General features: G+C 43.3%; 3 protein-coding genes across 4 annotated transcripts; 1 reads left to right on the top strand and 2 right to left on the bottom strand.

The window, feature by feature from the left end:
* Positions 1–29,587: 29,587 nt before the first annotated feature.
* Positions 29,588–32,735, top strand: LOC109780551 (peptide chain release factor PrfB3, chloroplastic). The gene is made up of 6 exons (XM_020339138.4): positions 29,588–29,878; positions 30,128–30,345; positions 30,646–30,846; positions 31,209–31,421; positions 32,066–32,246; positions 32,346–32,735. The coding sequence occupies exons 1-6, from the start codon at positions 29,740–29,742 to the stop codon at positions 32,621–32,623; spliced, it is 1,230 nt and encodes a 409-aa protein (XP_020194727.1). The 5' UTR covers positions 29,588–29,739; the 3' UTR covers positions 32,624–32,735.
* Positions 32,736–33,060: 325 nt separating this feature from the next.
* LOC109780552 (uncharacterized) lies at positions 33,061–41,502 on the bottom strand. Its single transcript, XM_045227299.1, is given in 16 exon segments — positions 33,061–34,097; positions 34,099–34,152; positions 34,154–34,165; positions 35,120–35,251; positions 35,344–35,448; positions 35,520–35,653; positions 35,738–35,891; positions 37,051–37,127; positions 37,712–37,766; positions 38,698–38,743; positions 38,830–38,918; positions 39,036–39,101; positions 39,990–40,055; positions 40,447–40,536; positions 40,628–40,846; positions 41,341–41,502. Coding segments are annotated over 15 exon segments (1,986 nt in total). The 5' UTR covers positions 40,646–40,846; positions 41,341–41,502; the 3' UTR covers positions 33,061–33,209.
* A 1,164-nt stretch (positions 41,503–42,666) lies between these two features.
* LOC109780550 (uncharacterized) lies at positions 42,667–50,734 on the bottom strand. Of its 2 annotated transcripts, none has more exons than XM_020339136.4 (14): positions 50,549–50,734; positions 50,358–50,459; positions 50,224–50,256; positions 50,074–50,141; positions 49,580–49,677; positions 49,348–49,399; positions 47,121–47,246; positions 46,443–46,553; positions 45,411–45,609; positions 44,454–44,878; positions 44,132–44,241; positions 43,901–43,959; positions 43,580–43,767; positions 42,667–43,102 (listed from the first exon to the last, which is right to left on the bottom strand). In XM_020339136.4, the coding sequence occupies exons 1-14, from the start codon at positions 50,616–50,618 to the stop codon at positions 42,914–42,916; spliced, it is 1,830 nt and encodes a 609-aa protein (XP_020194725.1). In that variant the 5' UTR covers positions 50,619–50,734; the 3' UTR covers positions 42,667–42,913. The 2 variants fall into 2 exon arrangements, with proteins under 2 accessions (XP_020194725.1, XP_020194726.1); XM_020339137.4 differs by having other exon boundaries at positions 47,121–47,213; positions 50,549–50,733.
* Between the last annotated feature and the right edge of the window lie 21,355 nt (positions 50,735–72,089).

The raw sequence follows: 72,089 nt of genomic DNA on the forward strand, positions 1-72,089 counted from the left end.
TCTTTTTGGGTTTTCTTTTTAATTACTACTACAGCAAGAAAAGTAAACTAGCTAAAAGCTACAACTATTTTTTGGGGTTTTCTTAAGGTTTATCAAACACACAAGAAGAAAGCAAGAAAAGGAAAATAAACTAGCATGGATAGTACAATGAAAAAGTATGAGCACCGACATCTAGCAATGAGTGTGTGAACATGAATGTAATGTCGGTGAGAAATACGTACTCCCCCAAACTTAGGCTTTTGGCCTAAGTTAGTCTATTGCCACGGCTGGCCTGGCGGATATCCAAAGTTATAGTTGGGGTCGTACTGAGATGCAGCAGTCATTGCATCGTGGGCTGCAGCTTGGAGGCGAGCTATCTCAGCCCTCCTCTTATACTCATCCGCCTCCTCTCTGGTTATGTAATATCTCCCCTTTGCCTGAAAGTCAAAGAAAGTAGAAGCAGGGAGAGCGACATGATAGGTGCGTCGTCTGTCAAAGATTAGTCGGTGCTGGAGGAACTGATTGTTCCTTTCAACAAAACGGTGATGCGCCATAGCTTCATAATCTAAATAAGCAGGAGGCAACTCAATATCATCCTCACGTATGGTTACACCAAGAAAATTAGCTATACGGGTTGCATAAATTCCACCAAAGAAATCTCCATTAAATCTATTATGATGCAACCTACGTGCAACAATGGCTCCCAAATTATAATGTTTATCTCCTAACACAGCACTCCTGAGAATACTGAGGTCAGGGACACACATGTGACATGCTTCATCCTTACCATTTATGCACCTACCTATGAAGAGAGCAAAATAATGTATAGCAGGAAAAATGTATGCTAGTGATTCGTGCATCGGAAACCTTCCTCGTTTCGCCTACAGCAATTGTAATTATAAACCCCTCCACATCGTTACTATGTGGTTCCTCTATGATACCCGGAAAAGGTAACTTGCAAACTCTACAGAATTCACGAAGGGTCATCTCCTTATACTCATCATATAAATGAAAATCCACCGTAGGTGGTGACCTCCTAGAATGGAAATGAAAATTTTGCACAAAGGTATTGGTGAGTAAGACATATTGTTCGCGTTGGTCGCGGAGGAAGTCGGTGAGGCCTGCGTTCTCAGCCAATTCATAAAAATCATCATAAATCCCGGCTGCTCCCAAGAAATCATCACAAGGCCATTCACACGGCCGAACCTCCGCGGTACGAGGCAGATTATATTTGGGCCTCTCTTCTTCTTCACTTTGTTTTATTTTCGAGCTTTGGCTCGATGAGCCCCTCAAAAATCTCTTTATCATTTTCTGAAAATTTCTGAAATTTTTAGTAACTTCAAAAAAAAGTGAACCAAGCTCAACAAAATTGATAGCAACTACTCATACAAGTGCCTAGAGCTCATATCATGCATTAGAACTACTTGGAACCATATAAATTTGACATGCAAGCTCAAGAACATGGTCACGTAGGCAGCACAAATTTGCAATGAATAAAGCACTAGAACAAAAACTAATTGGACCAATTGAGGAGTCACATACCAAGGAACAATCCCCCAAAGCAGTTTTGTGAGAGGTGCTTTGAGCAAGGAGATAAATAATCGCAGCAAAATGAGCTAGAACTCGTGCTTGAGCTGGTTGGTGATTTTTTTGGGAGGAAGAAGGAGTGTGTGGATGCAGAAATAAGTAGAGGGGAGCCACCATGGGCCCACGAGGCAGGGGCGCGCCCAGGGGGTGGGCGCGCCCTGGACCCTCGTGCCCAGGTGCTTGCTCCCCCTGCTGTGTTCTCAGTGCCAAATATTCTCAAATATTCCAGAAAAAATCATATTTTAATTTCAGGGCATTTGGAGAACTTTTATTTTCAGGGTATTTTTATATTGCACGGATAATTCAGAAAACTGACAAAAAATACTAATTTTACTTTATTTCAACTAAATAACAGAAAGTAAAGAGAGAGTACAGAAGGTTGTGCTTTCTAACTTCATCCATCTCATGCTCATCAAAAGGAATCCACTAACAAGGTTCATCAAGTCTTGTTAACAAACTCATTCCGAATAACATGGAACCGGAGAAATTTCGAATAACACTATGTTACCTCAACGAGGATATGCACATCCCCAATAATAAGAATATCATATTTCTTCTTGGCAGTAGGAAGAGGAAATTCAAAACCTCCAAAAATAATCGATGGAATTTTTCCAATAGAATTGATACTGTGGACTTGATGTTGTTTCCTCGGAAAGTGTACCATATGCTCATTACCATTAACATGAAAAGTGACATTGCCTTTGTTGCAATCAATAATAGCCCCTGCAGTATTCAAAAAAGGTCTTCCAAGAATAATAGACATACTATCGTCCTCGGGAATATCAAGAATAACAAAGTCCGTTAAAATAGTAACGTTCGCAACCACAACAGGCACATCCTTACAAATACCGACAGGTATAGCAGTTGATTTAGCAGCCATTTGCAAAGATATTTCAGTAGGTGTCAACTTATTCAAATCAAGTCTATGATATAAAGAGAGAGGCATAACACTAACACCGGCTCCAAGATCACATAAAGTAGTTCTAACATAATTTCTTTTAATGGAGCATGGTATAGTAGGTACTCCTGGATCTCCAAGTTTCTTTGGTATTCCACCCTTAAAAGTATAATTAGCAAGCATGGTGGAAATTTCAGCTTCCGGTATCTTTCTTTTATTAGTAACAATTTCTTTCATATACTTAGCATAAGGATTCATTTTGAGCATATCAGTTAATCGCATACGCAAAAAGATAGGTCTAATCATTTTAGTAAAGCGCTCAAAATCCTCATCATCCTTTTTCTTGGATGGTTTGGGAGGAAAAGGCATGGGTTTCTGAACCCACGGCTCCCTTTCTTTACCGTGCTTCCTAGCAACAAAGTCTCTTTTATCATAACGTTGATTCTTTGATTGTGGGATATCAAGATCAACAGCAGGTTCAATTTCTACATCATTATCATTACTAGGTTGAGCATCAACATGAACATCATCATTAACATTATCACTAGGTTCATGTTCATTACCAGATTGTGTTTCAGCATCAGAAATAGAAATATCATTTGGATCCTCAGGTGGTTCATGAATAGGTTCACTAGAAGCATGCAAAAGTCCTATCATTTTTCTTTTTCTTATTTTTAGAAGGACTAGGTGCATCAATATTATTTCTCTGAGAATCCTGCTCAATTCTCTTAGGGTGGCCTTCAGGAAACAAAGGTTCCTGAGTCATTCTACCAGTTCTAGTAGCCACTCTAACAGCAAAATCATTATTCTTACTATTTAATTCATTGAGAAAATCATTTTGAGCTTTAAGTACTTGTTCTACTTGAGTGGTAACCATAGAAGCATGTTTACTAATGAGTTTAAGTTCACCTTTAACTCTAGACATATAATCACTCAAGTGTTCAATCATATAAGCATTTTGTTTTAATTGTCTACCAAAATAAGCATTAAAATCTTCTTGCTTAACCATAAAGTTATCAGACTCATCCAAACATTGGCTAGCAAACTTAGTAGGAGGGATTTCAGCTTTATCATATCTATAGAGAGAATTTACCTTTACTACCTGTGTCGGGTTATCAAGACCATGAGTTTCTTCAATAGGTAATGGATTAGGATCATATATTTCTTCAACAGGCGGTAAATTAAGACCATGTATTTCTTCAATAGGAGGTAAATTCTTAACACCTTCAGCTTTAATACCCTTTTCTTTCATAGATTTCTTTGCTTCTTGCATATCTTCAAGACTGAGAAATAGAACACCCCTCTTCTTTGGAGTTGGCTTAGGAGTTGGTTCAGGAAGTGTCCAATTATTTTCATTTGTCAACATATTATTCAATAGAATTTCAGCTTCATCTGGTGTTCTTTCCCTGAAAACAGAACCAGCACAACTATCCAGGTGGTCCCTGTAAGCATCGGTTAGTCCATTATAAAAGATATCAAGTATTTCATTTTTCTTTAGAGGATGATCAGGCAAAGCATTAAGTAATTGGAGAAGCCTCCCCCAAGATTGTGGGAGACTCTCTTCTTCAATTTGCACAAAATTATATATTTCCCTTAAAGCAGCTTGTTTCTTATGAGCAGGGAAATATTTAGCAGAGAAGTAATAAATCATATCCTGGGGACTACGCACACAACCAGGATCAAGAGAATTAAACCATATCTTAGCATCACCTTTTAATGAGAACGGAAATATTTTAAGTATATAAAAGTAGCGAGTTCTCTCATCATTAGTGAACAGGGTGGCTATATCATTTAATTTAGTAAGATGTGCCACAACAGTTTCAGATTCATAGCCATAGAAAGGATCAGATTCAACCAAAGTAATTCTATCAGGATCAATAGAGAATTCATAATCCTTATCAGTAACAAAGATAGGTGAAGTAGCATAAGCAGGATCATATTTCATTCTAGCATTCAGAGTTTTTTGTTTCAGCTTAGCTAGTAATTTCTTAAGATCACTTCTATCATTGCAAGCAAGAAAGTCTCTAGCAGTTTCTTCATCCATAACATAGCCCTCAAGCACAACAGGCAATTCATATTTATTAGGGGGAGAGTCTTCATCATCACTATCATCAATATTATCAGTTTCTTTAATTTCATTCTCTCTAGCCCTAGCAAGTTGTTCATCAAGAAATTCACCAAGTGGCACAGTAGTATCAAGCATAGAAGTAGTTTCATCGTAAGTATCATGCATAGCAGAAGTGGCATCATCAATAACATGCGACATATCAGAATTAATAGCAGAAGTAGGTTTAGGTGTCGCAAGCTTACTCAAAACAGAAGGTGAATCAAGTGTAGAGCTAGATGGCAGTTCCTTACCTCCCCTCGTGGTTGAGGGATAAATTTTTGTTTTCTCGTCTTTCAAGTTCCTCGTAGTGACCAGCAGATATAAATCCCAAGTGACTCAAAGAATAGAGCTATGCTCCCCGGCAACGGCGCCAGAAAATAGTCTTGACAACCCACAAGTATAGGGGATCGCAACAGTTTTCGAGGGTAGAGTATTCAACCCAAATTTATTGATTCGACACAAGGGGAGCCAAAGAACATTCTCAAGTATTAGCAGTTGAGTTGTCAATTCAACCACACCTGGATAACTTAATATCTGCAACAAAGTATTTAGTAGCAAAGTAGTATGGAAGTAACAGTAACGATAGCAAAAGTAATATTTTTGGGTTTTGTAGTGATTGTAACAGTAGCAACGGAAAAGTAAATAAGCGGAGAACAATATGTGAAAAGATCGTAGGCATTGGATCGGTGATGGAGAATTATGTCGGATGCGGTTCATCATGTAACAGTCATAACATAGGGTGACACAGAACTAGCTCCAATTCATCAATGTAATGTAGGCATGTATTCCGAATATAGTCATACGTGCTTATGGAAAAGAACTTGCATGACATGTTTTGTCCTACCCTCCCGTGGCAGCGGGGTCCTAATGGAAACTAAGGGATATTAAGGCCTCCTTTTAATAGAGTACCGGACCAAAGCATTAACACATAGTGAATACATGAACTCCTCAAACTATGGTCATCACCGGGAGTGGTCCCGATTATTGTCACTTCGGGGTTGCCGGATCATAACACATAGTAGGTGACTATAGACTTGCAAGATAGGATCAAGAACTCACATATATTCATGAAAACATAATAGGTTCAGATCTGAAATCATGGCACTCGGGCCCTAGTGACAGACATTAAGCATAGCAAAGTCATAGCAACATCAATCTCAGAACATAGTGGATACTAGGGATCAAACCCTAACAAAACTAACTTGATTACATGATAAATCTCATCCAACCCATCACCGTCCAGCAAGCCTACGATGGAATTACTCACGCACGGCGGTGAGCATCTTGAAATTGGTGATGGAGGATGGTTGATGATGACGATGGCGACAGATTCCCCTCTCCGGAGCCCCGAACGGACTCTAGATCAGCCCTCCCGAGAGAGTTTAGGGCTTGGCGGCGGCTCCGTATCGTAAAACGCGATGAATCTTTCTCTCTGATTTTTTTTCTCCCCGAACACGAATATATGGAGTTGGAGTTGAGGTCGGTGGAGCTCCAGGGGGCCCACGAGGCAGGGGCGCACCCCCCACCCTCATGGAAAGGGTGTGGGGCCCCAGGCCTTGATTCTTTCGCCAATATTTTTTATATTTTCCAAAAATAATCTCCGTGAAGTTTCAGGTCATTCCGAGAACTTTTGTTTCTGCACATAAATAACACCATGGCAATTCTGCTGAAAACAGCGCCAGTCCGGGTTAGTTCCATTCAAATCATGCAAGTTAGAGTCCAAAACAAGGGAAAAAGTGTTTGGAAAAGTAGATACGACGAAGACGTATCAATGCATTAGGGGGCGAGTAAAGAGACTTGCCGGTAATGAGATTGAACTAGGTATGGAGATACCGATGATCGAATCTCGGCCAAGTAACATACCGATGACAAAGGGAATAACATATGTTGTCATTACGGTTTGACTGATAAAGATATTCGTAGAATATGTAGGAACCAATATGAGCATCCAGGTTCCGCTGTTGGTTATTGATCGGAGATGTGTCTCGGTCATGTCTACATAGTTCTCGAACCCGTAGGGTCCGCACGCTTAACGTTCGATGACGATTTGTATTATGAGTTATGCATTTTGGTGACCAAAGATTGTTCGGAGTCCTGGATGAGATCACGGACATAACGAGGAGTCTCGAAATGGTCGAGAGGTAAAGATTGATATATTGTATGATAGTATTCGGACACCGGGATGGTTTCGGAGGTTTCAGGTATTTATCGGAGTACCGAGGGGTTACCGGAACCCCTCGGGGGAAGTAATGGGCCACACGGGCCATAGGGGAGAGAGAGGGCAGCCCACAAGGGGGTGGAGCCCCCCCCCCATGGGGAGTCCGAATTGGACAAGGGGAGGGGGCGCAACCCCCCTTTCCTTCTCCTTCTCCCTCTCCTTCCCCCTTTCCCCCTCCGATGAAAGGAAGGGGGCCGAATTGGACTAGGAGTCCAAGTGGGAATCCTCCCACTTGGTGCGCCCCCTAGGCCAGCCTCCTCCCCTCTCCTCCTTTATATACGGGGGCAGGGGCACCCCAAAGCACATCAATTGTTTCTTAGCCGTGTGTGGTGCCCCCCTCCACCGTTTACTCCTCCGGTCATATTGTCGTAGTGCTTAGGCGAAGCCATGCGCGGATCACATCACCATCACCATCACCACGCCATCATGTTGATGAAACTCTCACTCGACACTTTGTTGGATCATGAGTTCGAGGGACGTCATCGAGCTGAACATGTGCAGAACTCGGAGGTGCCGTACGTTTGGTGCTTGATCGGTTGGATCGCGAAGACGTTCGACTACATCAACCGCATTAAGCTAACGCTTCCGCTTTCGGTCTACGAGGGTACGTGGACACACTCTCCCCTTCTCGTTGCTATGCATCTCCTAGATAGATCTTGCGTGATTGTAGGAAATTTTTTGAAATTGCATGCTGCGTTCCCCAACAGTCGTCTCCTGGCCCGATGGGCCCGGTCCTTGTCGGCTCCGGAATGGGCCACATCGAGCGGCCCATGACGCATAAACCGAAGGGTCCAGAAGACACGACGTGTACTTCAAGAAGCCTGATTTCATGGAAGACTTGGTTTCCTCGTACATAGCTGACCGGGATATTAACTGAGGGGCTAGGCTCGTAGAGGACACATTACAATCTCTGGGTAGACACATGTACTCTATACTTACTCCAACGCAATAAACACAAGCATGTCGGACGGTATTATCTCCTCAGAGAGCCCGAACCTGGGTAAAACCTCATTTCACTGTTACCATCGTACATAGATGCTAAGCTTTGGATCCCCTATCACGAGATTAATCGGATTTACCTCTGTTAGTGGTGGCCCATACAGGTCCTACTAAGAGATCATCATGGAATGATGGGAGTCAAGATCAATGAGCGGATCGGTACCAGCGCAACCTTCCTGTCGGGCAAATCTTCATCTTCGGCGGCATCGCTCTCGTCGCCGGCTCGACCAACCACCTCGGCCAGGTCGAATCCTTCGCTCTAGGTCGGACCATTAGATTTAGCAACATGGAGTATACCATGGATTCCCGCGGGAGCTAGTATTCACAAGCTGGGTGTCATACCAAGCCGAGGATCGATGCAAGCCGCTTGGCCTAAGTCTAATTTTAAATCCAGACAGGGACGAGCGTGAGGATCTTTTATCGGATCCAACCTCGAATCGGAGCCCTGCGTCGCCTGCTATGGCCAGGTGTCAGATCAAGCATGGTGGAAGGTAAAGAACCAAGACCCATGTCAGATTAGATATTGGAGAAGCTTCCTCCAGTCTCGGTGTTAGGTCGGGCCCAAGAGGAGTGCGAGAAGCTTCTTTTGAATGGGATGTTAGATCGAATTCATAAGCTTGCGATTTCGGACAACCTGAAGATCTCGGTATGCGATTGGATCTGGGAGTCCCCGGGGAAAGCTTTTTCTGGCGTCGTTGCTGCCTTGTTGGGGAGCTAAGAGCTTTTGGTCTTTTTCTTTTAGTTTTCATTTATTTAGTTTGTACTAAGTTATTTCATAGGCCTTAAGAAACCATGGCTGAGTATGCACACCAATATCAACTCACCACAATTAAAGTCCCGGGACTACCTATCAAAGACACCTTCATATCTGTAGGGCCGATACCTGATTGAAACTTATGAAATCAACCCAAGTTTACTCAGTTTCCTACAGAGTAAACAATTTACAAGGGCCGGTACAGAGGACCCTTCCCAATATGTGCAATTTTTGGATGAGATATTCGGGACATTTAAACTTAATGCTTTCACCTATGGTGAAATGAAATCAAAATTATTTGGTGGTACTACGACCACCAAGACGAAAGTATGGCTAGTTATTCACCATGCAGGTATGTTCGACACCTGGGGGAAATTATCTAGCGTGTTCTTTGCTCGCTTTTATCCAGAAAAGAAGACGTATGAAGCAAGATGCCTGATTGGATAATTTCTGCGAAAACCAGGTGAAAGCTTAAATTAAATCTTATCTAAGGTACCACTCTCTTCTTGACCAATTCTCTCATCACAATTACCCACCATGGATGGTATTGCATTTATTTTATGGAGGGCCTAACATCTGATGTAAGGGAACTATAGATCTTGTATTTGGAGTGTCATTTTGGACTTTGGTATTACTCAGGATTGGGGGTTGGTAGACAAAACTTGATTGAATCAAGAGTCTTGGGATTTAGATAAAGGGGGGAAAGGAGGAGTAGAGATTGATTCTAGTTGTGTTAAACTTTCTCCGAATTTTGCGAGATAGATGATGTGAGTGGTTATTTTAGTATGGGATCAGTCGTGGTTTTGTAGATCATAAAAGATAGTTCTGAGCTTTTGCAGTTGCCCAAAGAAAATTGGGAGCACTACACCAAGAAAGTCGAGGAGGCGAGGTTGGTGTCGGTCATAAACAAAATTTGTAATAATTCAGGTGCACCCCAAATACAACATTCTCAGAGAAAGACACCTTGGGAAGGATAAAATATCACGAAAAACACAAGAAAAATGCAGAGGTAAGTTAGTGTGGAATTAAACTTCATATGAATATTATCAAGAAGTTTGTTGTGCCTAAAGCAGTGGTTGACAATGAAATATTATTGGATAAAGGCACAACCTATTACATTAATGGATGCACGGAAGCTAAGAACACAGGTAAACCTATTTTGTCATGTTCCTTCAAGAGCACATCGTATATTGGATTGTGTGACTTGGGTTATCCTATCAATATTATCCCTTATAGCATGTATGCTAAGATTTACAATAATATATCTCCTCAGTTTTGGAACCAGCTGACATTATTAAACATGCTGATAAAAATGATAGGGAACCTTTTGGTACCTTCAAAATGTCAATGTCATTTTCGGTTCTTTATTTACCCTATTGATCTTTTTGTTTTGAGAATCTCAGAAGATGATCATTGCACCATAGTATTTGGCAAAACTTTCTTGAATGTTGCAAGAACGGATATGGATCAGAAGAAGACTACAATTACTCTCTCAAGTTCGGGCAAGAAAGACTTGAGTTTCCTTTCTCAACAATGCAAACCTTACTCAGAAGAACCCAAGGAGGAACAAGAGAAAACTATAGCTTAGCTAGCTACTATCCACTTTAGTAATTCCAAAGAAGAAGTAGAGGGAAGCTTAGTAAAACAAGAAATCATATGGATGCAACTCCGTTGGTAGACCGTCTCGCCAACAAAGTATATGAAATGCTAGAACGAAAGGGGGTGAGGAACTTCCACCTTCGAACCTTGAACCAATACTGAAGGGCCTAATGTATGAATTTCTTTATATGAAAAGATTCCCTGTTATTATAACTGCTAACCTTTCAGGAAAATAAGAAGAAAGACTTATGAAGGTGTTAAGAGTACACTGACAAGCTTTGGGATATTTGCTAAAAGATATAAAGTGTATAAGCCCATCCATATATACGCATAAGATACCCATAGAAGAGGGAAGAAAACCAGTTATTTAAAGTCGACGAAGGCTAAATCCCGATATGAAAAATTTGGTAAGAAAATAGGTAATTCATTTATTGGATATTGGTATTATTTTCCCTATCTTTGGTAGTAAGTGGGTTAGTCCAGTTCACTGTGTCCCTAAAAAGGGAGGACTTTTAGTTGAGGTCAATGAAGATAATGACCTAATCCTGACTCAAACTATTATTGGGTACTATATGTGTGTCGACTATAGGAAGTTGAACAAAGAGACGTGTAAAGCCCATTATCCTTTAACATTCATTAATGAGATGTCCGAAAATTGGCTAAAAACACTCCTTTTTTATTACTTGGATGGATACTCTGGGTTTTCTCAAATAGCCATTCTGCCAGAAGATCAAGAGAAAACAACATTTACATGTCCCTTTTGTACATATGCTTACGAATAATAAATTTGGATTATGTGACGCACCACCCACTTTTTAGAAATATCTCTCTCTTATCTTTGCTAATTTTGTTGAACAATTTGTGAAAGTATTCATAGACGTTTTCTTTGTCCAAGGAACTTCTTTTGATAATTGCTTGCACAATCTTAACAAAGTGTTGCGGAGATGTGTGTACACGGGTCTTGCCCTGACTTGGGAAAAATGTCGCTTTATGGTGAAAGAAGGTGTGGTGCTTGGACATAGGATCTCACGTAAAGGAATATAAATGGATAGTGGGAGAATAGAGGTTCTAGAGAACTTGCCCTATCCTCATGATGTGAAAGCAATACAAAATTTCCTTGCATATGTGGGGCATCATGCGAGTGATTGCATAAGATAAAAGGTACTTCAATTCAGGTTTTATTAACCAACATTATTCGAGGATGCATACATGTATGTTAAAAGTTGTGATGTCTGCCATTGCACAGGTAACATAGGTAAAAGACAAGAAATGCCTATGCAATGTAGTTTAGTTTGTGAACCATTTGACACTTCTTGTTTCCATGTCTGAAACTCCCTAGTTCTCAGGGATACAGAAGAACCCTAGTATGTTTAGGTGGTGAACGATGATAGGATATGAAATCCTCGTTTGCATGTTTGATTTATTAACCTTCATGAATGTTGTGTAAGGGCGGCCACTCAGCATTTCCGCCTTGAATGTCCATGAAGCATATTACTCTCGTTGTAAAGGAGGGATGTAGAGGTAAAGAGGTGACTATAATATCCTGTTTTCCTTTCCTTTGAAATTGATAGAGGAGCAAGGGAGAATAGACCATTGGCTGTGTCCACGAGGTGACCATTAATTAACATTGTCGTAAGCTGAATGTGGGGAGGAATGATAGTGGCGTATGTGATACAGAGATTACACATGTAGCACATATGTTCAAGCACCACTATAAAGATCAAAATGAGGCTTAATTCTTCGAACCTAGAACTATGCAGTAGCATAAGTTATGTTAGAGAATCACTGAGAACGCCTTTAATTTACCCATTGTTAACTTCATCATCAACATACTCTCTATTACTCATTTACTTTACTTGCACACTTTACTTTCTGTCACCTTTCATTTGTATTATTAGAAACTTCCGCGATTGCTTTGCTTTAGGTCTCAATTAACTTGCAAGCACATTTTATAATCTCTACAAGAGATAAAGTCCATTTCATGTCCTCCGTGTGGGATCGATACCCTTACTTCGAAAAATCTACAACTAAACCATGTGCACTTGCACGCTATTAGGGTTGTTACATTAGAGTGAGCCACTTGGTGGTGGTGTTCGGGAAGCCTCGGCTCACGCACCTCTTCAATGGAGATTAGCACTCCCCAAGAGTGTGAACTTCGAGATACCTCTTCATGTCCAAGCTTGTGGTTTATCCTTTCCATTGTTGGAAATATGCCCTAGCGGCAATAATAAAATGGTTATTATTATATTTCCTTGTTCATGATAATTGTCTATTGTTCATGCTTTAATTGTGTTATCCGGAAATCGTAATACATGTGTGAATACATAGACCATAACATGTCCCTAGTGAGCCTCTAGTTGACTAGCTCGCTGATCAATAGATGGTTATGGTTTCCTGACCATGGACATTGGATGTCATTGATAACGGGATCACATCATTAGGAGAATGATGTGATGGACAAGACCCAATCCTAAGCATAGCACTAGATCGTGTAGTTCGTTTGCTAAAGCTTTTCTAATGTCAAGTATCATTTCCTTAGATCATGAGATCGTGCAACTCCCGGATACCGTAGGAATGCTTTGGGTGTACCAAACGTCACAACGTAACTGGGTGGCTATAAAGGTGCACTACAGGTATCTCCGAAAGTGTCTGTTGGGTCGGCTCGGATCGAGACTGGGATTTGTCACTCCGTATGACGGAGAGGTATCTCTAGGCCCACTCGGTATTGCATCATCATAATGAGCTCAATGTGACTAAGTAGTTAGTCACGGGATCATGCATTACGGAACGAGTAAAGTGACTTGCCGGTAACGAGATTGAACGAGGTATTGGGATACCGACGATCGAATCTCGGGCAAGTAAAGTACCGATTGACAAAGGGAATTGTATACGGGATTGCTTGAATCCTCGACATCGTGGTTCATCCGATGAGATCATCGTGGAACATGTGGGAGCCAACATGGGTATCCAGATCCCGCTGTTGGTTATTGGCTAGAGAGGTGTCTCGGTCATGTCTGCATGATTCCCGAACCCATAGGGTCTACACACTTAAGCTTCAATGACGCTAGGGTTATAAGGAAGGTTTGTATGTGATTACCGAATGTTGTTCGGAGTCCCGGATGAGATCCCGGACGTCACGAGGAGTTCCGGAATGGTCCGGAGGTAAAGATTTATATATGGGAAGTCACCATACGGTCACCGGAAATATTCGGGGGTATACCGGTATTGTACCGGGACCACCGGAGGGGTTCCGGGGGTCCGCCGGGAGGGTCCACCTGCCCCGGAGGGCCTTATGGGCTGTAGGTGGAAGGGAACCAGCCCTTAGTGGGCTGGGCGCCAACCCCCCTAGGGCCCATGCGCCTAGGGTTTGGGGGGAACCCTAAAGGGGGGGCGCCCCCCTTGCTTGGGGGGCAAGCTCCCTCCCCCTTGGCCGCCCCCCACCCCCTCTAGATCTCATCTAGAGGGGCCGGCCCCCTTCCCCCTTCTCCCTATAAATAGAGGGGTGAGGTAAGGGCTGCAGTACCACATCCAAGGCGCAGCCCCTCCCCTCCCCAACACCTCTCCTCCTCCGCGTGTGCTTGGCGACGCCCTGCCGGAGAACTGTCACTCCACCACCACCACGCCGTCGTGCTGCTGTTGGAGCCTTCTTACTCAACCTCTCCCTCCTCCTTGCTGGATCAAGGCGTGGGAGACGTCACCGCTCCGTACGTGTGTTGAACGCGGAGGTGCCGTCCGTTCGGCGCTTGGATCATCGGTGATTTGGATCACGACGAGTACGACTCCATCAAACCCGTTCTCTTGAACGCTTCCGCTCGCGATCTACAAGGGTATGTAGATGCACTCCTCCCCTCTCGTTGCTAGTAAACTCCATAGATTGATCTTGGTGATGCGTAGAAAATTTTAATTTCTGCTACGATCCCCAACAGTGGCATCATGAGCTAGGTCTATGCGTAGTTTCTATGCACGAGTAGAACACAAGTTGTTGTGGGCGTCGATTTTGTCAATTTACTTGCCGTTACTAGTCTTATCTTGATTCGGCAGCATCGTGGGATGAAGCGGTCCGGACCGACCTTACACGTACGCTTACGTGAGACAGGTTCCACCGACTGACATGCACTAGTTGCATAAGGTGGCTAGCGGGTGTCTGTCTCTCCCACTTTAGTCGGATCGGATTCGATGAAAAGGGTCCTTATAAAGGGTAAATAGAAATTGGCATATCATGTTGTGGTTTTGGCATAGGTAAGAATCATTCTTGCTAGAAACCTATAGCAGCCACGTAAAAGTTTGCAACAACAATTAGAGGACGTCTAACTTATTTTTGCAGCAAGTGTCATGTGATGTGATATGGCCAGAAGGATGTGATGAATGATATATGTGATGTATGAGATTGATCATGTTCTTTTAATAGGAATCACGACTTGCATGTCGATGAGTATGACAACCGGCAGGAGCCATAGGAGTTGTCTTAATTTATTTATGACCCGCGTGTCAACTGGAACGTCATGTAATTACTTTACTTTATTGCTAACCGTTAGCCATAGTAGTAGAAGTAATAGTTGGCGAGACAACTTCATGAAGACACGATGACGGAGATCATGATGATGGAGATCATGGTGTCATGCCGGTGACGATGATGAACATGGCGCCCCGAAGATGGAGATCAAAAGGAGCAAAATGATATTGGCCATATCATGTCACTATTTGATTGCATGTGATGTTTATCATGTTTTACATCTTATTTGCTTAGAACGACAGTAGCATAAATAAGATGATCCCTCGCTAAAATTTCAAGAAAGTGTTCCCCCTAACTGTGCACCGTTGCTAAGGTTCGTTGTTCCGAAGCACCACGTGATGATCGGGTGTGATAGGTTCTAACGTTCGCATACAACGGGTGTAAGCCAGATTTACACACGCAATACACTTAGGTTGACTTGACGAGCCTAGCATGTACAGACATGGCCTTGGAACACAAGAGACCGAAAGGTCGAACATGAGTCGTATAGCAGATACGATCAACATGAAGATGTTCACCGATGATGACTAGTCCGTCTCACGTGATAATCGGACACGACCTAGTTGACTCGGATCATGTATCACTTAGATGACTAGAGGGATGTCTGTCTGAGTGGGAGTTCGTTAATAATTTGATTAGATGAACTTAATTATCATGAACTTAGTCTAAAAAACCTTTACAATATGTCTTGTAGATCAAATGGCCCACGCTAATGTTGCCCTCAACTTCAACGCGTTCCTAGAGAAAACCAAGCTGAAAGACGATGGTAGCAACTACACGGACTGGGTCCGTAACCTGAGGATTATCCTCATAGCTGCCAAGAAAGCATATGTCCTTGAAGCACCGCTAGGTGATGCACCTGTTTTCCCAGCAACTCAAGACGTTCTGAACGCCTGGCAGTCACGTAGTGATGATTACTCCCTGGTTCAGTGCGGCATGCTTTACAGCTTAGAACCGGGGCTCCAAAAGCGTTTTGAGCAGCACGGAGCATATGAGATGTTCCAAGAGCTGAAAATGGTTTTCCAAGCTCATGCCCGGGTCGAGAGATATGAAGTCTCCGACAAGTTCTACAGTTGTAAGATGGAGGAGAATAGTTCCGTCAGCGAACACATACTCAAAATGTCTGGGTTGCACAACCGCTTGTCTCAGCTGGGAGTTAATCTCCCGGATGACGCGGTCATTGACAGAATCCTTCAGTCGCTCCCACCTAGCTACAAGAGCTTTGTGATGAACTTCAATATGCAGGGGATGGAAAAGACCATTCCTGAGGTATATTCAATGCTGAAATCAGCGGAGGTGGAGATCAAAAAGGAACATCAAGTGTTGATGGTGAATAAAACCACTAAGTTCAAGAAAGGCAAGGGTAAGAAGAACTTCAAGAAAGACGGCAAGGGAGTTGCCGCGCCCGGTAAGCAAGCTGCCGGGAAGAAGACAAAGAATGGACCCAAGCCTGAGACTGAGTGCTTTTATTGCAAGGGAAACGGTCACTGGAAGCAGAACTGCCCCAAGTACTTAGCGGATAAGAAGGCCGGCAATACCAAAGGTATATGTGATATACATGTTATAGATGTGTACCTAACCAGCGCTCGTAGTAGCTCCTGGGTATTTGATACCGGTGCGGTTGCTCATATTTGTAACTCAAAGCAGGAGTTGCGGAATAAGCGGAGACTGGCGAAGGACGAGGTGACGATGCGCGTCGGGAATGGTTCCAAGGTCGATGTGATCGCCGTCGGCACGCTACCTCTACATTTACCTACGGGACTAGTTTTAAACCTCAATAATTGTTATTTAGTGCCAGCTTTGAGCATGAACATTGTATCTGGATCTCGTTTAATGCGAGATGGCTACTCATTTAAATCCGAGAATAATGGTTGTTCTATTTATATGAGAGATATGTTTTATGGTCATGCCCTGCTGGTCAATGGTTTATTCTTAATGAATCTCGAACGTGATGTTACACATATTCATAGTGTGAATGCCAAGAAATGTAAGGTTGATAATGATAGTCCCACATACTTGTGGCACTGCCGCCTTGGTCACATTGGTGTCAAACGCATGAATAAACTCCATGCAGATGGACTTTTGGAGTCTCTTGATTATGAATCATTTGACACGTGCGAACCATGCCTCATGGGCAAAATGACCAAGACTCCGTTCTCCGGAACAGTGGAGCGAGCAACCAACTTATTGGAAATCATACATACTGATGTGTGCGGTCCAATGAGCGTTGAGGCTCGCGGTGGCTATCGTTATGTTCTCACCCTCACTGATGACTTGAGTAGATATGGGTATGTCTACTTAATGAAACACAAGTCTGAGACCTTTGAAAAGTTCAAGGAATTTTAGAGTGAGGTTGAGAATCAACGTGACAGGAAAATAAAGTTCTTACGATCAGATCGTGGAGGGGAATATTTGAGTCACGAATTTGGCACACACTTAAGGAAATGTGGAATTGTTTCACAACTCACGCCGTCTGGAACACCTCAGCGTAATGGTGTGTCCGAACATCGTAATCGCACTCTATTGGATATGGTGCGATCTATGATGTCTCTTACCGATCTACCGCTATCATTCTGGGGTTATTCTTTAGAGAATGCCGCATTCACTTTAAATAGGGCTCCGTCGAAATCCATTGAGACGACACCGTATGAATTATGGTTTGGAAAGAAACCTAAGCTGTCGTTTCTTAAAGTTTGGGGATGCGATTCTTATGTCAAGAAACTTCAACTTGAAAAGCTCGAACCCAAGTCAGAAAAATGCGTCTTCATAGGATACCCTAAGGAAACCATTGGGTATACCTTCTACCTCAGATCCGAAGGCAAGATCTTCGTTGCCAAGAACGGGTCCTTTCTGGAGAAAGAGTTTCTCTCGAAAGAAGTAAGTGGGAGGAAAGTGGAACTTGATGAGATGACCCCTCTCGAACCAGAAAGTAGCGGAGCACAAGAAAAAGTTTATGTGGTGCCTGCACCGACTAGAGAGGAAGTTAATGATGACGATCATGATCAAGTTACCACTGAACTTCGTAGGTCCACAAGGACACGTTCCGCACCAGAGTGGTACGGCAACCCTGTCCTGGAAATCATGTTGTTGGACAACGGTGAACCTTCGAACTATGAAGAAGCAATGGCAGGTCCAGATTCCAACAAATGGCTTGAAGCCATGCAATCCGAGATAGGATCCATGTATGAAAACAAAGTATGGACTTTGCCAGACTTGCCCGATGATCGGCGAGCGATAGAAAATAAATGGATCTTTAAGAAGAAGACGGACGCGGATGGAAATGTTACCATCTATAAAGCTCGACTTGTCGCTAAGGGTTATCGACAAGTTCAAGGAGTTGACTACGATGAGACCTTCTCACCCGTAGCGAAGCTGAAGTCCGTCCGAATCATGTTAGCAATTGCCGCATTCTACGATTATGAAATATGGCAAATCGACGTCAAAATGGCATTCTTTAATGGCTTCCTTAAGGAAGAATTGTATATGATGCAGCCGGAAGGTTTTGTCGATCCTAGAATGCTGACAAAGTATGCAAGCTCCAGCGCTCAATCTATGGGCTGGTGCAGGCATCTCGGAGTTGGAACATTCGCTTTGATGAGATGATCAAAGCGTTTGGGTTTACGCAGACTTATGGAGAAGCCTGCGTTTACAAGAAAGTGAGTGGGAGCTCTGTAGCATTTCTCTTATTATATGTGGATGACATACTATTGATGGGAAATGATATAGAATTCTTGGAAAGTATAAAGGCCTACTTGAATAAGTGTTTTTCAATGAAGGACCTTGGAGAAGCTGCTTACATATTAGGCATCAAGATCTATAGAGATAGATCGAGACGCCTCATAGGTCTTTCACAAAGCACATACCTTGACAAGATATTGGAGAAGTTCAATATGGATCAGTCCAAGAAGGGGTTCTTGCCTGTATTGCAAGGTGTGAGATTGAGCACGGCTCAATGCCCGACCATGGCAGAAGATAGAGAAAAGATGAGTGTCGTCCCCTATGCCTCGGCCATAGGGTCTATTATGTATGCCATGCTATGTACCAGACCTGATGTAAACCTTGCCGTAAGTTTGGTAGGAAGGTACCAAAGTAATCCCGGCATGGAACACTGGACAGCGGTCAAGAACATCCTGAAGTACCTGAAAAGGACTAAGGATATGTTTCTCGTTTATGGAGGTGACGAAGAGCTCGTCGTAAAGGGTTACGTCGATGCTAGCTTCGACACAGATCTGGATGACTCTAAGTCACAAACCGGATACGTGTATATTTTGAATGGTGGGGCAGTCAGCTGGTGCAGTTGCAAACAAAGCGTCGGGGCGGGATCTACATGTGAAGCGGAGTACATGGCAGCCTCGGAGGCAGCACATGAAGCAATCTGGATGAAGGAGTTCATTGCCGACCTAGGAGTTATTCCCAATGCATCGGGGCCGATGACTCTCTTCTGTGACAACACTGGAGCTATTGCCCTTGCCAAGGAGCCCAGGTTTCACAAGAAGACTAGGCACATCAAGCGTCCCTTCAACTCCATTCGTGAAAATGTTCAAAATGGAGACATAGATATTTGTAAAGTGCATACGGATTTGAATGTCGCAGATCCGTTGACTAAACCTCTTCCACGAGCGAAACATGATCAACACCAGAACTCTATGGGTGTACGATTCATCACAATGTAACTAGATTATTGACTAGTGCAAGTGGGAGACTGTTGGAAATATGCCCTAGAGGCAATAATAAAATGGTTATTATTATATTTCCTTGTTCATGATAATTGTCTATTGTTCATGCTTTAATTGTGTTATCCGGAAATCGTAATACATGTGTGAATACATAGACCATAACATGTCCCTAGTGAGCCTCTAGTTGACTAGCTCGCTGATCAATAGATGGTTACGGTTTCCTGACCATGGACATTGGATGTCATTGATAACGGGATCACATCATTAGGAAAATGATGTGATGGACAAGACCCAATCCTAAGCATAGCACTAGATCGTGTAGTTCGTTTGCTAAAGCTTTTCTAATGTCAAGTATCATTTCCTTAGACCATGAGATCGTGCAACTCCCGGATACCGTAGGAATGCTTTGGGTGTACCAAACGTCACAACGTAACTGGGTGGCTATAAAGGTGCACTACAGGTATCTCCGAAAGTGTCTGTTGGGTTGGCTCGGATCGAGACTGGGATTTGTCACTCCGTATGACGGAGAGGTATCTCTGGGCCCACTCGGTATTGCTTCATCATAATGAGCTCAATGTGACTAAGTAGTTAGTCACGGGATCATGCATTACGGAACGAGTAAAGTGACTTACCGGTAACGAGATTGAACGAGGTATTGGGATACCGACGATCGAATCTCGGGCAAGTAAAGTACCGATTGACAAAGGGAATTGTATACGGGATTGCTTGAATCCTCGACATCATGGTTCATCCGATGAGATCATCGTGGAACATGTGGGAGCCAACATGGGTATCCAGATCCCGTTGTTGGTTATTGGCTAGAGAGGTGTCTCGGTCATGTCTGCATGATTCCCGAACCCGTAGGGTCTACACACTTAAGGTTCGATGACGCTAGGGTTATAAGGAAGGTTTGTATGTGATTACCGAATGTTATTCGGAGTCCCGGATGAGATCCCGGACGTCACGAGGACTTTCGGAATGGTCCGGAGGTAAAGATTTATATATGGGAAGTCACCATACGGTCACCGGAAATATTCGGGGGTATACCGGTATTGTACCGGGACCACCGGAGGGGTTCCGGGGGTCCACCGGGAGGGTCCACCTGCCCCGGAGGGCCTTATGGGCTGTACGTGGAAGGGAACCAGCCCTTAGTGGGATGGGCGCCAACCCCCCTAGGGCCCATGCGCCTAGGGTTTGGGGGGAACCCTAAAGGGGGGCAAGCTCCCTCCCCCCTTGCCCCCCCCCCCTCTAGATCTCATCTAGAGGGGCCGGCCCCCTTCCCCCTTCTCCCTATAAATAGAGGGGTGAGGGGAGGGCTGCAGTACCACATCCAAGGCGCAGCCCCTCCCCTCCCCAACACCTCTCCTCCTCCGCGTGTGCTTGGCGAAGCCCTGCCGGAGAACTGTCACTCCACCACCACCACGCCGTCGTGCTGCTGTTGGAGCCTTCTTCCTCAACCTCTCCCTCCTCCTTGCTGGATCAAGGCGTGGGAGACGTCACCGCTCCGTACGTGTGTTGAACGCGGAGGTGCCGTCCGTTCGGCGCTTGGATCATCGGTGATTTGGATCACGACGAGTACGACTCCATCAACCCCGTTCTCTTGAACGCTTCCGCTCGCGATCTACAAGGGTATGTAGATGCACTCCTCCCCTCTCATTGCTAGTAAACTCCATAGATTGATCTTGGTGATGCGTAGAAAATTTTAATTTATGCTACGATCCCCAACATCCATACCTTTACTTGTGGTGCTTGCTAATTAGCTTGTTGCTCTTACTTTCCTAGTTGCTAGCTAGCTTGTTGCATCATATAGGTTGTTCTTACTGTATATGTTGCACATTGGGAGATCTTACTTTATCCGCATTACCCCAAATTTGTAAAGAAATGATAAAATTTGGTAGTTTCATATTCAACCCCCACCCCTCCTCCTTCTAGACGATCTCTTCAATCCTTTCACCGGCTAATCTCTATTTCTATCTACTCTCTACTTCTCTACTTATATCTTGTTCTGTAATTTATACTCTATCTCTATATTTCAGAGGAACCTAAGGTTTCGTCATAGGTCGTCTATTTCCTGTGACACCCCACGTCCCTCCCTCCATGTACGTTCTCTTCCCACCCTCCACCAAATTTGCACCCCACATGGTTTTCTATTCTTTCGCCCACACGCTTCTCATCAGACCGGCTAATCACTATCTCTTCTCTACTTCGGTAAATATGAAAATTGTGGCCAACTACCGGTACGAGAGGAGGATATATCATCTAAACATTTTTTTACATTTTAAAATATTTTACATTTCCATACACCGATAAAAAAACATGTTATTTATTTTTAAATCAAATAGTCATGCAATGGTTGAGACAAATGTCTATTATACCCCTCTCCTAGCTTACCCTAAAGGAAAGGATAATAAAATTTATTTATATTGAATTTATTTATTTTGTGGGAAAATGTATACTCCATTGAATTTCAACCCATGCTCTCTGGGTGAGGCGTAGAGAGACTGTACCGACTGTTTCACTCTTCATTCTCTCTTTCTCTCTTCATTAATGAATTAGGCAAATCTTCTGCCTTGGTTTCAAAAAAAAAAATTGTTTCTCTCACAGGAAAAACAGCAGCAAATTGTGTGAATCATGTTTGGTCTCATTCTCAAGTGGGAGAAAAGCAGTCCAGTGGAAATTCTTTATCGCCGGCAACGCACAGCCCCAGTTATATGCATACACAACCGAAAGGCCCTTTAATCCTTTCCCTGCTTATGTGGCCGGCGGCGCACACCTTGTCCCGTCATCGAGTAGATCGATCGCTACAGGCTCCCGATCAGGCGTCGTTGCCTTGCTGGAATTCTCTTCTTGGTGCCTTCTCCCGGCGGCTCCCGCCGGCCGCGAGGGGCGGCTGGTTATCTTCTTGGACTGCGATCCTACGTAGGCCCCTGCCCTTTTCCTCCATGTCCTTTTGCCCCCGCTGTCTCTCGACGGCCACGGCATCTTCTTCGATGATTCCTGTCATCCTGTGTGTGTCCTCGGAGCAAACAGCAGCAGCGCTGGACGGACGGAGATCCGATCGTCTCGAAGAAAACAAGAATGGCTAGGCCCTACAGCGCCACACACACACACCGGCCGGCCGTTACTAACTGTACATTGAGATAAGAAGACGCTCTCCGTCTCACGTTGCTCGATGGATGAATTGAATGCACACGTAGAAAAGATCGGATCACATTTCCTTCCTAGTCACCCGCCGGAAAAATAAACAAAGGGTTCACATTTTTTCTGGATATTAAAAAGCGCCGGCACAATGCATAATGTACACTCCAAAAAGCCATAGCCACCAGTAGCCAGTAGCCAGTAGAGTAGACGGTTTTCTCGTAAAATAAATCTATGGCAAGTTGAGCTGAAAGGGACTTCAAGGAAGACGAGACGAGAGCGAGGTGAAAAGGAGGAGGATATGCACGTAACGGAATGTCATGCTTGGGACCATGATCAAACCAGGGCCCACAACTGTTACGTGATAAGCGCAGAAGTTATTGGCTAAGCCCGACGGGTCGGACCGGACCAACGGATATTTCCCGGCAAAGCGGCGGATAAAGCCGGTAAACCTCACCGTTCCGGCTGGATTTGGACGAACGAAGTAGACCGGGCTGCGTGTCGTCGATGAAGATCGTTTACTTTTCCCGGAATCTTTTCTTGCCCATCACCTTCATGAATTCATCCATTCGTTCGCGAGAGTTCCGGCAACTCTTCTCTTCCTTTCCTTGCTCGAGTGGGTCTCCTTGGCGGATAAGCCACAAAAACGACTTGAAGCCCCTGCGTGCCCGATCAGGATAAGTGTAGATAAGACCTCCGTGTCAGTTTTACCACACACATCGCAGGCACACACTCAATGCACCACTGCGTGTATCTACGTACGTGTTTGCCTACGTATACGTGCATAAATACTACGGCGCCGGCGTCTAAAAATTCCGCATTTCGAGATACTGGCCAGCTCGAGAATGTACGTACCTCGAGGATGTGCTCGTTGGTTTTGATATGTACGTATCTATAATTACGTGGGATGGGCACATTGGTGTCCACATATATATCCACACGTACGTATACATGCATGCAGTGTGTGTGGTATGAGAGCATAAATCGTGGTCTGTTATTTGACTTGTCTTTGCGCCGACTAACGTATATGCACGTAGTATACACAAATATCATCGCCACTGCGTGGTCTATAGCCGTATAAAACTATGTATATTGCACGAATTCACTTTTGTTTTGGCATAAATAAAAAATTTGTTTATTGATTGGTCGATGTCGACGTGGCTCAGCGGGCCAAAATATAAGAAGCTTGGACCCCATTCGGCCGGAGTTGAATAGAGCGGATAAGATTTCCGTGTCACCTCAGCATGCCTGAACCATCCATACCTACGTGTATGTGTGCAAAGTGGACGTGTAAGACTGCGCGGTCGATCGACCAGAAGCTGCGAGGGACGTTTTTGTTGGACTGCGTGGATTTATGCAGCGCGTACGCTAGCTATATATTTTCTTCCTTCTTGTCATGGCAGGAGCCTAACTTGTTATTGTCATGCCACGCGTTGCGTCTCCTGAGCTCGTCTCAGAAACGGCCAAACATGTCGCAAAGTTGCATCTTCATATAGCTGAAACTAAATTGGGTTGGGCTTCCCATGCATGTAAAAGAGAGAGAAATTTGGTCAGAATTTGTTAAAAAGAACGGACGTGCGAATGGAGCACAACAAAAATAACAGTACACAGTACTCTCTCCCTCTCTCAAAAAGGAGTACAACTTACACTGAATAAATGAATCCAGAGACGACCTGTTCTCCCCTAGCTAAAATGTGAAAAGAATAGAGAGATTCTTATCGGGAGCAGCTAGCTCGTGTGCATTGTTTTCCAACACGTAAACATCCATATCACCTCATGAAATTGCTTACAAGACTCTACTTCCTTTGATTAAGCCGCCTGTAGCAGTACAAAGTAGGTGTGTTTGGGCGTGATCCTTGACGTTACTTGGCCCGTGGCTAGTCAAATTGGTGTGGTGTGGTGGCACAAATCATTGCATACGCAAAACTAATAAAATAGCCCATCTTAACAAGTGTGGTTTTCCAAGTTCCAATCGGACATACGTAACACTATATATATTTTACACCATTGACGGACATGAAATGACAATTAATGGTACAACATGAAAGGTTGGTTTTCCGTCCTACGCCATCCTCGCTTGGGCAAGTCTTTGTAAGGTCTCAATAAAAAAATTCTCTATAAGGCCTAGTTCAGTTCCATGAGATTTGAAGAGGTTGAGAGGGATTAAGTCCCTACGAGTCAAAATCCTCAACAATCCCCTCCAATCCTCTCCAATTTCCTCGTGGAAAGGAATAATCGAACAAGACCTAAGGTGGCACTATGGTGGTGGCGGGAAGCTCGCATTGAGAGAAGTGGTGCGCTTTGGTGACAACCTTGGATGGTGGGAAAAGCAACATACTTATGATAAGGCAACGTCTTGAGTGATGGCGAGAGGCCATGGCCGTGAGGGTGGCATCATGATTGGTGTGGCAGATGTCTTGGCGGCTGGGCACTCTCGGATTTGAGTGCAGAGATGTCTTGCAGGGGTGAAAACCTAGCTAGCCGCCCATGGCCTACAACGACGACACCCGTTGGAATCGTTTCCTTCCTAAAGCCATCGTTGTGGCATTCCATCTCCCTCTCTGGTGCTCTGGGTGAAAAGACTACATCTGCTCTAGGTCGAGGATTTATGATGGTCTCGCCTTGAAGTGCATAGTTCTCTAGTCATCCGATGGTTAATTGGTGCGCAGTGGTGGGAACATTTGGAGGAGGCTAAGTCTATTGCGATGGGTCGAGCACTAGCTAGTGTGCGAGCTTGACCTATAGGGAGCGCTCTTGCCAACCAAGGGCGATGTTTCTCCATCGATAGGGGTTGGGTGGTCCTCTCACGCAGGAAGATTGAAGGCGGGGTGGTTTCTTCATGTGGTCTGGTTGGGTCCATTCAGCGACTCGATATCTTCGGATGTTGTTGTCCCTACGTCATGTGTACTCCGACTCGACTTACATTTTGGTTCTATCTTAAGCAGGTTTCGTCGCACTTGCCTACTGAGCTCTCCTATGGTATTCTCGATGATATTGACCTTTGTAAATTTTATTGACCTAATCTTGTGCGCGCGGCTGTAGTTCTGTAAAGGTGGTTCAACGTTATTTATCTTATGTTGTTTTTGGTATAAATTTTATTTGGCGCCATTCTAAGCACCTCTTTATAAAGAAATGTTACTACACAAGTCCTACTAATTATTGTCTGGGGTAGTGACTGCTCTCACCAAAAGATAATCATTGATCACTTAGAATAGCCTTGATCGGCACTTATCTTGTACTACTAGCTGAGACGGGTCGGCCGGTATGCATGGTCATAGTTCCGTCACGGCCTTTCGGCCCGTGCACATGTAACTTTCGCGAGTCCTGTGAGGCAGCTTCTACAAGCAGCCGCCGCTGGCGAGGATGAGCTCCAAGTGTCGATCGGGCTCTTTGTTAATTGGTAGTAGTGGAAGAAGAGTACACTGCGTCTCCGTGATGGCGTGGTGTGGCGATGGACGTCCTAATCCCCTTGGCCTGTCCCTCACGCTAGCCATGACATGCCGTTGAGCGAGGGAGGGTGGCATATGCATATGCAAAGGTCATTCGTGTGACGCGATGCCCGGACGGAGACGGATCCGATTAAGAAACGGAGGCCGGTCGTTATGTTAGGTACACGTAGTCCGTAGGACAACGCACGCACTCAAAAAAAAAAAATCTGTTGCTGCGGGTGAGGAGACGTCGTCGTTGGTTTGGTTCCGGGACGGCGCACGCCCGGGCACGCACCGAGGAAGTCGACCGGCGGCGGCGAAAGTGGCACGGAGGCCATAGGCAACCCCCGACTCGAATAACGGAGGCCGGCCGGCCATGCGTGCGTGCGTGGCGTGGGTTGGATCGGTTGCGTTTGCGTCGCGTGCTTTTTGCCCGGCCGGCGCACGCGACTCGATTCGTGCCCATCGACGGACGGGATGCCGAGTCCGCTCGTGTCACTTGCTGACTGCGCGGAGCAGTCGTGGGCGCACGCACCGGGTTTGTTTCGGGGTGCCGTGGTGAGCTCCGCCACCGTTCCAAGATGGGTGGCCGGCGGGTTTGTTCGATCGTCGATCGGTTAGCTAGGCCGGCCGGCGTCGCGGGCCTGCAATTCGGGCGCACGTAATCGTGTCGTGCGCCGACTCTTGCTTTTTTGCCTTCACAAACGGAGGAACGACTCTTGTCGTCAGCGGCTTAGCTTTGCTTTAGCTTGGGAATTGGGGTGAACTTTCGGGGAGCTCCTGGCTTGCGCGGTCAGTTATCACGGCTTGCATGCGTGTGTGATACGTGACGGCGCGGCGCCACTAGTGTGATACGTGATACGCGTTGCTGTTGCCCAAAAACTTGGAGCTAGCTGCACCAGCAGCGCACGGGCAAGGAGTGTTCTTGCTATGTGTGAATGCCTAATACGGGTCAGGGCCTGGGCTAAGCGGGCTTTAGTCTTGGTCGAGCCCAAGCCCATATGAGGGAGGATATATATGATTAAACGACGTAACCATAGCAGCCCAGCACCATCTGGCCCAGCACGGCCCCTTCCTTCGACTATTTTTGGGCCCTCCCACTACATGTACAACTGAGCCGGTGGTATACAATTGCTACACATACTATAGGAGTACAACGGCAGCAGTCTGATCAAAATTACACGATGCTAGTTTTCTGAAGAAAAAAATACCTTCTGCACTAAAATTTCTGTCATCTCTGTATAACTAAAACTGCCAGAAAAAATGTTCGTGAATGTCATTTTTTCCTGGGAATGTTTGCCAAGATATTGTGGTCATAATACAGTTTATTATCTGGTCAGTGGTCATGTTGCCGCAGCAACAAAAGAAAGAACATTTGGTCATGTTGCCTTAACTTCCTTTAAAAAAACGTTTTGTTAACGAGAACTTGCTGCTCGCTACGCACAATACAGGTGTGCCGCCGGCCGCCGGCCGTCAGCAACGTCAAACGGCAGAACCAGCGCAGAACCTGCCTCAGGGCGTACGCACCTTTGAAGCTTGGCACGCATGTTGTCTGTTCGTTCAGTTGCGCACGCAAGTGTAAATAAAATTTAAAAAATTGCAATTTGAGTATGTCATACTCCTATTTGATACGGAAATTCTACAAGTTGGCGGGACCATTTCCGTCCGTGACAAAGAAAAAGGCAAGAAAAAGTGACAAGGAGATAAAGAGTCCAGATTGGAACGGGTGGCCGGACGACCATCTATCCGTGGCGGACCTGACGTCTTTGTGTCGCCGCCGCCGGCGGCCCAGCGCGGCTGTTTGCCTCTTCCTTTGGAGAACGTGGCTGATTACACTTCTTTTTCAGTTGTTTTTAAGGTGGCTCTGATTACGGAGAGCTTCTATATATGCCGCTCGCCGCGGCACAGTCGCATGAACGCACAGGGCAAACCGCCGACCAGTCCGGCCCACTGGCGCCACGAGTAGGAACAGTGGCAGAGACAATTGTACTGTAGCGACCTGGCTACTGTAGTGTCCTGTTTTTCGTTTTTTTTTCATTCAGTTTTTGCAAAACACATGGAAGACGATATTTCATACAGTACGAACGTTTTTTAAAAAAAATGTGAACATTTTTTGAAAACATGAATGGTTTTAAAAAAAATGAAAATTCAAACATTTTTAACACGTGAACATATTTTGAAAAAAGGTGAACATTTTTAAAAAGGTATTAACTTAATTGAAAAAGTGATTTTTTTAAATGAACATTGCATCAAATTTGTGAGCATTAATCTCATAGAATACCCTTTCTCAGACCAAATACAACTATGGAAAGAGAGGATTTCATAGTATAAAATATGCACTTTTACATTTCTTTTGTCCCCATGCATTCCATTTTTCCGGTGACTATGGATTGATGTATTATCATTACTCCTCTAATCACTTGTTATTAGCATGAAACCGTATTTTCACTATAAGAGTCAGGTGGAAACGATGTGCATGAAAGTGGCCATAGATCTCATATCCTGTTTTTTTAGAGAGAGCCATGGCTCTCATATCTAGTGGCCGCACGAGCCCAAGATCATATGGGAAAAGAACTGAAAATCCACAATGTAGATTTTCTCATGCTAATTGATGTGGATACTACAATGAGTTCAAGAATAAATATGTGCGCAGAAGAAAATACTTAAAGAACCTGGTTTGGTAGACATTTGTGTTGGGTGCCTACTCGCTTTGATCTGGCATGACCACGCTGGCAGGCCTGAATGATGTGAAACTGTTGTTGCTTCATGCTATGAAATGGAGCAGGGGAAAGCCCTTTCTTTCAAAAAAAAATGGGGGGGGGGGGGGAGTGAAATGCATGTTTTAATTTTATGCCTAGTAAAAAAACATGGACATGTTTAGTCCAACTTCAATAGTAATATGAACACATGTATTGACACACAGGGGCGAAGACAGGACAAGGGCATGCCCAAAAATGCTACACTTACGGACTCAATTCTACACACTCGACCTATGAGCTAACTCCATCCTTTGATTTCAGCGTGACACTCCCTATGCCTAGTAGTGACCCAGTTCATGACATCAAAATTCTTTGATATGTAACACCTATTGTAATTGCTCGAAGACAGTCTAGGGCCTGATGCCGGCCTAGGTTGGATTCACGTGGCCTTAGGGTTCCTCGCCTCGCGCCGACAATGCTTCCTTTTTAGGAGTTTTTTAGTTTTTTTTAGCGTTCGTGTGCTGCGCAGGAAGGGGATGCAGCGACAACCCCTTGAAGATGGAATAAAATTCTCCCCGCCTAGCCCCCGTCCCCGCGGTGCATCTCACGAGATTCAGCTGGCAGTTGTCTTCGGTGAATCTGTATGGATTTGGTCTTCATTCGTCCGCATTCATGCATCTACAGGTTGGATCTTTTTGATATACGCTTCTCTTCATCAGCGACGGTCAATGCTCTGGTGCGCTGGTCCTTTGGGGACTTGGCATGACGAATTTTTGACTGTCTACTACAATGAAGTTTGCCTGCTCTAGTGAGAGAGGGCCGATGGTCTTTGGCTCGCTCAAGTGCTTGTAGTTGTCGCTAGATGGTTGAACATGGATGTAGTTTTTATTACTTCCCGTGCTCTTTGTAATGTTTGATGAAGTAGATCGGAAGTTTTTCTAAAAAAAAAATCTGGTTGCATAAACGAGCTGATGAAGCACGGAAAAGTTGGCCTGTGCCTTGTGGGCTGTGGCGATTGGGCGGAGGATGAGGCGCGTGTGAGCCACACCACGCCAGGCTACACCTTCCTCCGCCGCACACCGCGCCCCCGAACCCCTCTGAAAATCACTCCCCACCGGCCACCGCTCGCATTCTTACAACAGCCATGGCCACGGCGGCCTCGCCGCCGGCGGCAGCCTCCGCTCGGGCGTCGGCGATCCGCTCCCGCGCTGGCCGCCTCTCCCTCCCCTCGGCCCTCCCGGCGGACGGCCGTGGTGACACTGCCACCACCTACAAGGAGCTCGGTAGGTCCGCCTTTGCAGTTTTGTAGTGAATCAATCAATTAGACTGATTAGAAATTACATGGTCCTGGATTTCCCATGATTAAGATCAGTCCTGAATGTACAGTTCAGTTTGCGTAAAATGTGCCACCTGAATGCACCCAATGTACGAGCCAGATTTGAACGTCTTGCTAAACTGCTACTCCCTCCGTAAAGAAATTTAAGAACTAAAAGAACTGATTCTAATGCCATTTGTTGGTTAATCTTATTAAGGCTTGTACTCCTGGAAAAGGAGGATCGAAGATGCGGTTATCCGGGTCGAGTTGTCTGCATCCAATGCACTGGAGAGGGAGGAAGCACGGAGAATCAAACACGAAGAAGTATTGCAAAGCCGTAACTTGTGGGACAATCCGGCCAAGTCACATGAGACGCTCTCGGCTCTGTCGGATGCCATCAGAGCGGTTGATCATCTCAAAGACCTTCTATATAAGGTGCTTGCTTAGATGCATAATGTGAGTTCAGTGAACTGTTTTACTTGTCCAAAATTTGAACCCCCAAAAAATACGCTTTATATAGCATATGCTTTATAAAACGGTTGTGCTATATAAAGGCATAAGGACCATGCTTGAGAAGCAGAAGATGGACTAAACGATGTGGGCAGTTACTTCCCTTCGCCACTTCAAAATTTATGAATTAGTGTCCTTGTCTTTTTGCTTTTATTGTGAACTGTGGAGATGATGAATTAGAGTTAGCATATTTGGTTATTGTTGTTCATTAGATATGATGTGCAGGCTGAAGAGGCTAAGTTGATAAGTCAACTAGCAGGCATGGATGTCATAAATGGAGAGCTATTTAAGCAAGCATATGATATCTCTTTGGATGCTAGTGAGTTTCTAGATCGTTACCAGATGTACGAGCTTCTTAAGGGTCCATATGACAAGGAAGGAGCTTGTATCATGGTCACTGCTGGATCTGAGGGTGTTGCTTCAGAGGTTAGTTGATTGCAGTGGCATTGAATAAGTCAAATATTGATCAAAGCTTGATGATGTTACAATAAGGCAACACCAATATAGCACTGATCACAATACCTCTTTACTATGCTATCATTATTTTTTCTTCAATTGGAATAGTGTAATATTCTATTTAGACAACAAACGATGATACATTAAAAAGGGTGGAGCGAAAAAAACAATCTAAAGGATGGTCATTGCTAACATTTCTTCCAAATCTTAGTTTATAGTTATCAGCACTTAAATGATATAGTATAGAAGTACATATGTCCATGTTTGTCCGAACTAGTCCTTTGATCAAATTTAATCATCCCCACCTTTTTGAATTCTTTTTCTGATTGCAGTTATGGGCAGAGAAGCTATTTGGCATGTATACAAGTTGGGCACGGAGGCAACGTTGCAAAGAAGGACTGGTAGAGAAGATCGCATCAATAAGTGGTCATATCCAGTTTGCAGCGTTGGAGATTGAATCAGAGTACATGTTTGGTACCCTTTCTGGAGAAAAAGGAATGCACAGAATGATCTACTCTTCTGTTGAAAATTCTGGCACTGGCGAGGTGATTCCATTTTCTATTCCTATTTGTTACGATATTTTTCAGTCCAAACAATTAAACACAAAGGTTATATCAATGAAACCTTAGTCGTACTTTCAGAACCATTTCAATAGAGCTGACTCATGTGCATGTACTGAATATATCTGTGTCAGTGAGCAACTTGCAAAATATAGGAGCACCTCCTAGATGCTGAGTAAAAGATAGAAGTATGTCACGCTCCCTCAAGAACTGGAACAAATTAGGACATGGACTTCAATACAAATTTTAAAATGTTCAAATTAAATTTACATTTTCAAGATATTGCTTCAGAATTCAGCATTTTCTTTACACCCAATTATGTTGGTGTAAATCAGAACCAACAGTATGCATTCTGTGAAGTCTCTGGGTTCTAGGATCTTATGTCTTCCCAGTTCAAATCCTTTTCATTTAGTTTTCTGGAGAAACTGTGGTACAATGTTCTGGAGGCCCAGATTGTGTGTGCAATTTTCAGCATAACCTTCTCCTTATGCATTTTGCATCAGAAGGCATTTTACAATGATCTTTTCCTTGTGATGCTTGATACTAGAATGGATTTATTTTTATCATGATCTTTTCCTAACAATGCTTCATATCAGAATAGCTAACTCTAAACCTACCAAAGCTTCCAGGCGATTTCAGCTAGAGTCGATATAATTCCTCTCTTCTTGGATAGACCAGTTAATTTTCACTTGGACGACAACGATCTGGAGATTTCTCCACTACCCAGTGAATGTGAAAATCGAGATCGAAGAAATGGCGCCACTGTGAGAGTTCAACACATACCGAGTGGAGTTACTGCCGAAAGCTCAGGTAATGGACACAAATGTAGAATGTTCATGCAAGTGGGAACCCGCATATAGCTGCAGGCTAAATGTACTGGGTTGGTCTCTTGGGTTGGTCTCTCCACAGGTGAAAGAAGCTATTTCGCAAACAAGCTAAAAGCCGTGAGCAGGCTGAAAGCAAAGCTACTCATCATAACAAGAGAACTAAGAGTACCAGACGCGAAGATGATCGAGAAACAAGCCGTGGAGGAAGGATGCAACCGCGAGACGAGACGATACACGTTCGGGCCCCAGGAATTGGTCCATGATCTTAACACGGGCATCCAGTTGTCCGACCTTAACTCGGTCCTGGAAGGCGACATCGAACCGTTCATCAGGGGTCGTATTGTTTCAAGACATGGATGACGATACGCAAGAATTCGTGTGCAGTTCTGTAAATCCGAAAGTGCCTTTCTGCTCCCGAGCTCATTTGAGCTCGGTGAACAGTAAAATCGAAAAAAATTCAAAAAATTCCAAATTTTTTTTGAGAGAAACATTGACAAAAGTTATAAGTGCCTGCAAAAATTCATCATGAAATCACATTCCTGTAAGGCGTGGCAAAAAAAACAAATTCAGTGCTTCAAAATGCTTTTGAAAGTAGCTTTTTCAGAGTACTGTTTTTGTTTTTTTTTTTTGCCATGCCTTCTAGGAATGTGATTTCATGACGAATTTTTGCAAGCACTTAGAACTTTTGTCAATGTTTCTCCCAAAAAAAATGGATTTTTTTGAATTTGTTTTGATTTAGTTTTGATTTTACTGTTCACCCGAGCTCATTTGAGCTCGGGTGCAGAAACTCCGCGTCCTGTAAATCCATTTTTGCTGATACAGATATAGCACATTACCAGAGGAGAACCTCTGTAACATGGGTCACATTTCAAGCCAAAAAGGCAAATATACCAGGTATAGGAAAGCATGTTCTCTGACCAAACTCTTACTCCGACAGTCCGAGTCGTCATGTACTGGATGCAGATGCTCTTTCCCTGTCAAGCTTGCGGGCGTGGGCTCTCACGGCGCGCCAGTGCTCGTCGAGCGCCGCCTTGTGCTTGTCCTGCAGCCCCCTCTGCCGGTTCAGCGCGACGCCGAGCGCCATCATGGCGTGGTCCTGGCAGTCGATCTTCGCCGGCGCGAGCAGGTGCTGGGGGATGTGGCCATAGTGCTGACTACCGTCGGCCTCTATGTACGGCAGGAACGGCTGGGCGTAGAGGACGGCCCCGAGCCAGTACTCGGACAGGCTCCTCCAGTTCTTCACCTGCTCCACCATGTGCGCCGGCAGCACCCCTCGCCGGGCGGCGTTGCACATCATGTGCCCGAGCGCGTCGCCGACGCTCCTGAACCTGATGGCTTCGCTAACCATCACCGACATGGTCATCAGCGATCTTGCGATCTCCTGCTGGGTGCCGGCGCTGGCCGTGAGGCGCTCCGCCGCGGCTTCGAGCTCCTCCTTGCCCAGGGTGAGTGCCGCCTTGGCCACTCTCGCCATGTTGCCGTAGCTATCGGCGAACGAGAGTGGCTTCGCGCCGGCGATTAGGGAGCCACCGAGGAACTCGGACCACAGACCGTCCGAGCTCCGGTAAGCGGAGATGTAGAGGTTGTCTGCGCATATCCGGAGCAGCGCCGATTGCCTGGGGCCGCATCGGAGCATGACGCCGATCCATGGAGCCTTGCCGGGGTCCTCTGACTGGGGAGGAAGCAAGACGAGCTCCAGGTGGCGCATCGCGCCGGCGTGGAGCACGAGCTGGTCGCGCACGCTGGAGACGAACCTGCCGTAGGATGGGCCCCGAGTGACGTCCAGCTCCGCCGTGAACGCCGGGTTCTCCAATCTCCATGACAGATTATTTGATACTGGTTGACAACGGCGAAAGAAGATGGGTAGCCAGCAAGAACTGGTCACTTGGTCAGCACGCGGCACTGGGTCATGCACATCATCACAGTAGTTTACTACTCCCTCCGTCTCAAAATAAGTGTTTTAACTTTTTCAAAAAAAATGTCTTAACTTAGTACAACTTTGTACTAAAGTTAATGGGTTTTTGAAATCGTGCTTGTCTGACTCGTTTGCTTATTTTACCGTTTGGCTAAAACACGTTTCAAATACCTTCTTTTTGGGGGGCAACGATGCTGCAACCGCAAACTAAGAAAAGGTGGTAACAAGGCCCAGTAGGTTAATCACTTGACCAACATTCAAAAACCCAAGGGAATGGTGCGCCTTTGGTTCAGTGATTGCCAGATGCTGACAGCACATGGGAATTTTAGAGGAAATCCATGGATAGAACATGAGCAACCGGAACCTTGGCTAGCCGAATTTACCCAAGGAGCAAACCAAATAGACCCAACGCTGAAAAACGTAACCAAACTGCACAGCTAACCCGTCTGCGAGCTAGCATAATCTGCAATGTTCAGAGTCTGCCACACCATATAATTAAATTTCCGGTGGCACATGAATACAGAAAAATGTCATGAACAAAAAGGGTTACGCATATATCCTGGACAAAAACAAACATAAGTATACACGGTACCATAGAATCCTGACAACGGAACATCCTTTTTTTCACTATCATGTTCTCACAATGTCATAAGCATCTTCATGCTACTACCATGTCGCTTAAATGCTGTGATGGCTCCAAGAGAGTGCCTCAGTAGGGTCTGTAGCGTGGTTGTACTCTTGATCTGCTGCTACTTCCACTGGGACCATAACCATACTGAAACGTGAGAAAGATTTGTTAGCAAATGTCTCACAACTCACAAGTGATAATCGAGAAAGTCGAAGAGCGAGTGAGAAACTAATTTGAAGCCTATGCCGCTTCACAAGAATATATATGAAGAAGATGAAAACAGTAGTAGCTTTAGTTACTGCTCTCTACTTACATCATAACCAAGACTGCCAGAGAACTGGCCATAAGACATCATCGGGCTGTAAGCTCCATACGGCCCAGGTGGTTCAATGTAACCGCCTCGACTGGGGCCACCCTCAACGGGTGCAGCTGAGTCTACAGCAACCTGGGGAGAAAACACAAGGCAGATCAATGAATTAATCTCCACACTGGCATTTTTGGCAAGCTGAGCTGAGGCAGTGGCTCTTGTTGTCTCACCTCCTGTCCCAAAATTTCATGACTTCTTCGCGCTACACGATCTGCTACACCGTCCTCAGCAAAAGTAACAAAACCAAAACCACGGTGGCCGCTCTTTTTTGGATCCTACGATACCACTAGGGTTTGTAAGTTGTCAAAAGACTAAACACTACCAATAATGATGGGCAGAGCCAAACCTTTGGAATGTATGCATCCACAATTCTGCCAAATCGGCCAAAATAATCCCATAAATCATCAGTATTTGCTTCTTGTGGGAGTCTACCAATAAATATCTTTTTGCTTGATACAGGGGGCTCATTCAAGTAACCTCCTAGCCAATTTTTTTGCAATATTCAGTAACAATTGATTGTTTCCAAGTCAAAATATCAGGCAAAGTGTAGAGCTCAAGACTTACTTCCATAAGCTGGCCCAGGATGATCATACAGTGTTGGTACGCCCAGAGCTGCATATCTGGTAGCAGCTGTAATGTATGCATTGTATGAGCCATAACCACCCTCGCCCTGTGCTCCTCCCCCCCTCCTTGGAGGGTGCCTGACTTCTTCATCCTGCTATGTAGGAGGGAAAGCAATATCTTAAGTGGATAACTAGAGCACCAGTGTGAGGCTACCAAAGCCCTTGTTCTTGATCTCTTTATCTCTCTCTAATCAAGTAACACCTAATCTCAAAATGTGTGCATGTTTGTCAGTATTCAAGCAGCTCTGTTGAGCAATTATTGTGGTTGTGTCTCATATGGGATCAACAAGCCATAACACTATAATCATGTGCTTTTCACATCCCTGAGTGTTTCAATTTCTTCGTACCAAGGAGGCCCTTTATAGAATCATGGTTGTATCCAAATGCTAATTGTAGCATATTTAGGATCATGATCCTGCGGACTTACATTTGTAAGCAAAATTTAGCATTTAGTCTGCGTTGTTCTTTATATGCTTTCATACTGCCTCCATTTTCCAGTACATTGAAACTGTATCATTTATTACTGTTAGATGCTACAGTTCTTCATTAATTCTACCATTACAACAATTTTCAATCAGTATAGAAACATTTGCCCGTACAGGTTCATCAAACAAGAAAAGCATATACATTTGCTATGACCTTCCAACTTCTTAAGTAACACATTGCTAATACATAAATAAAGATAAAAAAGTACATAGTTATAATGAATTGTATTGTATGTATTATTACTCCCTCAAGTTCCATAAAATTGGTCGCTTTGGACATAGCAAAATCAAACTTCAAAAACTCTGACTGCATATGTATCTTTAAAAATGTTCAGATTGGACACTTGACAATCATACATATAGGTTTATCTTGACAAAAATCACAATATAGTTTTGTTCAACTTTATACATACATTGCAATAGGAATAAGTAATCAAAGTTGCATTTTGGGGATCATGTCCATGTCCAATATAACCCCTTTTCAAGCACTAGAAGGAGTAAATTGGTAGGATCATGGTACGATTGGATATCACAACCCGGACCAGTTCAACCGCAAAACGATCCACCACTTTTCAAGCACTAGAAGGAGTAAATTGGTAGGATCATGGTACGATTAGATATTACAATCCGGACCAATTCAACCCCAAAACAAACCTTCCTACTTTAAACCCTGGGTGTTAGTTCTAGTTTAAGTATTAGAGATGGAGCACACAAAATAATACATGTATTCCAAGTTCAAACACTGAGCTAAGTAAATTGGGATATGTACCTTCGGAGTTGCACGATCAACAACAACGGTTGTGCCATCAATCTCATGATTTTCTTGCATGACATTGTCCACGCATTCTACAAATTACAGTTCAAAGTTACAAACTAAAGCTAAACAGGTTGTTGAGGAACACTATGTTACTCATTGTAAATGGTGAAGCAAATGGAAGTTCCAAGAATGATTTAGGAATGCAGCTTCCAAATTAAAATCAAATCCTAGCTCATGCACAAGTGAAGTAGATGAGAACAAATAAAGCACTTAGGCAGAAGAATGTAAGATCGTAGATCTGAGTCAAAACTCTAGTTACAAAACAGAAAAGAACAAATGTAAGCTAGTGCGGGCATTGCTGCTGCAACCCTACCGCGTGAATTTAAGGTTATGGGTGATGGTGAAATTCATAGGGGGTCTTGCTGTACTGCGGCGGCACTACAAGCACCAGTCCCACCATTATATTGCTATAGTACAAAGGCAATGTTTTTGCATCACATGGAAGACCAAAGTTATACTCCCCTGATCCAAATTAATTGACACAGCCTCTATACAATGTACATACAAATTAAACAGGATTGGAGGGAGTAACATTTTTCCTCTATTTAGTTCAATCTGATCTACCAATGTATTAATTAAATAACACGTCTCTTAGAAGATTCTATACACGTACCTGCACTCCGGAAAGTGACAAACCCAATTCCACGATGTTCTTTTGAACCCAGTTCCTGCATGAGATCAGTGGGAGAACAAAACCCATGTTAGCAAAAGCATCTTGACTCAAACTGCAATTTCTCTGTAGAATATTTTGGACATAATCATGGAATGGTTGCATCAAACAGGTGGCCAGCAAATAAAAAAAGATATTACAGGGACTAGAAAATAAAGGAAATTGAGCATGTGCAAATCCAATTCCACCCATCTTGTCTATTCTAACTAAAGTGATGCAAGCAAGCTGACCAGACTCCTCAACAGGCTGTATGCTTTCACAGGTGTCTAGCGGTAAACAAGTCTGTAAGCTTGAACCCTCATCTATGTCCATCACAATAATCTGGGTTTGTTAGATATGAAAGCTCCAAAGACTATGAAAAATCATTCTAACTTCTAAGGAAAATTGTCTCAAAGATTCTTAAGTTAAAATGGACGAATCTCTCTTCAACAGTACACACTTGACAAATAAAGGCACTGTGTCTTGTCAGGTGTTCAAACCTGATCGAACACGTGTGGGGGAAGTAGCTTGACCATAGAATAACAGGTTTATGCGTTCAATTATATTGAAATATGTCCTAAAGAGGCTTGAACAACATCAATTTTTAATTGTCAGTCAAAAGAAAACTAGAACATTCTTTGGTATTTGCCTCCTTGAGTGATCATGAATGGCCAGGAAAGGTGTCAAGTCACTAAATAAGTAATTTGGTGATCTTTAACGTGAAAAGTAACTTCCACTAAAACAGTGCAAACGCTGGCTGGAAATATCTTCAATGTACTATCAAAAAAAAGAGAAGGTTGCAGATATTACAGAAAATTGATGCCAATCAGCAACTGTTTTTGTTGTTTATATATTACCAGAGTTTGAGTAAATAAACTAACATGGACAAACTAGATGACGGCACTTCGATCTAGAATATTATATATCTCATAACAGCTTAACTTCCTCACCTTGGGCATATAAAGATCTGTTATTTCTCCAAAAGTTTGAAAATGCCTGTTCAAACAATCTCAACGCTTAGACAAGTTCATATATTGAAGGTTGCGTAGATCAACAATGGCAAAAGATGTACTGGAGCTCACCTGCGAAACATTGACTCATCCACAGACTGTGGAATCCGAGCAACAAATATCCTAGTAGCTTTCTTGTTTCCTGGAGCTCGCATTTCTTCCTGTGTTTAGAACTCAATCACATCGTTACCGAAAAAGGCAAGCAAAGGTCTGGCACTGAAGATCTGTCGTATGCTGCATATGGTAGATGAGATTTTCTACTTTTTGCAAATATTTACCTTGGGAGTCGCTATCTTCACTTCCAGAGTTCGGTCTCCAAGAATATGCTCAGAGTTAACGACATTCTAAAAATAGTATACAGAGAATCAGAGTTAATAGAGGCGACAGGAGAGAATCATATATAACTAAACTAGTCGAAAGATGCCATCAAATCATATCCTAATCACTTCTCAAAACTTTCTTCATTCAGTTGACTAAAGCATGATCAGGACAAAGGAAAATGTATTGCTTTGCTCAGAAATGTCTGTACTTCTGGCACACTCCCTCCGTTCCAAAATATAAGCTATATTAGCTTTTTCTAAAAGTCAAACTTATCTATATCTGACCAATGTTTATATCCACATATACAATACCAAATAAATGAAACATGAAAATATATTTTATGATGGATCTAATGATAATGATTTGGTAATGTGGTTATTGATATTTGTCTCTATAAGCCTGGTCGAAAATAAAGAAATTCGATTTCAGAAAATTAATACACCTTATATTTTGGAACGAAGGGAGTATTGTTGATGGCTAGAACACTGATAAAGTACCCATCTTGACCTAACAAATTTTTGTTACAGTTTAACATTTACTGTTATACTTTAGATAGTGTTAAATATGATTGGTTTGAGCGAAGCAATAGCATGTATTAAATGACTAGTTGCCCATTTTCTTTTAATGGTTGATAAACAAGCAAGATGCTATTACAGGACGTTAAAACTGAGGAGAACCTCACTCATTGGTGATCAACTAGATGTACAGTATACAACCACAAGACAGGTAAAAACAAAAAGATCTTTGTCGCAAAAGGCAATTTAGAGGTTAGTTATGTACATTGTCAAGGAATGAAAGGTAATAGAGAGTAAGCACCCGTCATCTGTCGAACTGTACATTACCTTTTGCCACTGGCCTCAGATAAGATACAATTGAAGTCCTAATAAACTGAAGGGATTCCCGCTTATTACCTTTGCATCCTCTACTGATGAAAACGTCACGTATCCAAAACCACGAGATCGACCAGATGAGCGATCCTGACATTTTGTAAAGGTACAAAACATGTTGGTAAATTATTAGATTGGAAATGAGCAATAAAACATGATTTGAATAAAAGATGATGTAGCCCAAAGCTAGGAAAACAAAATTCAGTCGTCCATTAAAGAAACAAATGACATAATAGAGAAAGATAAAAACACAAAAGTCAAACTTGTTTTGATTGCAATAAGAATAATATCCATGTGTGCCTTGGGAAATCAAGGGCAGACCGTCAATTAGACAAGAGACAGTTCAGTTTTCAACGTTGCTTAAAGAATGATGAATATTAAGTATAAACTTATTTAAAACATCAGCGCTGAAAAATAGAGGAACAACACAAGAAAGACTATGCTTCATCGAATTGATTGCGGATGTTGAATTGTCACAAACCTTCATAACAATGCAATCATCCAGGGGGCCAAACTTGCTCATGTACTCTTTTAATCCTTCTGTATCCACGTCCCAGGGGATTCCAAGAACCTAAGCGCATGAAGTGCTCACCCTTGTTACTCCTGGAGGAAGGCATCCCTAAAATAGATCTCATGAAATAAAAAAAGGATTAGTAACTAACCACAAGCTTTGAAGCCATGCTATCACTACGCAGCTCTCCTGTACTTCTCAGGCCAAGAAAACTCCCCGATCTATGCTTCTTCAGCGACACCCGGGTGTTGCTCTTATCGAGCTATGTGTCCAAAGGAAAAGGTTCCCAAGCCTGAGACTCTCCCCTCACTCTTGAGGCTGAACTGGCGACCTCCACTCTTTATCGATCTCACTCAGCTCACGGTAGTAACTAGTAAAACAATGGTAAAAGTTACTCGATTAGTACTTCAACATCTATGGCATGAAGAACAGTAGCAACATGTTGTTATAATTATTACTCGTCTACAGTAAAAACAAAGGTAGAGAAAACTAAAACACAGGGCAATGGAGAGAGCAGGAACGCGGTGTCCCCGGCGGGATTGAGGCGTCGGCGATAACGCTAAGGTAGGTCACAGGATTCAGGCGGAAGAAGAAGCAAAGGTACACGGGATAGTAGGGTTCGGCTCTGGATTGGACATGATGTAGAATAACAAATCAAGATAAAATCGCGTCGCAATTTTCAAACCATCGAAAAAAAATCCAAAATTCCAAATCTGACGGCGCGTCAAGCCATCTTCTTGGAGCGCCTAAATCTCGAATTGCTCCGGGGAAGGGGCTGAATTCCCTGGCGCGGAAACCCACGGGGCAGGGACGGACCTACGTCTCGCGGAACGAAGGTGGGGAGAGGTGGGAAGAGAGGCGCACCTAATGAGGTGAAGAAGGAGATTACGGCGGCGGAGAGGCGAGGTCGATGGATCGCCCCTGGCTCCGAGACTGAGGAGAGAGGACGGGGTCGGGCAGCAGATTTGGGTCTTTGTCAGCAGAAGAAATCAGGTTACGGATTTATGTGGCGGTGTGCACCCAGGTCCTTCGTACAATTCAAATTTATAGTCTACCCCAATTACCATTGTTTCCCTTTTTTCTTTTTCTTTTTGTGGGTCTATTGTACCAACTTTTATTTATTTCAAAAAAACTTTTATATTGTCGCAAAGCATCATCATCCACAAGACCACGACGAGGCCAAAAACTACCTAACAACAAAATCCGCGCGGTCTATATATATCTTATGGCGCCACGTTGGTATGCGATAGCTAGGGTTTTCCCAAAGTTTTAAAACGCATAGGAGGATTTCGTGGGCGGCTCTCAGCTGCCATAGCGTGCAATATCGGCGATAGTGGCAATTCTCTAGTGGGGATAGAGGATTTCGAGGTTGTTATTGAATTTGGCACGTTTAGCGGGACTTTTAGACAATTTTGCATTGGTTACCATATTGTGGCGTCCAAGCTCCCCGACGGCAATGTTGACGTGATCATGACAATTTCGCGGGCGATTTAAAAATTGCGGGTTTTCTCCATCTTCTCGCACTAAGGTCGGCTATCCCCACCACGACCATATATTATAACTGCAGGCGGTCGCTAGGTAGTCGAGGCATGCCCGCTCACCGACATTGCTCATCATGGTTATTGCCCACTAAAGTCAAACTTAATACGTTGTGACTAAAACCTAACATAAATCAAAACTTTTCTTGTCTTTCCTACCCATATGCAAATCGTATCAAAATCTAGAATATTATGGGTATAAGATTTATGTTGGACATCATGGGTGTTGAACCATTAGAATATGTATGCCCTCATTCCAACGCACACAGTTTGGGCTTTTAGACTTTCACAGCTACTTCAAGTAATCGTTGTATGAATCAATATGTGTAGTGTATGTTTAAAATTCCATAACCTGTTACATGGTAGGAGAATAAAGTGAATAGAATTTTTTTTGGCATGTTACACTGAAACTACTTAAGAGTAATGTTGGGGCAGCACACAATTGATCTTTCATGTGATGAAGTTTAATAGTGTTGTGGTGGTACAAATTTATATTGACATGTTAGTTCGATCCTATGGGAGGATCAGACTATGGATTCATATCCTACATGCAATCTAAAAAAAGATCATTTTTTAGTTAGTCATTTGCTAAACATAGCAACCAATTTAGCCACTCAAAATCTGCTGTGTTTTGTAGTTAGATTATAATCTATTTTTTCAAACAAAGTTGTACTTTATTCACCGACTAATTTTGCGTAGCAGATAACAAAATAAATCTAAGCAAGGCCACAATGCAGAAAGTTGACCGGTTTGATAGTTTCTACATGCGGTCACACGACAGGCATATGTACACAAATGCCATAAAGCTTTGAGACACCAAATATACAATAGCCAACGAAGGAGATAACTTAGCAAAAGTGAGTATAAGTTCGGCCACTAAACTATGAAGTTGAGGCACATCAGAGAGATTCTGCAAACGGGGGTGCGTCAAGGTCAACCTCTTGCCTCATGACACAGGTCATGAGCCACTCACTGCTGAATGTCTTTATGCCTCTTTTTGCTGCATCCATTGCAAGCTCCATACCTTCTTCACATGCCAAGAAAATTGTCTTTGAGGGCTCATCTATCTCATCGAGCTTACTGATGATCTGCAAAGTAAATACATGTGAATAGACTTAGAACAGCTTGTGTAATTATGTTCTCTTAGGAACTAACAATAGAAACATTCCAAATGATGGACTCGTGCAGAATTTGGAATTGAACCAAAATTATTCCCGGGAGCTTATAGTAATGCTATCTAATCAATACTTGCAGTTTAAGTGTCATCTGTATGTAAGCAAATCATTTTAAAACATTTTCCATAAATAAAACCACATGTCTAGCAGCAAGTTTGCACTTGAACTTCAATGGTGACATGTGTTATTTAAAGATGCTGCAGCAGAACTTCATGCCTCACATAATAGAGCGTAGAAATTGCAATGCCCTTAAATATTTCACAGAAATAGGACCTCCAGGTTCTAGAATGTTTCGTCGGATGGTAATTGGATAAGTTCTGCTAAATCTGTAACATGTTCAGGAAGTTTGGCCATACATGAGTTTCACATGGCAGGGTGATCTTTAGTTACCTTGCCACCAGAGGATTTGATAACTGGAGAGAGGACACCAGGAGAGGGTTCGATGTGCTTGGTCAAACAGAAAGTGTAGCCAGAAAATAACAAGCAAGGCCTCTCTTTAGCCCTCATAACCGCATCTCTCATTTCAGACTTGTACTTCATCTTATATTCTTCATCATCCAGAACATGTTCTGCTTCACCTACAAAACAACAGAAAAGTGCAACGTAAGAAAACAGCATAAGTTGTTTCTTTTGCTCACACATTTAATTTCTTCCATTGCACAGAAACACATGGCAAAATTGGTTACCTAGCCATCTCAAGTTTCGACTCACCTACAAATTTCCCTTGTTTGAAGCTCTGTTTCAGCCAGTTTGGAGAAACTATCCAAGCCCTGCAATCAGTATATGGCCCAGTCAACTGAAAACTATTTCTCCACGGTGAGCACTATGCTTCAACAACTATATGTGAAATGTAATTCAGTGTAAAACATGGAATGGAAATTGTATTATAGTTTGAAACGTGATGAACTGGGTTGTGTAAGGAAAATGTAGATGAAAACTAACCCAGAGCTCAAAGCAATACAAAAGTTCATAGTCCTTCGAGCTTTTCCAGTAACGACATGTGTGCATGAACTTCCTTCGCACGTAACAACTCCCCCAAGCGTTTCAACTACCTGAACCATAATTTAAAATCCAACATAGTTAGAAGCAAGACAAATAACTAAATTAGTGCAAAAACAGAGTATGAACTTTTTTCTAAAAGAAAAATAGGTTGCAGTTTTCATCAGTGCACCAGTGACAGTTTAGTAAGCACATACTCATACATTGCTTTATTTTGGAAATGCCGCTCACATTTCCTCAAAAGTAAGGTTTATGTAGAAATTACCTCTGTAAGCCGCGTCTTCTTTGTTTCATCTGCAATATTCATGAGCATAACTGAAGGCCTTCCATTGGAACAGGTAGTGGCCTTAGCATCTCCTGATATTTTGTTGTCAACGTGGACTACCATACTAGGAGTCAAAGGTGTGCTATTTATGGTCAGAGATTTGTCACAGATATCATTCTGTCTCATGTCTTGTGTATGGTCAGTGTGACCGCTGCATCTTACTCTTTTTGACTTCAGTGAAGACGATGAGGATTCATATGTCCGTTTCTTTGGTTGTTGATCAGATAATGAGCATCCTTCACTACCAGCAGAAGCTTCATTTCTTACTACTTTTGCAGTCTTGCTGACTTTGTGGCATCCAGTGGTCTGGGGAGACAACTTTTCACAGGAGGGAACTACAGTATTCATATCACCAGGAGAGATGCCTGAAAAAATATCACAGAAGACCAGTATTAGGCATGTCACAGAATTTTCTGCATATGCACCAATGCTTATAGGATTTAGCCAGGTGTATTGTCCTTGTTCCTAAGGTTTGAATGAAATCAAACTTGATAAACCAATAAGTTACAGACTTGTCAAGTACTATTGCAATGTATGAATAATAGTTGTAGCATAATATATGCTCAAAATTTCAGCTTTTCACTCTTTGCACAACTTCCATTGTTGATTCACAAAACTAACACACTGCAATCTGCACAATAAAAGATTCCCTTTGAGCAAATAAATGAACCATTGCATTGGATATATATTGGCATGCCGCTTCTCTATGGCCAGATTCTGTCTATCATGGCTCCTGTATGGCCAGACTATGTATCATGGTTCCTCCTAATTTATAAAAAAAATGGAGTTCTTAATTGCCCAACTTGGATATAAAGTGATGACCAATTCTACTGGAATTAGTGCTCTAAGGTATCTGAACAAGAAAATTTACATAATTATGACTTCATGAAGACTTACTATCTGGTACCACGGCATGGAGCTGAGAAGTTTGCAATTCTGCCAGTGAATTTTTGGACATAGTTGGCAAATCCTTCTTAATATGTGTAACCATAAGTGTTGAACTGCCTGGAAAGCATAATGCTCTCTTGATATCAGCCCTTACTGGAATTCTGCGAATCTTACCTTTAGTATCCACCTCTCCAACAGACACAAAACCCTGTGATGCACTCAGTAGAACAGACCAGTCATATCATTAGCATAACCTTGCAATTCTTACTGGATAACCATGTTATTAAAGTAGGATACAAAATAGGAGGATATTTTGTATAAAAAAACTCACTAACAGAACAATGACTTAAATGAGCAAAGGAAGTTCATTTACTCTGAACTTAAATTCATCTGGTTGCTTTACAAGTAGGCCTGTTCAAAACCTGAGCCTGGCAGGCCTTTGGTCTGGGATTCAAAAAGCCCAACCCAAAATTGCCAGCACGCGTAAATGCTAACCTTTGTGGATAATACATCATTTAAATCACTTTCGGAATAAAATAGTGATTATTTTCCCATCAACTACTCCTCTTGGAGTTTCGGGCCAAAAACCAAGATGGGACACCCATGATCAGGTATACTTATAAGTAGCTAAGGGGTTGTTTGGTTGGGATTCCTGCCAGCTTCCGGCTTCCGGGTTCGAAGCCAGAAGCTGTTATTTAGGGGCTTCCGGCTGCAGCTGTGGCTTCCGGCCTTATCGAAGCCGGAAGCTGGCAGGAATCCCAACCAAACACCCCCTAAGTGTTGCTAATGGCATTGAACAATTATATAAGAACTCCTATTAGAAGCATAAGAGTGCAGATACTACGGACTGTCAAAATACAAAAGTATAACAAGTCAAGCATGTTTTCTTCATTTCTATTTGCTGAATGTTTCTCTTGCCAGCAATGCAAGCACGAGATTACCAAACTATTTAGCATTTGCCAAGCTCTGTATTAGGATATATTTATTATACAAAAAGAAAACTGAAACAGATAGAGATATCAAATTCCCATTTCCACTTGCCTGTTTAAGCCAAAATCCTTCAGAGACCTTATCTGCCCAACAGAATATATTGGTAACACCAACATTGTGAAGACGCTGGCTAAGTTCCTTATACAACAGATGACCAAAACCCTGGGATAATATTAAAACAACTACATTAACTATGAACCTTTTAGAGAAAAAGTAGACTATTGTGTACATTTCATTCACCATGTGTACTTTAGAGTGCAGAAATGGTATTTACTAAGAAAAACATAAAATAAGTGAAATGTGTTCATTATTAGTCTGCACTGTCTTTTTAATTTAGACTGAGAATGTCAAGCAAATATAACTGAATGCTTTGCATGCCATAAGAGGTCTAATTGTAGTCCAGGAAGTAGTTTTTTTAGCGACTTGTCTACCTTTTAGTAATATACTACTTCCCTCATAATCCAAGGATAGCTAGGGTAAGGTGTGTTCCCATCAAAAAAGGGGCAAGGTGTGTTACATTAGATGAATTGTAAATACCATATGATTTTTTGTAGGATATAAAGAACTTATGATGAGAGTCCATATATGGTATGTAGTATAAATAACCAGTAAGGGAGAAATTACCAACAAGGCATGCAGAAGTATTCAATTTTAGTAACATGAAATCGGAATAGATCTTGCAAAAGGGATGGTAGTTCTGAAGTTTAAGAGGGTTTATGAAGGGCATACCACACGTTGAAAAGGCGATGTCACGGCTGCCAGGGGTATTTCAGCATATTGTGTGTCAGCTGGCACTATCTGATATGATACAGCAGCTATGATCTGTGTGACAGAAGATTTTAACTTTATCCAAACCTGGCATGGTAGTTCAGTTGTAAAAAGCAAGGAGTAACACTTTGATTATCCATAAATACTACATTACCATTCGATTATCCATGAATACTAGATTACCTGCTCTTACATTGTTGTTCTACTTTAACATAGATAAATAGAGAAGTTCACAGTAGGTCAACTTCACTGTACTTACAGTTGTTCGAGGTTATTTATCTGTTTTCACTAGCCACTAGCAGAGCTCACTAGTCACACACATTTTCTGAGATAATTTAATCTATGTATTACAAAAACAATAGAAAAACGATCAACTTCGTCCACATAGACAAAAATATATGCTCCATTCAACATTACCAAGGCCTAGTTATAAATTTGAGATTTAATAATAAATCAACTATCTGCGTTAGCACCAGGGGGGTGATATCATGGATGAAATTAGCAAGCCAATGAGCCTATTCTTGCTTTCTCGCTCTATAGTTCTATCTGGGTCCTGAAAGTGGTAAGTTGCATCTCTGTTTCAACTAAGAAAAATACGTTTTATGTTTCAGTTAATCCAGCAAGCTAGATGTAATAGTGATTTCAAATTTGACATTTGATAAATTGTGCTCTCACAAAAACTACGATTATCACAGAGTTTTTTTAAAAACTCCCACAAATTGATGTGTTTAGTAAAATATGCCTAACATGTGTGGTGGCCGCGTAGTATAACTGTTGAGAATGTAGAAAACTGTGAGTTGATAATATGTGAATATCAAGAGCCACTATCTAGCGGTTGGTTATGGTGGATCCTAGCTATAATTGTTGAGATTTAGAAGTCCATAAAAGAAATGTATAATCTAAGTGATAATCTTATCTATAACTATACATAAGAAGTGTACAAAATGTGTCCATATAAAAATAAGTTATAGATTTTTTTTGAGAAAATAAAAGTGTTGTGCCTCATTGTGTTGATAGAAAGACTTATTTACAAGCCCAGAAAGGGCCACACCCAGAATTATTTACAACACTGCACCCCTAAGAGCTAGGCACCACCAGAAGTAGCGCCACAAAGCCCACCACCTCTGCTTTTGCCCAGAACCAGGCTAGGCCTTTATTGTGTCAAGCAGGTGGCATTGTTGGGCTGCATACCATAGAAGGCGACCGGATTGTGCTGCTTCCAAATCCACCAAGCCGCAAGCATAGTCACCAAAGAAGTGCCCTTCTTTGCGACCGCAGAGGGAGAGTGGATGGCCTGCTGCCACCAGTTCACAAAACTTACCCCAGAAGCATAGTTAAATTATAACATCGCAGTGGCGATCGCATAAGCTACATGTATCATAGCATCGCAAAGATTGCATAAGCTACATGTATCATAGCATCGCAGTAAAGATCGCATAAGCTGCATGTATCATAAACTGTTGAAGTGTATATGTGGATTGCCTAGCCCTTTCCATTGGTTCGGACTTTTGGTCGCTTGGCTAGTGCATGAAGCTTAACAATAACATCGAAGTGGCAACCATCGACAAGATATACCGTTCAAGCAGTCTAATCAGAGGCAGATGGTTGAGAAGCGGTGAGAGAACCAAAGCAAAGAAAGGATGGAGGGAGATTTTATGTTTGGGTGAAAAAGCAAATAAGTGAGATGATAAACGACAAATACACAGCTTTCATTCACATTGACAAAATTATCTTTACCATTGGTCATGGTGGGTTTATAGGTGCAAATTAATCAGATTGATTAATCTATTAACAAACTATAAAAATACTACAAATACTATCACTATCAGGTGGGCAATAATAAGACAACTCCATTATACATATAAATTCCATAAGTTTCCTTCTGGGGGTGCTTATGTAGACGTACAAGTCTTCAAATCATTTAAGCACTATAGTACATCAGTGAAATCGAACACATCTCTGCAATCTCATCTGTTCCCTTTTGGGGATGCTTATGTGATGTAGAGAAGTCTTCAAATCATCTCTATCCTTTTTATATTTGGCATACTTTGTATCGGCAAAATATTTGTGTAATTTACTTGGAACGTAAAGCAAGTGGGCAGATAAATGAATCTAGAGTAGTATTTATGCATTATGTGGTCAAATAGGGCGATGCGTGGGTAAGGTACTAATGATGCTTAATGCTTACCTCTTCAGGCCCATCAAGTGAACTAGGCCTCAGAATTAGTGTCTTGTACTTCCTGGGGAAGAAACAAACATGAAACCATAATGTTAACTCTTTTCTACCCTTCCGAACAATAGCATGGTAATAATATTTACTCTCTGTGTTCTTACAAACAAACAAAATAGAATAATGTCAAAGCAAAAACTCCGGCAAGAATTTCACTGGTGCCATCAATTAAATAGAAGAAGATTTTTACCCATTCATTATGCATTTTTCAAGAAATCCTGATTTTCTCCCAGTGTCAGCAGCATAGTCCATAGTTGGAAGTTCCTTCTTATAAAGCCTCAGAACTTCCTAAACAATTAAGAGCAAAATACACGTTACCACAATATTTTGGGTACAATCATTAATGCTTTGGCATTAAATATTATCCCTGCAGTATTATATCAGCCAATTAAAAACTGAACTCTATAGCTTTGAGAAACCTAATGCCACAGTAATCACAATTCAATTAGTATTTTTACTACAGCTATATTTAAGTTAACTTCCTGTCTAATTGTACCAGTGTGTATAGCCAATATGCATCCATGTAATCCTTCAATTTATGTGTTTTGAGAAAATCGTTGTAAAACGTGTAGTCTACAATCAAGCACTTCATAGTATCAGAAAGTAAAACTCAGACAAGATAGCACTTGTTTGTCCCTGATGCAACAGAAAGCTAAATACAAAAAGTTATAAATGTTAGGTTACCTGGAGCAAAGATTTATTTAGGCTATCCGCCTCATTGGGGTTCAGAAGGATGAAATCAGAACCCTCACCTACAGACGATACAAATACTACATCAGAGCAATTAACAGAGCCACCACTGATTGGACTTCCCTACTGTTCTTCTCCACTAACCAGTCCCATCCGAAGAACTCCTGGCTCCATCGACTGCACAAGGATCATTGAGAAAGCTGTAGTATCAAGAACAGCATCTAGGACAAAAGCAGAAGAAAGAAAATGCGGGGAGCACGGTATTCCTCGCGCCGTACCAGTGATCAAGATCTTCGCGCCCCTGGTTCCCGAAATGGTGAGATTCTGCTCCGTGGACACGCACCTTAGGCCGCTCCCGTGGATCTCCACCTTGCAGTTGCCTGCAAAATGGGTGGTTTCGCCTTGTGGGTAAGGCACAATCTACCGCCTGGTTGGGGAATCGACGCGTCGGGGGTAGGGTTCCGCGTACCGATGGAGAGGGCGGGGGACGAGGCCTCGGCGCCGCCGGCCTTCGCCTTCGTCTTCCGCGGTCTTCCCATCTGGTGATCCACTTGCTCGGATGGTTCGCGGATATTCAGCAGGGACTCGAAGCCTCGACTCTGATGCAGCTATGGCTGATTGGGATGCGAAAAGAGGAGTTTGGGCGGGGTGGGGGGGGTGTGATTTGGAGTTTGGGCGGGGATTTCCGCGCGGGAACGAAAAGAGGAGACGATAGTCAAAGGCCGAAATATGCGGCTTAGGTTTTTTTTTCAATTCAGAGAGTTTTATTCAAAAAGTGTTCCACGGACAGTTAGCCAGAAGGCTGGTCACCAGGAAACCGGGACTTTCGTCAAGCCAGTTTTCGGTCACATTAAAAGTGTAAGCACGCTTTGCACAGATGAAAATGCATGTGGCACTTAATTATTTTTTGGTTTGATGTGGTTAGAGGAACTAATATCGGTTGCTAAAGTTTATCTCATGATATTGGTTCCATGAAGTTTATTATGGAGTTGTGTGACCTCCCAATTCAAAAAGATCAAATGTGTGGTTTACCGGCAACTCGAAGGTTTTCGTTTTGGTTCGATTTGAGTCGTAGAAGAAACCACACTATTAAGAGGGGTCATCATTGATTTGTGTCACCAACTCCAGGCAGTCCACCTTCCATTAACACATGCGAGTCACCTCGTAGTTGTGCCAAACGAACTCCCTCTCGCATCGACAAAGCTTCAACAATCAGTGGGTGTGAATTACCCACGTATGGTTTGCTCTAGGCTCCCAAAAGTGCCAAAGAGGTACGTGCTACGCCACCCGCACCCCCCTTTCCATCGGCAAAGTTGAGTGCCCCGTCCGTCGTGATCTTGATCAGCCCTAGATCCGGTGGTCATCATCCATGCCCAGACAAAACAATGGGAAGACTCCGAGGAAGTTCAAGGAGGGCGAGCGCCTCCTTAGTAGCTCTGATAGCCGTTGTCGGGTCTCTCCCTTCTTCTCCATGCTTAATGCGGTTGCGAGAATGCCAGATCGTCCACGTAATGGTAATTATCTTTGCTCGATCATCTTCACAAAGCGTGAGTCACATAAGGTATCCCAGGCCCAAGACTCCGGGTGTAGACGAGGGAGCCTGATGTCGAACCATGCACAAGCTTCCTCCCATAAGTGTTGTGCATGAGAGCAATGGATGAGGGCGTGCATGAGATCTTCCTCCCTTGCCAAGCAGACTTTGAATCTGTCAACGGCTGCGATATGACGGTGTTTTAGAGTGCAATCATCAGGAAGGATCCATTGTAGTACTCTCCACCAAAACGCATGAATTAGTTTTGGGATAACTTTGTGTTTCCATAATGCATTCCACATCTGTTGTTCATCTCCTGAGGTGCCGGTAACCGTCCCTTCTTCTAGAGCATGACGCTCGTTCTGAGTCACTAGAGCACGGTACGCTGATTTAACAGTGTAGTTGCCTGATCTCTCAAAGGCCCGGGCATAGAAATCACCACCACCCCTTGCCTGATAGGTATATTAAGGATCGCCTCTACATCTAAGGTAATGAACATTGATCGTACTAGCTCTTCCGCCATGACCAATTGTCTGGATCAATAAGATCCAGGACTGTTTGAATAGTGGTGTTCGGTGGCTTCAACATAGGGGCATGGCAATCGTCCCAGAAATCCATTTTGTCTGCCCAAGCATCGATGGAAGTCATGTCCCCCACTCTTTTTATCAAACCCGTCTTTTGTGCTTCTTTGTCAATGATCGCCCTCCAAGTTGAAGAGGCGGACTTAGGGATGGTTGCATGCATAAAATCCGTGTCAGAGAAGAAGTAGCGGCCCTTTAAAACCCATGCACATAGTGAATTCATATTAGTTAAAAACCTCCATCTGTGCTTCACAAGTAATGCAAGATTGAATTGGTGGGGTTCTTGAAAACCCATGCCATGCACCCTTACACTTGGGTATCGCTAGATTCTTCCACAATACCCAGTGCAACGCATTTTTTTTCAAGAGAACTACTCCAGAAGTATTTAGCCGTTGGTGAAGTCAGACTCTTATAGACATTCTTAGTGAGCAGAAAAGTAATCATCGAGTATGTGGGAATTGCCTGAACCACTGATTTTGGTAAAGTTTCGTGTCTTGCACATGCCAGTAGTTTTTCATACCATCCCTGGATCTTACCGCGGGCCCTCTCACTGAATGTGGTCAAAGGCACCGTTTGTAATGCGACCAACAGCCATGGGCATCCCAAGATAATGCTAGTTGAACGCTCCACGACAATATTAAGGACATCTTTCAACTGATGCTTCAACTGAGTAGGTGTATTCGAACTGAAGAAAACTGAGCTCTTATCACGGTTGACACATTGCCCTGAAGCTTCTCCGTAAATTCTCAAAATGTCATTTAGTCTTGCAACACTCTAGTTTGTTGCACCGATGATGATCAAACTATCATCTGCAAAAAGTAAATTTGCGACCCAGGGTGACATGTAACTGACATGTATATATACCTCTGTCAATATGCCTGTCATTATAAAACTTGAGTAGATAAGAGAAACCTTTTGCGCATATCAAGAGTAAATATGGCAAAATCGGATCACCTTGCCTCAATTCGCGAGAGGGTGTGAAATAGGAAAGGTATTCTCCGTTAACTCGAACAGAGATGCGAATTGAAGATACATATTTCATGATCAACCGGACAAATACCATGTTGAAACCCAGTCTTGTTAATTTGGCCTCCAAATAATGCCATTCAGCTCTGTCATAGGCCTTCATCATGTCCAGTGATGATCCACAAGTATAGGGGATCAATTGTAATCCTTTCGATAAGTAAGAGTGTCGAACCCAACGAGGAGCAGAAGGAAATGACAAAGCGGTTTTCAGCAAGGTATTCTCTGCAAGTACTAAAAGTAGCGGTAACAAGTTGTTTGGTAGCAAGATAAATCGTAACAAGTAGCAAGTAACAATAGTAACAAAAGTGCGGCAAGGTGGCCCAATCCTTTTTGTAGCAAAGGACAAGCCGGAAAGCTCTCTTGTAGTCAGCAAAGCATTCTCGAGGACACATGGGAATTCTCATCTAGTCACGTTCATCATGTTTAGTTGATTCACGTTCGCTACTTTGATAATTTGATATGTGGGTGGACTAGTGCTAGGGTGATGTTCTTACTTGAACAAGCAACCTTCTTATGATCACCCCCTCTCGCAAGCATCCGCAGCTATGAAAGAAGAATTAAGATAAATCTAACCATAACATGAAACATATCGATCCAAATCAGCCCCTTACAGGATAACATATAAACTAGGGTTTAAGCTTCAGTCACTCTCGCAACCCATCATCTACTTATTACTCCCCAATGCCTTCCCTTAGTCCCAAGTATGGTGAAGCACTGCAAAAAAAACACTTCTGTGATGATATGTGTTTGTCACAGTAGGTCATGTTTTCTGTCATGCATGTACATCCATGACGATTTTATGACATAATCAAGATAGTCATACATGTGCTGTCGTAGAAGTGTTCCATGACAATACCAAATATCATCACGGAAGTGTCCACTTCCATGACGATAAATGGCGCGTCATGGAAGTGCTTTCGTCAAAGGTAACCGACACGTGGCATCCACCATAACAGGTCGTTGTTAAGCTATCGGGTTCCGGTTTGGGTCCGATAACCCGTTAACAGCCCGGACCAGTGGGGATTTTCCACGTGTAAAATTCTCAATGGCCAGAGGAACCACGTGTCGGCTTAGCGTTGGGACAGATTGTTGGAAATATGCCCTAGAGGCAATAATAGATTAGTTATTACCATATTTCCCTGTTCATGATACTCGTTTATTATCCATGCTAGAATTGTATTGATCGGAAACTCAAATACATGTGTGGATACATAGACAGCAACGTGTCCCTAGTGAGCCTCTACTAGACTAGCTCGTTGATCAAAGATGGCTATGGTTTCCTAGCCATGGACATGAGTTGTAATTTGATAACGGGATCACATCATTAGGAGAATGATGTGATGGACAAGACCCAAACTACAAACGTAGCATGTGATCGTGTCAAGTTTATTGCTATCGTTTTCTGCATGTCAAGTATATGTTCCTATGACCATGAGATCATGCAACTCACTGACACCGGAGGAGTACCTTGTGTGTACCAAACATTGCAACGTAACTGGGCGACTATAAAGGTGCTCTATAGGTATCTCCGAGGGTGTCTGTTGAGTTGGCATGGATCAAGACTGGGATTTGCCATTCCATATGACGGAGAGGTATCTCAGGGCCCACTCGGTAATACAACATCACAACAAGCTCGCAAGCAATGTGACCAATGAGTTAGTCACGGGATCTTGTATTATAGAATGAGTAAAGATACTTTCCGGTAACGAGATTGAACTAGATATGGAGATACCGGTGATCGAATCTCGGGCAAGTAACATGTCGATAGACAAAGGGAACTACATACGGGATTAGCTGAATCCTTGACATCGAGGTTCGAACGATAAGATCTTCGTAGAATATGTAGGAACCAATATGGGCATCCAGGTCTCGCTGTTGGTTATTGACCGTAGAGGTGTCTCGGTCATGTCTACACGATTCTCGAACCCGTAGGGTCGCACGCTTAACGCTCGGTAGCGCTAGGGTAGTATTGAGATATTAATAGTGGAAAGTCCGAAGGTTGTTCGGAGTCCCGGATGGGATCCGGGACATCACGAGGAGCTCCGGAATGGTCCAGAGGTAAAGATTTATATATGGGAAGTCATATTTTGGGCTCCGGAAAAAGTTCGATTTTTTCGGTATTGTATCGGGAAGGTTCTAGAAGGTTCCGGGGGTTCCACCATGGGGCCCAACGACCTAGGAAGGGCCCACATGGACCGAGGGGTGGGGCTACAGACCACTTAGGCTGGCCGCCCCATTCCCCAAGGCACATGTTGTTTAAATCTAGAGATAAGGTCTTATCTCTAAATTTAAAGGGTTGAATCTAGAGATAAGATGTTATCTCCTATTTTAAAGGGATTTCAACCTTGTGGCCGGCCCTAGATGGGTTTTGGACGCCCTCCCCTGTCCCCTAGCCTATATACATATGGGGGAGGTGCATGGGGGCAGCCAACTCTTCACCCTTGCCCATTGCCTCTCCCAACTCCTCTCACGTTTCACCGGTACGCGCTTGGCGAAGCCCTACCGGAGTTCCGTTGCCACCACCACCACCACACCGTCGCGTTGGTTCAGATCTCATCTACCTTCTCTCTCGCTTGCTGGATCAAGAAGGAGAGGACACTGCCGAGCCGCACGTGTGCTAAACTCGGAGGTGCCGTTCGTTCGACACTTGATCGGGAGTTCGTGGACGGATCGTGATTGGATCGTGAAGACGTTCGACTACATCAACCATGTTTCTTAACGCTTCCGCTTGGCGATCTACAAGGGTATGTAGCGTAGTTGTTCATCTCCTAGATCGATCTTGGTGAGCGTAGGAAAATTTTTGTTTTCCATGCAACGTTCCCCAACAGTGGCATCATGAGCTAGGTCTATGCGTAGATGACATCACGAGTAGAACACAAAGGAGTTTGTGGGTGTTGATATTAAGATTGCTTCCTTCCTTGGTATTTTCTTGATTCGGCGGTATTGTGGGATGAAGCGGCCTGGACCAACTTTACATGTCCACGTACATGAGACCGGTTCCATCGACAGACATGTGACTTTGTTGCATAAAGATGGCTGGCGGGTGTCTGTCTCTCCCACCTTAGTTGAATCGGATTCGACAAAGGCGGTCCTTGTAGAAGGTTAAATAACAACTTGCATATCACCGTTGTGGCTTTGCGTAGGTAAGAATCGTTCTTGCTAGATACCCATAGCAGCCACGTAAAACATGCAACAACAATTAGAGGATGTCTAACTTGTTTTTGCAGGGTATGTTGTGATATGATATGGCCAAAGACATGATGAAATATATTTGATGTATTAGATGATCATGTTTGTAATAGTTTATATCGACTTGCATGTCGATGCATACGGCAACCGGCAGGAGCCATAGGGTTGTCTTTAATTATTGCATGACTTGCATGTCAATCATTAAGCACTATGTAATGCTTTGCTTTATCGCTAAGCGGTAGCAATAGTAGTAGAAGCATGGTTGGCGTGACAACCCCGATGGCAACACGATGATGGAGATCATGGTGTCATGCCGGTGACGATGGAGATCATGCCGGTGCTTTGGAGATGGAGATCAAAAGCATGAGTTGATGGCCATATCATGTCACTTATGATTTGCATGTGATGTTAATCCTTTAATGCATATTATTTTGCTTAGGACGATGGTAGCATTATAAGGTGATCCCTCACTAAATTTTCAAGATAAAATTGTGTTCCCCCCAAGTGTGCACCGTTGCGAAAGTTCGTTGTTTCGAAGCACCATGTGAAGATCGGGTGTGATAGACTCTACGTTCGCATACAATGGGTGCAAGCCAGTTTTGCACATGCGGAACACTTGGGTTAAACTTGACGAGTATAAGTGCATCTAGTGCCCCTTAGTGATTTTGGTGTATTGAAGACTTATAGGTTAAGGGGTTAATGTGTTTGTGAGTGTACATAGGTCTATAAGTCTATGAGGAGTTTGATATTTACGATGAAAGTCAACCCCTAAAAATGAATGTCTTCAGCTGAAGACTTTGGCCTTCTGAAGACTTTGAAAGTGAAGAAATTGGTGTGACCATGAAGACTTGATATTCATGCGAGGAATATGAAGCGTGAAGACTTTTGTTTTCGTAGTTTCGTTTTTCTCTTTCTTGAGTCATAGGAAACACCGTACTGTTAAAGGGGGTCGAGGTAAAACTAAGGAAAAGTTTGCAAGTGATGCTCATCTCAAAATCCTACACCCATCCAATCCCTTCGAGTGAAGCCATTGGAAATCTCACACAGTTCAGTCAATATCTTCAGTGACAGAGACGAAGTTCTTCTGTTCTCTCGGGAATTTGTTCTGACTGAGGAGTTAGGAATTCGCCAGTGCAGATTGCCTACAAGTGAGGAACATGATAGCCCTAAGGAATTTGATAGTCAAATTTCCGACCGTTGTTGTGCTATGCGCCAACTGTCCCAAAATATCTACCCACCTAACGGTCATATCATTGAAGGGCATTTATATCTTATCATGTCGGGCTGCTCCCTAGGCTATAAATAGCCGCCCCCTACAACCACTAGTTGGTTGGCTGCTCCGAGAGAAACTGACACTTGTCATTGAGAGCATCCCATCCTCCGAGGACTTTGAGCGAAGATCATCAAGTGAGGAAAACCCAAACCCAAACACCTACAAACCCAAAGTGATTGAGCATCACTGAAGAGATTGTTCCTGTGTGGAACATATGCTTGTTACCTTTGAGGATGTGCATCCTCCAGACGGTTAGGCGTCATGGTCTAGAGCATCCAAGAGGAAATTGTGGATCGCCGAGTGACCGAGTCTGTGAAGGTTTGGAAGTCACCTGAAGAATTACCACGAGTGATTGGGCGAGGTCTGTGTGATCTTGGCTCAAGGAGAATACGGTGAGGACCGTGTGTCCTCAGGTTTAAATACCTAGCTGCTCCAACCAGACGTACGACTGTCACGGAAGTTGGAACTGGTCTACCAAATCATCATCTTCACCAAGCTACTGGTTCTATTTCCTCAACCCTTTCATTTCCTCATTCTTGTGTTGAAGTAATTGATCGTTACTGTTTGAAGACTTTGACTGAAGACTTTCTCAATTTCCTCAATCCTATTTCTTTAGTCAGTTTGTCTTCAGCCCGCTTATCCTGTTTACACGCTACTTGTACTCTGTGCTTGTTTTCATTTCATCATGATGATTGTGCTTCTGTTCTATTATGCATGCATCTGAGTACTTATTCCGCTGCTAAGTAGTTTGTTGCTTAGGAATTTCCTCACCTTGAAATTCCCTAGTGACGAATTTGTAAAAATCGCCTATTCACCCCCTCTCTAGTCGATATAACGCACTTTCAATTGGTATCAGAGCAAGGTACTCCCTTGTTCTGTGTGATTTTGGTTTAACCACCTGGAGTTTAGTTATGTCGACCGCAGGAGTGAAGAAAGTGACATGCCCCATCTTTGACGGTCATGATTATCCCAAGTGGAAGGCCATGATGAAGAAGCGCCTCATGGCGATGAACAGCGAGCTGTGGACCGTCACTGAGATTTGTGTTACCGATCTTTGCAAGATGGCGGAGGCTGATGATATTCGCAAGTACACTCGACTTGACATCATGGCGAAGGATATCATTTGCTCCTGCTTGGAACATTATGCATCTCTGCCATGCAAAGCTTATCTGGGACCGACTCTCTGATGTCTATGAAGGTCATCGAACTCGTCATGATCCCTGGTTCGAGGATTTCAAGGAATCGCTCAAAACGATGACTTTCGACCCTGAACCATCATCCTCTGCGCCATGCCTAATGGCAAAAGGTGCCAAGGTAACCGAATGTTTCTTATCCGAGTCTAGTGATGATGAATTTGGACAAAGCTATACCAAGCTTGCTTCTCTTGCCACTAAACAACAAAAAGCTTTGGAAGAAGTTCAAAACATGCTAGATGAAAGCGATGATATGTTGGGTGAAGAAATTGATCGAACTCAAACTCTGAATGGTAATCCTCAAAGACTTTAGTCTAAGTTTGACAACCTTCAGAGTCATCATAACACTCTCTTAGCTGATCATGAGAAGCTTTCTTATGAACTTCTTCAAAGAAAGCAAGATCTTGAGAAGCTAAGGGTGAGTTATGAAGATCTTCAGAAGGAGCGTGATTCATTACTTGCTCAACAGATCAGTTCCGCTTAGGATGAACTCATTCCACCATGTTTGAAATGCATTGAACGTGAATCTGCTAATTCTTCACCTGAAAGTTCAAATGCTTCTATTGCTACAAATTCTTCAACTATCTCTATTGTCACAAATTCCTCATATGAGGATACCACTAGTATCACTTACAATGTAGGGCTGAAGGAATTGTATGTGACAAGCATGTACAAAAGCCTCAAAAGGGCATTAGGCTCTTTATGATGTGCTTAAAAAGCAGATCCTCAACAGGAACCCTAGGAAAAAGGGTATTACCTTTGAGAGGAAACTCAATGCTGATGAGACCTACTGGAAACCTGAGCAGTATCCCAAAACTTCATGGGTTGCTGCGAAAGGACCTCCCGTAGATCCATCCACTTTATGTGGCTTTACTTGTGAATCTTCATATTCTTCTGATGAGTCATTTGACTCCAACTATAAACTGTTCAAAAATCAGAATGGTGAAGTATTTGCTAGATATGTTGGCACTAACTGCAGGAACGGTCCCCCTATGAATAAAATGTGGGTTCCCAAAAGGTGCCTTGATAGTCTTCAGGTGAATGTCATCATGACACCACTTGTGAAGAAAAGGATCCCCAGATCAAATTCTTCATATGGACCAAAGTATTCATATGGATCGCAGTCCTCATATGGACCAAATTCCTCATGTGGATCAAATTCCTCATATGGATCAAAATCTCATATGAACATCATCATGCTAACACTTCTGTTTCACAGAGAAAGCCTAAGGGCTATGAATATGTGCATTATTCTTCAAATCATTATGTTCATAAGTCCTCAAAGAATTTCTCTGCTTATTCATATGCCTACTCTAACCCCTCTTTTGTGAAACAAAGTGGACTGACTTCTTTGCCACCTTTCTCATATGGAGCTCGCAGAATGATGAACTCTTTGCCACCCCTCCAGATGTGGGTGGTGAAGAAAAGCAACTAATCTCTTATGCAGGGTCAGGTCTCCAGACGAACTTGAACGTCTGATGAATTTGCTGGAGACCTGAATATGCTTGAAAAGATGCAAGCTAATCATGAAGAAATTAATTTTCATTTCTCACATCCTCATATTGCTATATCTGTTGTACTGCTTGATGAAATTCAAATCTGATGAATTTGATGTCATATTCTTCATTGATGAAGTATATGAGTTCGTAAGATGCACTAATTCATCTGCAGGATGATCAACCCAAAGCTACCGAGTGGGTCCTCGACAGTGGATGTACAAATCACATGACCGGTGTCAAGAACTTATTGATGAACACTGCTTTATCTCCATCGCATCTGAAGCATATCACCTACGCTGACAAAGGCAAAAGCACGGTATTGGGTCTAGGTAGGGTTGCGATCTCAAAGGATCGACACATGGACAAGGTCATGCTTGTCGAGTCCTTAGGATTCAACCTCATGTCTTTCTCAATGCTTTGTGATCTTGATATGGTTGTTGTCTTTGTCAAGTATCGTTGTGTTGTGATCATTGATATGTCTCCAACGTATCTATAATTTTTTATTGTTCCATGCTATTATATTATCTGTTTTGGATGTTTAATGGGCTTTATTATGCACTTTTATATTATTTTTGGGACTAACCTACTAACCAAACGCCCAGTGCAAATTGCTGTTTTTGCCTATTTCAGTGTTTCGCAGAAACGGAATATCAAACGGAATGAAACCTTCGGGAGAGTTATTTTTGGAACAAAAACAATCCAGGAGACTTGGAGTGGACGTCAAGGAAGCAACGAGGCGGCCACGAGGTAGGGAGGCGCGCCCAGGGGGGTTAGGCGCGCGCCCCACTGAAAGTGCGTTATATCGACTAGAGGGGGGGGGTGAATAGGCGATTTTTAGAAATTCTTCACTGAGGAATTTGTGGGCGAGGAAATTCCTTAGCGAAGAACTACTTGCAGCGGAATAAGTACTCAAAAGTATGCATAGCAGAACACAAGCATAGTCATCATGATGAAATGAAGGCAATCACAGATTACAGAAAGCGTAAACACAGGATAACACAAGATGAAGACAAACAGACTGAAGAAATTGAACTGAGGAAATTGAGAAAGTATCCAGTCAAAGTCTTCAAACACAGATATGAACAAGTGCACAACACAGTAATGAGGAAATGAAAGAGTTGAGGAAATAGAACCAGTTGGCTTGGTGAAGACAATGATTTTTTAGACCAGTTCCAACTGTTGTCTCAGTTGTACGTCTGGTTGGAGCGGCTAGGTATTTAAATCTGAGGACACCCAGTCCCGTACACACAGTCCTCACCGTATTCTCCTTGAGCTAAGGTCACACAGACCTCGCCCAATCACTCGTGGTAAGTCTTCAGGTGACTTCCAAACCTTCACAAACTCGGTCACTCGGCGATCCACAATTTCCTCTTGGATGCTCTAGACCATGACGCCTAACCGTCTGGAAGAAGCACAGTCTTCAAAGGTAACAAGCGTCGGATCCACGCGGGATCAATCTCTTCAGTGATGCTCAATCACTTTGGGTTTGTAGGTGTTTGGGTTTGGGGTTTTCCTCACTTGATGATTTTCGCTCAAAGTCCTCGGAGGATGGGATGCTCTCAAATGACAAGTGTCAATTTCTCTTGGAGCAGCCAACCAGCTAGTGGTTGTAGGGGGCGGCTATTTATAGCCTAGGGAGCAGCCCGCATGATAAGACATAAATGCCCTTCAATGATATGACCGTTAGGTGGGTAGATATTTTGGGACAGCTGGCGCATAGCACAGCAACGGTCGGAAATTTGAGGTTCAAATTCCTCAGGGCTATCATGTTCCTCACTGTGTAGGCAATCCGCACTGGCGAATTCCTAACTCCTCAGTCAGAACAAATTCCTCAGAGACCAGAAGAACTTCGTCTCTGTCACTGAAGAATATGACTGAACTATATAGATTTCCAATGGCTTCACTCGAAGGGATTGGTAGGTGTAGGATTTTGAGTTGAGCATCACATGGAAATTTTTCCTTAGTATTTCCTCGACCCCCTTTAACAGTACGGTGTTTCCTATGACTCAATAAAGAGAAAAATGAAAACTACAAAAACAAAAGTCTTCACGCTTCATATTCCTGAAATGAATACTAAGTCTTCAAGGTCACACCAATTTCTTCATTTTCAAAGTCTTCAGAAAGTCTTCAGAAATACCAAAGTCTTCAGTCGAAGAACTTCATTTTTAGGGGTCGACTTTCTCTGTAAATATCAAACTCCTCATAGACTTATAGATCTGTGTACACTCACAAACGCATTAGTCCCTTAACCTATAAGTCTTCAATACACCAAAATCACTAAGGGGCACTAGATGCACTTACAATCTCCCCCTTTTGGTGATCGATGACAATATAGGTTAAGTTTTCAACGGGGATAAACATATGAAGTGTAAATACTGATATTGAGGAATTTGATTGCAAGATATAGAAGAACTCCCCTTGAAGATGTGCATAGTGAGGAATTTGCTTTTGAAGCAATGCACACTTGAAGAGTTGAATCATGGAGATCCCCCCCTATATCTTGTAATTCATACACGCATTTGACATAATATATGAAGAATTTGAAATGCATGATGAAATATGTTGACTGTTGTAATTCATCATGCGTGCAATAACATTAACGAGGAATAAGCATGCAGAAAAAACAATCAAAAGTATCAGGCCACCATAGAGTTTAAGTTTACAACTCGATCCAGCAAAGTCTTCAAAAGAACGAGAGTTGCAACTTAGAAAAAAAACGCCCATATAAGATAGACCCGCTTGAAGACTAACTCAAATTTCTCCCCCTTTGTCATCAAATGACCAAAAGGGTTGAAAATGAGGACTAACGCCCCTGAAGAATATCAAGGTGATGAAGGAGCGTCAGCGTTGTTGGGGTCGTTTGTCGATGTAGGGCCTGCCGTAGTGTCGTCCAAATCTTCATGTTCATCAGTGTCACGTGATGAAGAATAGGAGCTGGCCACCAAGGAAGGAACCTTGACCTTCTTGTACTTCTTCGGAGGAGGTGCAGCCCAGTCAAGATCGTCCTTGAGACCCATTGTCTTCAGATCTTCTTCACTATAGACTTGAGACAGAACAACCCAGGTGCGGTTGAGGATTTCATGAAGGTAGTAGTGGTTTTTCTTCACTGCATTGTGGGTAGCAGTCATGTTGTGAAGAATTGAACCAAACTGACGTTTGACCCATTTATGATTGCGATCAACCTTCTGGTGAAGACTGAGGAGAAGCTCACAGTCAGTCATCACCCTGCGTGCTGTGCCTTGAGGCTTTTGCTTGGGTGCGTTGGCGGCAGAGTCATGGGTGGCAGAGTCATCATTGGTGGAGTAGGATGCAGCCTTGCGAAATTGTCCATCCAATGGACGAATGCCTTCATCAATTACTGCAGTATCCTTGCCCTTTTCATCAGCTGAGGAAAATGTCCGTTTGAGGACTTCAATTGGGGGCAAGTAGCTGCAATGGTTCAGTGTATCAGCTTTATAGTTGAGTGAAGACCTTGTCCTGATGAATCTCATAATCCAAGGTGCATAAGGCTTCAGCTCAAACGGTGACATGGTGACATTGGCCAGAGTCCTCATGAAGAAACCATGGAAGTTGATGGGAATGCCATGAATGATATTGAAAAGCAGATTCTTCATGATGCCAACGACTTCTTCTTCATTCGAGTCGTGGCCCTTGATAGGACTCATTGTCTTCGTCAGAATGCGATAGACAGTCTGAGGCACATATAACAATTCCTTCACAAGGAATTTAGTTCTTGGGGCCTGACCTGGCTTCAATGGCTTCATCAGCACTTGCATATAGTGATCTGTAAGCTCAGGTTCACTGTAGACGCAACGAGCAGCTTCAAGGGGAGGACTGAGAGGCAAAGCACGAAGCAATTCAGTAGCTGGTGCCTTGTAGTGAGTATTTTCGGACATCCAGTCCAGCACCCATGAATTCACATATTTAGAGTCTCCGGTGATGTGCAGAGTTGCATAAAATTGAAGAATGAGCTCTTCATTCCAATCACATATATCAGTGCAGAAATTTAACAGTCCAGCGTCGTAAAGAACACTGAGGACTGGCACGAAGCACGGCAGAGATTCCATATCCACGTGAGGAATGTGCTCATGATCGAAGACTTTGTCTTTGTTGAACAACACTGAGGAATAAAAATTTGCCTGGCTGGCAGTCCAGAAACGCCTCTTCCTAATGCGAGCAGAGTCATAGGGGTTGTAATCAGTGAAGAATACGTGCTCACCGAAGAAATCATTAGCCTTGAATTTTTCTTCCTTGAGAATGGATCCTTTGGCTTGGGCAGAGGAGTGTCAGTCAGTTGCATTACAACCTCAGGAATCGCAATCTCAGGTTCTTCAGGCTGAGGAATTTCTGGTTCCTCTTTAGTGGCAGCCTGGTTCTTCATTTCTTCATTTTCATTTTCTTCAGCACTAGCGGCTGGAATGTCTTCATGAGCTTCATCAGATCCCAATTGAACTGTAGTGACTGGGGACTGAGAAATTTGCTGCAGTGGAGTGAAGAGTGGAGAATTGAGGTGCTGACTTTCCCAAAAGTCATCATTCATCACAGGTGTGGTACAGCCAATGTCCACATCTTCATCTTCAATTTCTTCAACGCCGGCCTCTTCAGCAGTAAACTGAGGCACAGGCGAGGAAACAACTGGGGTTTAAGGGATTTCATCCACTTCAATTTCTTCATCCATCTGCTCTGACGTAGCAGCAGAAGGAGTTTCTTCATCAGATCCGCTAGGGATCACATATTCTTCATCAAAAGGAACAAGGTCCTTTGATGGCATGGTTGAGATTGGAACAGCATCAACCGGGTTTGCAAAAGAGCTGGTCATAGGCTTAATTTTCTTCGGAGCTGAAGAATCTGAAGAAGCCGATGCTTTACTTTTCTTCACAGTTGCACGCTCTGCAACCTTGATCTTCTTCACATCTGATGCATATGGAAGGATTGGAGTTGGAGTAGGCGTAGGTGGAGCAGAGGAATTTGGTGCAGTTTCTTCAGGCACAACTGATGCAGTTGCCCTGACCTCTTCATTTTCTTCAGGCGCACCACTAGTGGGTGCCCTGGGAATTTCTTCAGCGGCTGGAATGCAGTCATCAGCCCTGGAACTCACATTGTCTTCAGTAGCCTGATTGTCATCAGCGGTGCTGGCATGTTCTTCAGTTGGCTGAGCAGATGCTTCAGCCTGAGTGACTTCAGTGTGCACAGGGGCAGCGGCACTTGAAGTGAGTGTCTTCGTCAGATTGACGAACCTGACCTTGGCTCCTTTCCAATCAGTAGAGTAAGCATTGAAATCATCGCTGAGGACTTTGATTTCAGACTGGAGCTTTACAAGTTCATCAGTTGTCATAGAGACAACGTTGTTCTTCAGGAACTTCTCCTTCCCGTACTGCGCTTTTTTGAGCTGCCTGGCCTTCTCATATTTCCATTTTTCTTCACTGATGAAATGGGTCAGCATGTGACTTTGGCCAGGTGTCAACTTGAAATCAGGCATAGGAGTGTTTGGGTCCTTGTGCCAGAGATCAATATAGTCGAGGATCAGTTTTGGATCCAAAAGCAGTGGCACTTCTGTGCCCTTGGCTCTAGCGGCCCTGACTTGCCTGTCTCTGATGATTTCAGCAAGTTCTTCATCATCAGCCTCGTCTTCTTCAGACGGTACTTGGAAGGCGACCTGCTTCTTCTAAGGACTTGGGCGAGAGCCTCGTCCAGCAGTGGTCTTTGTCTTCAGCAGAGAGGGTCCTATTGAAGAATTTGGTGCAGCTGAGGAACTAGCTGAAGCTCCTGAGGCAATGGAGATGCCTGTGGTCCTTTGGCACGTGGCAAGATGCACAGGTGCTGAGGATTTTGTCGGAGCAGCTGAGGACTTTGGAGAAGCAGGAGCGGCTTGAGGAATTGGCCGTGAGGGCTTGGCTGAGGAAATTGGTCGTGAGGGCATTGAAGACGAGGCACTTGGCTTGTGTGCATGCTTCTTTGCCATGGATTTCTTCGGCCTTACAGAGGCCTCAGCAGCAGCAGCAGTGGAATCTTCGTTGAATTTCCTCACTGCATCTTTAGCCTGTTTGGCCAGCTTGGCCTGGCGCTTGGCCCATTCTTCAGGAAATTCCTCACCGCGCTTGATGCTAGTGGGATCTGCCTCTTGGCCAGGTGCCAATGGAGGTCTTGAGCATGGAGGAGTAACAGCGAATTTCTTCATGTATTTTGGAGTCACATACCTGTACTCCCTCCACTCTTTTGCCCATCTCCTTTATATCCTCTGAATGCGCACCTTGCGCTGATTTTTGTCTTCCTCAGGGGGTGTGCAGTACCCAGCATAAATGTCCTCAGGGATTTCAAAGGCAGTATTGACCTTAGGCCTCTTTCCTCCTTTCTGTGGCCTCTTTTCACTAGCCATTTTCTTCAGTTGAGGAATTTGAACAATTGAACTCTCTGAAGAAGTATGCAACTTTTCTTCAAGGAACACTGCAAATGAGTTAAGTTGATGAGAACCTAGTGATTCAGCAGCGGACATGAGTACCTGTGAACAGAGTATAGTTGCGAGGAATTTGGAGGGGTCATATGCGTTCTCAGAAGGTTTTTCAAAAAGAACAAGTTTGAGGAATTTGACCAGATGAGTCTTGAAGAATTTCATTAAGCGTTCTTTGTCTTAGGTTCCAGAGTTGTATAGATCAAAGATCCACACAATTGAGGAATCTTGAAGAAAAATGATGCTTAGAGAAACGAATCAAGAACAGATGATATGTGAGGTGTTTAGTGTGTGAGGATTTGAAGAAAAACACCTTTGAAGATTTTGTAGTAGCCATTTGAATCAAAGATGGCAGTAAAAGTAACTTTTAATTACCCTGAACGAAGAACACGACGAACTGAGGTGTGGAGAAGTGAAGCTCGTCTGTGCAGATCTTCCACGCCCTAACTTGGCGGAGGAAGACGGCTACGGCGGCGGCGGAGTGAAGATTTCCACGGCCGGTGTGAGTACGGCGGCGACGAGGTCGAGGCAGTGAAGCTCTTCCTCACCGGCGACGATGATGTAGCGGCGGCGCTAGGGTTTGGGAAGCTCGAGCGGGAGAGAGGTCCAGCAGAGTAAAAGAAGTGAGGAAGGGGAGAGGGGGTATTTATAGCCACGGTGAAAAACGGTTCGCCCGAAGAAATTGGACGAACATGCCCCTGACCCTTTTCATCCGCATGACATGTGTCACCCACGTACTGAGGAGTGGAGATCGTGTTAGATCGTGGGTGAATAGATAAGTATATCATGGGAAGCGGAACGGTTTGAGCGGCAAAGCCAATTTTTTTGGATAAGATAAGTTAAAAGTTCCGTTCGCAAATTCTTTAGTTGTCAAGGACACAGTGAAGATTTTGAACGAGTTTCAAATAGAACGCACATGAAGAATTTGTGAATAGATTGGTTGAGTATAGCATAGAGGGGGAAGGGCCCGATCACATTCACTTAGCAGAAAAACCAACTTGAAGAATTAGCCATAAGTGAATGCTGTAGAGGACATAAACTTATATAGCCAATGAAGAAAAACGACGGAAACAGTGAAGATTTTGCAAAGTTGAAGAATATGAACAACTGAGGAATTTCAAAACTGAGGAAAAACTCAAATTGAAGATTTTCAACTTTTGTGGTGGCGTGTCCCACCGTATAAGAATGATGATTTCAGACACCGCGTACAATTGTCGTAGGGTTCTGAGAATCAAATTCTTCATTAATTTCTTCACACTTAGAGTGTTATTCTTCATTGATTGAAGAAAAACGTTTCTTCATGTGTTGCACATCTAAGTCATCAATTTTGCATAAGTGTTAGGATGAGTGTCCTTTTCAAAGAACATTCGAAGATTCTAAGATATTTAGCTCACACCGCAACTTGCTAAATCTCTTCTCATCCAAGGGCTTTGTGAAGATATCGGCTAGCTGTTCTTCAGTCTTCACATGCTCAATAGAAATGTCGCCCTTCAACACATGATCGCGAAGAAAATGATGACGAATGTGAATGTGCTTTGTCTTCGAGTGCTGAACTGGGTTGTGAGCAATCTTGATGGCACTCTCATTGTCACAGAAGAGAGGCATATTCTTCACGTTGACGCCGTAGTCCTTGAGAGTTTGCTTCATCCACAGCAATTGAGCACAGCAAGAACCAACAACAATGTACTTAGCTTCAGCAGTAGACAGTGATACGCAGTTCTGTTTCTTCGAGGACCAACAGACCAAAGATCTCCGAGGAAATCACATGTACCAGATGTTGACTTGCGATCCACATGATCACCAGCATAGTCAGTGTCAGAATATCCAACGAGATCAAAAGCCGAGCCCTTGGGGTACCATAATCCTAGTGTTGGTGTGTGAGCTAAATATCGAAGAATATGCTTCTCAGCCTTATGGTGTGATTCCTTTGGTGTAGCTTGAAATCGGGCACACATGCAAACACTAAGCATAATATCTGGCCTAGATGCACATAAGTACAATAAAGAACCAATCATGGAGCGGTATACCTTTTGATCGAAGTCAATACCATTTTCATCAGTGCACAGATGGCCATTTGTGGGCATCGGAATTTTGACGCCTTTGCAATCTTGCATGCCAAATTTCCTCAGTACATCCTTGAGGTATTTCTCCTGAGATATGAATATTCCATTGCGCTGTTGACGAATTGAAGACCTAAGAAGAATTTCAACTCTCCCATCATAGACATTTGATATTCTTCACTCATCATATAGGCAAATTCATCACTATAACGTTGGTCAGTTCATCCAAAGATGATATCATCAACATACATTTGGCATACAAACAATTCATCATCATAGGATTTAGTGAAAAGAGTAGGGTTGAGTGAACCAGGTTTGAAGCCTTTCTTCATGAGGAATTCCTTAAAAGTATCATACCACGCCCGAGGGGCCTGCTTGAGGCCATAGAGGGCCTTATTTAGTCTGAAGACTTTGTCAGGATGCTTAGGATCTTCAAAACCTGGGGGTTGAGCAACATATACTTCTTCCTCAAGCTTACCATTGAGGAATGCACTTTTCACATCCATTTGATATAAAGGGATATCATGATGGTTAGCATAAGCAAGTAATATGTGAATAGCTTCAAGTCTAGCAACAGGTGCAAAAGTTTCATCGAAATCAATTCCTTCAACCTGTGTATAGCCTTGAGCTACTAGCCGTGCCTTATTCCTCACCACAAGGCCATTTTCATCTTGCTTGTTGCGGTAGATCCACTTTGTGCCAACTATATTGTGTTTGCGAGGATCTGGGCGATTGACCAGTTCCCAAACGTTGTTGAGCTCGAACTGATGTAATTCTTCTTGCATGGCCTGAATCCACTCAGGCTCCAGAAATGCTTCATCTACCTTAGTGGGCTCTGAGATAGAGACAAAAGCATAGTGCCCACAGAAGTTAGATAAATGTGAAGCTTTTGAGCGTGTGAGAGGACCTGGTGCTTCAATGTCATCGATGATCTTCTCAACTTGCACTTCTTTTGCAATGCGAGGATGGGTATGTTGTCGTTGAGGAATTTGACCAGCATTTTCTTCAGCACCATTTTCTTCATCAATTTCTTCAGGTGCATTAGCTCGACGATCTTCACGTTCTAGAATGAATTCTTCAGCAGATTCTTCGGTAGGAATGACATCCTTAGTTGCCTTGAACTTGATAGTTTCCTCAGGTGCTGGTTCATCTATCACAGAGGGTAGGTGCTCTCTTTGTGAGCCATTAGTTTCATCGAACCGCACATCTACAATTTCAACAACCTTGTGAAGAACGGTGTTGAAGACTCTGTAGGTGTGCGAGTCCTTTCCGTAACCAAGCATAAAACATTCATGTGCTTTCGGTGCAAATTTAGCATTGTGATGAGGATCTCTAATCCAACATTTAGCACCGAAGACTTTGAAATAACTCACATTGGGTTTCTTGTCAGTGAGGAGTTCATAGGCAGTCTTCTTGAAGAATTTGTGAAGATATACCCTGTTGATGATGTGGCACGCAGTATAAATTGCCTCAATCCAGAAGTGACGAGGCGTCAGTTCTATTCTTGCGCTCCACGATGCCATTATGCTGAGGAGTGTAAGGAGCAGATAGCTCATGAGTAATACCAAGTTCATCAAGATAGTCATCAAGACCAGAATTCTTGAACTCAGTTCCATTGTCACTTCTGATGTGCTTGATCTTCACATCAAAGTTGGTTGAAGCCCTCGAGGAAAATCGTTTGAAGACTTCCTGCACTTCATGTTTGTAAGTAACAATGTGTACCCTAACGAGAGTAATCATCAACAATAACAAGCCCATAGAGAGATGCGTCATTTGTGACAGCTGAGTAATGGTTAGGACCAAAGAGGTCCATGTGAAGCAATTCGAATGGTTGAGTAGTGGTCATGATAGTCTTCGCTGGATGCTTAGCCTTGGTCATCTTTCCAGCTTCACAAGCTCCACATAGGTTATCCTTGAGGAATTTGACATTCTCAATGCCAATGACATGCTTCTTCTTCGCAAGCGTGTGCAAATTCCTCATGCTTGCATGACCAAGTCATCGATGCCATAGCCACCCTTCTGAAGCTTTTGCAAGTAGGCACACGGCTGGTTGCGGTCCTGTAGAGAAATCAACAATATACAAGTCTCCTCTCCTAAAGCCTTCGAAGACTTTGGAATTGTCAGCTTCCAAAACCACAACACAACGATACTTGCCAAAGACAACTACCATATCAAGATCACAAAGCATTGAGACAAACATAAGGTTGTATCCTAAGGACTCGACAAGCATGACTTTGTCCATGTGTCGATCCTTTGTGATCGCAACCTTACCAAGACCCAATACCTGACTTTTGCCTTTGTCAGCGAAGATGATATGCTTCAAATGCGATGGTGATAAGGGAGCATCAATCAATAGATTCTTGTCACCAGTCATGTGATTTGTACATCCACTATAGAGGACCCACTCAGTGGCTTTGGGTTGATCATCCTTGGCACCCTTTGCCATGAAGCAATAGGTGGGAGCGTAGTCATCATTGCCTTCATCAGCCTTGTTGGTGAGGTCCTTTTCTTCAGGGTTGAAGATAGACTTGCTGACGAATGCAGTAGCAAGGGCTAGGCTCGCCACACCGGATTCGGAATCCTCAGATGCCTCCTCTTCCTCATTTTCTTCAGATTCAGCATCAGAGTCCATTTCCTTGCCAATGAATGCCCGAGCCTTCTTGGAGCTGCTCTTCTTGTGAGATGAAGACTTTGAGGATTTTGATGATGAAGATTTTGAGGATTTCTTCTTTTTCTTAGCATCATCAGAACTGTAATCCTTGTATTTCTTATTCTTTGATTCCTTTTCCCACTGAGGACAATCTTGAATGTAGTGTCCTGGTTTCTTGCATTTGTGACAAAGCCTCTTCTTGTAGTCACTGGATGAGGAATCATTGCTCCGTGAGGGTCTTCCAAAGCGACCATGTCTTGAGAACTTTTGGAATTTCTTCACGAGCAGTGCTAGATCATTGCTCAGTTCTTCAGGATCACCAAGGCCGCCGTCAGAGTCTTCATCTTCAGACTCAGAAACTGCCTTGGCCTTCAGTGCACGTGATCTGCCATAGCTCGAACCATAGAGATCTCTCTTTTCAGCAAGCTGGAACTCATGAGTGTTTAGTCTTTCGAGGATATCAGCGGGATCAAGTGACTTGTAATCAGCACGCTCTTGTATCATCAATGCCAGAGTATCAAATGAAGAGTCAAGCGATCTCAGCAGTTTCTTTACCACCT

This window comes from Aegilops tauschii, chromosome 1, assembly GCF_002575655.3.
Source record: "Aegilops tauschii subsp. strangulata cultivar AL8/78 chromosome 1, Aet v6.0, whole genome shotgun sequence".
In the NCBI taxonomy this organism is placed as follows: domain Eukaryota; kingdom Viridiplantae; phylum Streptophyta; class Magnoliopsida; order Poales; family Poaceae; genus Aegilops; species Aegilops tauschii.

Bases quoted from the DNA above. Each gene is read 5' to 3' on its own strand.
- LOC109780551 (XM_020339138.4), top strand. From the start codon at position 29,740: ATGGCCACGGCGGCCTCGCCGCCGGCGGCAGCCTCCGCTCGGGCGTCG. The intron at 29,879-30,127 runs GTAGGTCCGCCT...AATCTTATTAAG, and splicing joins CACCACCTACAAGGAGCTCG to GCTTGTACTCCTGGAAAAGG. The intron at 31,422-32,065 runs GTGATTCCATTT...CAAAGCTTCCAG, and splicing joins AAAATTCTGGCACTGGCGAG to GCGATTTCAGCTAGAGTCGA.
- LOC109780550 (XM_020339136.4), bottom strand. From the start codon at position 50,618: ATGGGAAGACCGCGGAAGACGAAGGCGAAGGCCGGCGGCGCCGAGGCC. The intron at 49,678-50,073 runs GTAACCTAACAT...TTAATTGTTTAG, and splicing joins TAAATAAATCTTTGCTCCAG to GAAGTTCTGAGGCTTTATAA. The intron at 47,247-49,347 runs GTAAGCATTAAG...CTACCATGCCAG, and splicing joins CACTTGATGGGCCTGAAGAG to GTTTGGATAAAGTTAAAATC.